This window comes from Salvelinus fontinalis, chromosome 6, assembly GCF_029448725.1.
Source record: "Salvelinus fontinalis isolate EN_2023a chromosome 6, ASM2944872v1, whole genome shotgun sequence".
Lineage (NCBI taxonomy): Eukaryota > Metazoa > Chordata > Actinopteri > Salmoniformes > Salmonidae > Salvelinus > Salvelinus fontinalis.
The window spans coordinates 46,849,929-46,922,017 of NC_074670.1; the positions used below are offsets into that span (position 1 = coordinate 46,849,929).

Below are 72,089 nucleotides of genomic sequence, written 5' to 3' on the forward strand. Positions count from 1 at the left end.
GATGATCATGTACTATCTTAGATATTATCAGAAATGTATGTGTGTGGATGCCAGGATGATTTTCCTCATAGACAAACAGGAAATAAGAGTATATTTTATTTTTAGCAATATCTCAAGATGTGTCAACAAGGGAGATGGACTGCAAATTAGTAAGTAAGTAGACTTTAATATCTGATACATTTTTGTTATGCAATTACAAAAAAATCCTTTAAACATTATTTTAAATAACTATATCATACTTCTATCATGAAGTAAATACATGTAAGGTTTGGTGACATATTACATAACTGAAACAAGGAACATTTGAACACCACGTAACCATGTGGTAAAACAGTTTTTTAGAAAAGAAATGTGGTTCAGAAAAAAGGAAGTTATGTATCTAGTTCTTGGAAACAGACCGTAGGCCTATGTGCTCACTCTAAAGTGTGAACACGCAAAGAAAAGCTGTAACATGATTCAACATGGCTGTCGTCTGTATCAACTCTGGGCCTGTCACGGTTGCGTCCCTATAACCTCTCATTCTTCCTGAAGTGTGCAATCGTTCACTACTCCCCACAATTTTTGTCTGTGATATGTGCAGCCAACTAGTGTAATTAGTGTTTGTAAATATGGTGATTACTATTAAGGTTCTGGTCTTCTGCGATACAAACAGGTACACAACAAACCAGATAACTATACAATTACAGTGCCTTCAGAAAGTATTCATACCCCTTGACTTATTCCACAGTTTGTTGTGTTACAGCCTGAATTCAAAATTAATTACATTGTTTTTCCCCTCTCGCCCATCTGAACACAATACCCCACAATAACAAAGTGAAACAATGTTTTTTTTTATTATTACAAATTTCTTGAAAATGAAATACAGAAAGATCTCATTTATTATTCACACCTCTGGATTCACACACCTGAGTCAATACATGTTAGAATCACCTTTGGCAGTGACTACAGCTGTGAGTCTTTCTCGGTAAGTGTAAGAGCTTTGCACACCTGGATTGGAAAATATTTCCAGGGTCTGTCAAGGTGGTTGTTGATCATTGCTAGACAGCCATTTTCAAGTCTTGCCATAGATTTTCAATCCAATTTAAGTTAAAACAGTAACTAGACCACTCAGGAACATTCCATGTCATCTTGGTAAGCAACTTCAGTGTATATTTGTCCTTGTATTTTAGGTTATTGTCCTGCTGAAAGGAGAATTTCTTTGCCAGTGTCTGTGGGAAAGCAGACTAAACACAGGTTTTCCTCTAGGATTTTGTCTGTGCTTAGCTCCATTACGTTTCTTTTTATCACTAAAAACTCCCTTGTCCTTGCCGATAACAAACATACCATAACATGATGCAGCCACCACCATGCTTGAAAATATAAAGTGTTACTCAGTGATATGGTGTGTTGGATTTGCTCCAAACATAAGGCTTTGTATTCAGGACATAAAGTCAATTTTTTGCCACTTGTTTTGGTGTTCTACTTTAGGGGCTTATTGCAAACTGAATGCATGTTTTGGAATATTTTTATTCTGTACAGCCTTCCTTCTTTTCACTCTGATATTTAGGTTAGTATTGTGGAGTATTGAGTATTGTGGAGTATATATCAATGCATACACACAAACTACAGTATCTAGGTTACTCTGTGGAGCAACTACAATGTTGTTGATCCATCCTCAGTTTTCTCCTATCACAGCCATTAAGCCTCATGGTAAAATCCCTGAGTGGTTTCCTTCCTCTCTGGCAACTGAGTTAGGAAGGACGCCTGTATCTTTGTAGTGTCTGGGTGTATTGATACACCAGCCAAAGTGTAATTAATAACTTCACCGTGCTCAAAGAGATATTCAATGTCTGCTTTTTTATTGCCTATCTACCAATAGTTTCTCTTGTCTTTGCGGTTGACTTTGTGTTTGAAATTCACTGCTCGACTGAGGGACCTTATGTGTGGTGTACATAGATGAGGTAATCATTACAAAATAATGCTAAACTCTATTATTGCACACAGAGTAAGTTCGTGGAACTTATTACGTTTTTTGAAACTGTATTCCTGAACTTATTTTGGCTTTCCATAACAAAGGGGTTGAATACTTATTGACTCAAGACATTTCAATTTTTCAGTTTTCATGAATTTGTAAACATTTCTAAAACATAATTCCACTTTGATATTATGGGGTATTGTGTGTAGGCCAGTGACCCGAAATCTTACATTTATCATACACTTTAAATAGAAAAGTATGTGGACACCGCTTCAAATGAGTGGATTCGTCTATTTAAGCCAAACCCATTACTGCTATGTGTATAAAATAGAACACACAACCATGCAATCTCCATAGACAAATATTGGCAGTAGAATTGTCTTACTGAAGAGCTCATTGACTTTCAACATGGCACTGTCATAGGAGGCCACCTTTCCAACAAGTCAGTTCATTCAAATTTCTGCCCTGCTAGAGCTGCCCCGTTCAACTGTAAGTGCTGTTATTGTGAAGTGGAAATGTCTAGGAGCAACAATGGCTCAGCCACGAAGTGGTAGGCCACACAAGCTCACAGAACGGGACCGCCCAGTGCTGAAGCACTTAGCGTGTAAAAATCGTTTGTCCTCGGTTGCAACACTCATTACTGAGTTCCTAACTGCCTCTGGAAGCATGTCAGCACAATAGCTTTTCGTCGGGAGCTTCATAAAATGGTTTTCCATTGCCGAGCAGTCGCACACAAGCCTAAGATCACCATGCACAATGCCAAGCATTGGCTGGAGTGGTGTAAAGCTTGCCGCCATTGGACTCTGGAGCAGTGGAAAAGCATTCTCTTGAGTGATGACTCACACGTCACCATCTGGCAGTCCGATGGACGAGTCTGGGTTTGGCGGATTCCAGGAGAACACTACCTGCCCCAATGCATAGTGGCAACTGTAAAGTTTGGGGGGAGGAGGAATAATGATCTGGGGATATTTTTCATGGTTTGAGCTAGGCCCCTTACTTCCAGTGAAGGGAAATCTTAGTGCTAAAGCATACAATGACATTCTAGAAAATGCTGTGCTTCCAACTTTGTGTCAACAGTAGTAGTAACCAAAAAAGTGTTAAAAAATCGAAATATGTTTTCAATTTGAGATTCGGCTTTTGGCTCTTTGGGTCCTTTGCCAAGGAGAAATTAAAAATACATTGTTTACAAAGTCAAAAAAATAATGCTTGGGAATTCATGTCAGCCTGCTCGGTCTGTGCACGGAACAAAACCTCCACTAAACCTACAACTGGTCTGCTTCATCCTCTTCCCATACCCAGTCGCCCCTGGTCACAAGTAGCTTTGGACTTCGTCACTGGCCTTCCCCCATCGAATGGTAACTCAGTCATCCTCCCTATTATTGACCGATTTTCCAAAGCGGCTCACTTCATTCCCCTCTCCAAGCTTCCTTCCTCCCAGGAGACTCTGGACCTGCTGGTATCCCATGTTTTGTGGCTGCATGGCATCCCTAGTGACATTGTTTCTGACAGAGGACCCCCAGTTTACATCCCAGGTATGGAGAGCCTTCTGCACAGCTCTGGGTATTAATGTTAGCCTTTCGTCTGGATATCACCCCCAGACCAACGGCCAGACCGAGCGGGCCAACCAGGAGTTGGAAACTGCAATACGCTGTGTGACTTCGGCTAACCCTTCCTCCTGGAGTGCCCAGCTACCCTGGGTGGAATATGCCCACAACACCCTCATCAACGCCTCATCAGGTATGTCTCCCTTTGAGTGTGCTCTGGGTTACCAACCTCCCTAGTTCCCTGCCCAAGAGGTTGAAGTAGCGGTGCCCTCAGTCCAGGACCACATGCGCCGTTGTCATTGCACCTGGAGGAGGGCCCAGGCTGCTATTCGTGCCTCCACCAGGACCCAATCCTAAGCTAACCGTCCCCGTGCTTCAGCCCGTCGACACTCCTGGCCAAAAGGTATGGCTTTCATCTAAGGACTTGCCCCTGAAAGTGGTTTCCAAAAAACTAGCTCCCCGATTCATTGGCCCCTTTGAGATTGATTGTGTCATAAACACCTCTGCTGTTCATCTGCGATTTTTAAAGGGTTAGCTAATTACTGTACCTTCAATAAACAGTTGTAGTATTCTGGTCCCTAATGTTTCCCCATCTGAATTAAATGTGTCTAGCCTATATTCAGCAGAATAACTGTTTTCTGTGTTATCTATCCTAAATGTCCCATTGTTGATAAAGAAGTGTGCTCTGGTTTCAATGGATTTTTTTTCATTTTTTTTTTCTAATTTGGAGTACATTTTTAGCAGCATCATTGGAGTCGGTTTTTAATAAATGTCAGGGACTCCACTGACAATGGCCATCAGTGTCACGCCCTGGCCTTAGTTATCTTTGTTTTCTGTGTTATTTCAGTTAGGTCAGGATGTGACATGGGGGATGTTTGTGTGTAATTGTCTCGTCTTGGGTGGTTGTATTGTATATGGGGTTTTGTAGAGTGTATGGGGTTGTGTTCAGTGTAGGTATTTAGGAAAGTCCATGGTTGCCTGGTTTGGTTCTCAATCAGAGACAGCTGTTTATTGTTGTCTCTGATTGGGAGCCATATTTAAGGCAGCCATAGGCATTAGGCTGTTGTGGGTAATTTTCTATGTCTAAACGTTAGTAGCTTGTGTGTGCACTTTCGTTTTGTAGCTTCACGGTCGTTTGTTGTTTTGTTAGTTTGTAAAGTGTTTCGTTTCGTGTTCATCTTCTTCGTAAATAAAAAGAGGATGTATTTATATCACGCTGCGCCTTGGTCCACTCATTCACCAGAAGGCGATCGTGACAATCAGCTGGAGAGAGTCAGTTCCATAACACTGAGCTCCATCCAGTGTGGCATCACAGGGGGTCTCCATGCCTGAAAATCAACAGAAAATAGACACTGTAGTGACTATCACTGTCCTAGTTTTAAGGATTAATTTTATGGTTGAGAATACAAGCAGGCAACGGTATAACCAAACCAACGACATCAAGGTATTAAGAAACATGGCAGTACCTCAGTCAGTTATAATTATCACAAGACAATGAATAACGAGACATCTGTCTTTTTCAGTGTTTTGAACATTGTCTCTGTATCTATCATTAGTCATTATGAGAGGGATTCATTTGACAAAAGTGATTCTGAGTAGCCTATAGTATACCACAAAGAGCTTTGATCTCATGGTTCACTTTCTGCATGATACAAACAAGGCACTTTATATCATGTGTAAAACAAGGAAATCGACACATAAAGAAACATCTTATCATGAGACACTCCTGCTAACATCACCAACAGTCCAAACAAAGCCTCATCACAACACAGGGCTCAAGTTAGCAAATTAATCAATACTGTACTGTACCAAAATCCTAAATATTTCATTCTGTGCTGAATTTCCATAAGTTCTAATTCAGAGGAAAGAGGAACTTAAATTCATGTCTCTTGATGTGTAATATCAGATAAGTTGTAAAAAAGTGATGTGAGAATACAAAAGTTTATATCAAGAACTTAAAAGTGTTCTTCGGCTGTCCCCTTTCCACGGAGGGTTCTACATGGAATTCACCTCTGAGAGTGTACTTTTGAGTGTAAAGAAATATTCGGCCTGAGAAAATGACACCTCGTTTGTTTTGTCAGGGCACTGGTCAGCTCTAACATACTGAACAAGCTGTTCATCACTGACATTAACACTGTACCTTCTTCACAATTAGTCGGCTCTATCAGTCCATTTAAGATTGTGACATTATAAAAAAATTAATGAAGGAGAAAGAAAGAAAGGGGATTTAAGAGGAGGAGAGGTGAGAGAAATAAAAAGTGAAACAGAGGACCAAATGTATAATGTTTCCCAAATGGTTGTTTGTGACTGGGTGGGTGGGGTTATATCCTTCCTGTTTGGCCCTTTCCGGGGGGTATCATCGGATGGGGCCACAGTGTCTCCTGACCCCTCCTGTCTCAGCCTCCAGTATTTATGTTGTAGTAGTTGGTGACGGGGGGCTAGGGTCAGTTTGTTATATCTGGAGTACTTCTCCTGTCTTATCCGGTGTCCTGTGTGAATTTAAGTATGCTCTCTCTAATTCTCTCTTTCTCTCTTTCTTTCTCTCTCTCGGAGGACCTGAGCCATAGGACCATGCCTCAGGACTACCTGGCATGATGACTCGTTGCTGTCCCCAGTCCACCTGGCCGTGCTGCTGCTCCAGTTTCAACTGTTCTACCTGCGGCTATGGAACCCTGACCTGTTCACCAGACGTGCTACCTGTCCCAGACCTGCTGTTTTCAACTCTCTAGAGACAGCAGGAGCGGTAGAGATACTCTTAATGATCGGCTATGAAAAGCCAACTGACATTTACTCCTGAGGTGCTGACTTGCTGCACCCTCGACAACTACTGTGATTATTATTATTTGACCATGCTGGTCATTTATGAACATTTGAACATCTTGGCCATGTTCTGTTATAATCTCCACCCGGCACAGCCAGAAGAGGACTGGCCACCCCTCATAGTCTGGTTCCTCTCTAGGTTTCTTCCTAGGTTTTGGCCTTTCTAGGGAGTTTTTCCTAGCCACTGTGCTTCTACACCTGCATTGCTTGCTGTTTGGGCTTTTAGGCTGGGTTTCTGTACAGCACTTTGAGATATCAGCTGATGTAAGAAGGGCTATATAAATACATTTGATTTGATTTGATTTGACTCCTCGATGGCATCGACCGGTTGTAACTGATACCTTTTGGGTTGCAGCTAGACAAAATAACAATAAATCATTATGGACTGCCTTTATATAGTAATTCCTGGGAGCTCAAACCGTGATGAATTGGGTTTGTTTATTAGAAGCAAATTAAGAAAATAACCAAAAAAAGGAACCATTCTTCCATGGAGGACACACTAGCGGGCCATCCTTTCAATCACAAACTTATTCAGTGAATGACAACTTTTACTACTGCACAATAACGTTGTTGAGAGTTTGTAAAAAAGAAATAATACATCAATAAATAAAACATGAAATCAGTAACAGAGAGACTATGACAAATGTAGACAGTCCATTTGTTGGGTTATTTATTCAGGTAAAGAATGTACAAACCCGCAACATTGAATGTCATGAAATATAAACAGTAATATGGGAAAGTTAATCCAATTCGTTACAGTAACAAATGGAGAAACAAGGCTTCAGTACAACTTCTAAAGACCAACCCTTCGAACATGCAGCTCTCATTGGCCAAGCTGTATTCCAGCATATAAAGTCTCCTCCTGCCCCTCAGGTCTGTCTCTCTCAGTGTTAGGTCTGGCACCCTCCAGCACTACAATCTGTCCATACAACACCTCCTCTGGAACCTCTCTCTGTTTCTCTGTCTTCTTTAGAATAGTGATGTTATCACATTCCAGTTCTGGACTCTCATCAGCATCTGTGTGGATATGTTGACATTAGTTTTTTTGAGGGGGTGGTAGGATATTGCACAGATCACTTGTTGACATTTAACATTTGAGGTATGGAAGCAACCCACATACGCTCTAATGTTGATTTGCAGATTTAGAAATAGCATCCATTCACCTCCTTCACATCTATAGATCTGGAAACAAGCCTATCGAAATGTATCTAGGCCGACACTAATTCAAAGTAGGAACAACATCCTAAAAAAATCTAAATTGAGCCACAACACTGAAACAACAGTCACATGAGCTGACTGAGTGTTGTAATCAGTGGTGTGGATGTTTATCTTTGACGTTTGTTCGATGTGTTAGAGTTGTAAAAGTGTTAGATTGTTAGGCTGTCACATTACTGACCTGGTGCCTGTGGAGGGTTCCTCCTCTTGCGAATACAGTAAGCTCCCACCACCACTGCAAGGACCAGGACCACAGCTACTAGTGACCCTATGACAGTGCCATAAGATCCTCCTGCATGATATGGTGAGGAGAAATAGCGGTGGTGGGGGGGGTTGACACAGTCCCTCACAAATCATGCATGACAACGTTCAAGCGTTCAAGATAAATTGCATTCGGCTTCTATGGAATATTCTTATTTGACAAATAGATGTGAGTTTTTTTAGCTCCTCACCTCCAATGGTCAGTTGTACTCCTCTAGTGTCCAAGTAAGTTCCATTTGAAAAGTGGATTTCTAAAAGATATTCAGCAGAATCTCTCCACTCTGTGTTATTCATTTTAAATGTCCCATTATTGATAAAGAACTCTGATCTGGCTTCAATTAATTTATAGGTTACGTTTTTTTGTTTCATTTTGAATATCTCTGTATTACCATCAGTGGCGTTTCTTTTAAATGTAAGTTCAAATCCTGTGGCGTCATTCATCAGCTGGAGATAGACAGTTCCTCCCAGAGCTCCGTAACACGACACGTTCTGTGTAGCATTACAGTATGTCTCCATGCCTGAGGATAGAAAAAAATTGCTGTTTTGTTGATAGTGATAATAAGTGTAAATCCTTTGCTAAAACTTTATCAATACCATTTATCCAACTGGTGGGTCTAATCCTGAATACTGATTGTTTAAAACCACATCCCAGCCGGTGCCTATTACACAAGTTACCCATGACGTTAAAATGCCTACTTACTCTGTTCCATCTGACTGTGCAATCAACTGTCTCATCAATGTTTTTAATTCAAAGATGTCATCAATATTTGAATATGTTGGCAACCCATTGTATAAATGTGATAATTCCTTTGAAGCCGGTGTTTGGAGGATATATTGGCACGGTATGCCGGCCCTCGACTCGGGACTAACAACACCCGTGCCAATAAATCCTCCAAACACCTTCTTCTCAGAAATGATCACTTAATTCACTTTGTGACATTATGATAGCCCGAACTGATCTATTGACAAGTAAATCATTTTCTTGAGCTTGTCTTTTAAAATAATTAACCATCAATTTATACTGAACAAAAATATGAACTCACGATGCAACCATTTCAAAGATTTTACTGAGTTAAAATTGATAGAAGGAAACCAGCCAATCAGCATAAAATCCCCACAAAGGGATTTTATTACAAACAGAAACTCCTGAGCTCCACCCGCACCCTCCTCAGACAATCCCACAGGTAAAGAAGCCGGATGTGGATGTCCTGGGCAGGCGTGGTTACGAGTGATCTGCGGTTGTGAGGCCGGTTGGATGTACTGCTAAATTCTCTAAAACGACGTTGGTAGAGAAATTAAAAAGCTCGGGTGGACATTCTTTCAGTCAGCATGCCAATTGCACGCTCCCTCAAAACTTGAAACATCTGTGGCATTGTGTTGTGTGACAAAAGTGGCCTTTTATGGTCCCCAGCACAAGGTGCACCTGTGTAACGATCATGCTGTTGAATCAGTTTCTTGATAGGCCACATCTGTCAGGTGGATGGCTTATCTTGGCAAAGGAGAAAGGCTCACTAACAGCAATGTAAACAAATTTGTGCACAAATGTTGAGAAAAAAGCTTTTTGTGCATATGGAACATTTTTGGGCGTCTTTTATTTTCAGCTCATGAAAAATGGGACCAACACTTTACATGTTAGGTTTATATTTTTGTTCAGTATACATTGCAATTCTCTATGATCTGACATAAGTGGCATTGATTTGTGACTGTTGCTTTTCTCTTCATAATAGAGTGTTGCATGCTGCTGTAATTATTCAGTTACAACACCATTTATAACACTGGGTTGTTGTTGTTATGCATGACCTCCATAGACAAACAGATATGAATCTCAGGATAGAAAAAAAAGATGGATCTTACCATAAGAGGCTTCTGCTGACATCATCAGAAGTCCAAACATCATAAACATGTTCCTTTATAATAGGTATCTACTGATGTGGCAACTATAGATTCACTATTGAAATCCCAAACTAGGACTACAAACAACAAACTACCGGCCACGTTCTAAGTCAGAATGTCACTAGGCTATTTGAGTAATACATGTAAATGATTGTGTCATTTTAAGGATGGGGAAGGAAGTGTTTGAACACAACCATAATCGCACTTCTTCTTTTCACAGACCGATGCATAAACATTTTAGTATATAGGATAAGGCATTCCATAAGATACATTTTTTTTTTTTTAAGTACTGCATCAGCTAAATATAATTTTTACCACCATAAAAACAATAGTAGCCTACTTTCAGGTGCATTTGCAATCTGAACATGTATTTATTTAAGTGAAAGAGCTGTTATTATAATTATTATTTAGAAAGAAATATGCAATCTATGCTGAACAAAAATATATTAGATTGCAGTTTGTCTCAAAGACCACCTGGTGTCAGCCTTGTTGCGTCTCAGAGTAATCAATATACGTAACTGTCCCCACAATGCAACATGCAACAATTTCAACGGTTTTACTGAGTTACAGTTCATAGAAGGAAATCAGCCAATTGAAATAAATAAATTAGGCCCTAATCTATAGAATTCACATGACTGAGCAGGGGCGCAGCCATTGGTGGGCCCGGAAGGGCATAGGTCCACCCACTTAGGAGCCAAGCCTAGCCAATCAGAATGATTTTTTTCCACACAAAGGGGCTTTATTACAGACAGAAATACTCCTCAGCTTCATCAGCTGTCCGGGTGGCTGGTCTCAGATGATCCTGCAGGTGAAGAAGTCGGATGTGAAGGTCCTGGGCTGGCGTGGTTACTCGTGGTCTGCGCTTGTGAAGCGATTGGAAATACTGCCAAATTTTCTGAAACGACATTCGAGGCGGCTTATGGTAGAGAAATGAACATTCAATTATCTGGAAAAAGCTCTGGTGGACATTCCTGCAGTCAGCATGTCAATTGCACACTCCCTCAAAACTTGAGACATCTGTGGCATTGTGTCGTGTGACAAAACTGTACATTTTAGAGCGGCCGTCTATTGTCCCCAGCACATGGTGCACCTGTGTAATGATCAAGCTGTTTAATCATCTTCTTGAAATGCTACACCCGTAAAGTGGATGGATTATCTTGGCAAAGAACAAAAGCTCACTAAGAGGGATGTAAAGACATTTTTGCTTTTTGTGCACATGGAACATTTCTGAGGTCTTTTATTTCAGTTAATGAAACATGGGACCAACACCTTACATGTTGCTTTTTTATTTTGGTTCAGTTTAGAACATAAAAGGTTTCTTCAGCAGTTTGCATATGAGAACCCTTTGAAGAACCCTTATGGTTCCAGGTATAGTGGTGTCCCATCATGCAGGACAGGTTTAGCTGTTTTGCATGTTATTTTGGCAATAATATGTGTCACATATCAGTTTGCAAACCGTGTAAAAATGTTACGTTTTTATTTATAAGGCCGCATACAAACATGATTTTTTTTTTTCTTTCTTGAGTAAGGAAGGTCCAAAATGCAGGTGTTTCAGCCTAGCTCAGTGCTTTCTGTGGTGGAGTGGCAGCCAGCGGAAAATACAGAGCATAGGCGTTGGTAATGTTCTCTAGTTACTCCGTGTTTGGCTCAGTGTTCTGTCACTCATGGGGACACTAGGTCACTGCAGACTCTACAGGGAGAGCTAGGCAGTTCATGCCCCTTTGGGTGCTGCCATAGATTTACACTAGAAGTGCCCATCCAAAAAGGCTCAAGGTCATTGGCCACAGATAAAATTACGTCAAATCACTTTATATCTACCGTAGCTTTGATTGGACTGATCATGTCAACATCATACTTTCAAAATCTTAGCTAGCAAGCTAGACAAGCCATCATCTTCATGAATCACATCGACAATCTACTGCCAAATCCTTTTCAAACCTTGTCATACAAAGAGAAATTATAGATAAAACGTATTGGTGCTCATCGGCCATTGGACATAAACATTACACAGCAAATTGGAAATCACAAATTCAACAATGAGTGGTTTGGAAGGAATCAGTGTCTAACTGAAAACGTTACAAAGCATTCACTATTTTCTTCCCCTGCCGGCTATTTGGTGGTGAGGATGTGTGGTCCAAGTCTGGGTTTAAGGGTCTCTTTTCCAAGCTAAAAGGATAAACATTCACACCCAACACCATGGGCCAGAAAAGGTTGAATACATTGGCCATATAGTCAATCCAGTATGATCTCTGCCACGTTCAAAACAACTGGAAACTCGGAACTGGGAAATCTCAGATTTCAGTGAGTTGAGGACAAATGGGATCTCGGAAAAAAACTAACTCCAACTGGGAAAATACGTTTTGAGTGGTCATTGAGCGGTCATGCCTCCCGGGTGGCGCAGTGGTCTAGGGCACTGCATCGCAGTGCTAGCTGCGCCACCAGAGTCTCTGGGTTCGCGCCCAGGCTGGGCTGGGTTCGCGCCCAGGCTCTGTCGCAGCCGGCCGCAACCGGGAGGTCCGTGGGGCGACGCACAATTGGCATAGCGTCGTCCGGGTTAGGGAGGGTTTGGCCGGTAGGGATATCCTTGTCTCAGTATGTAAAATGTAATGAAATGTAAAAAAAAAAAAAAAATTATAAAACGTATGCTCTCTACTGTAAGTCGCTCTGGATAAGAGCGTCTGCTAAATGACTAAAATGTAAATGTAATTCAACTCGGAATTCCAAGTTGGGAACTTGGGCTTCTTTCTAGAGCTCTGACCTGAGGATCACTGACGTCATGATTCAACATGTTGTTTTTTTTGAGTTCCCAGTTGTCTTGCAATCACCATAAATCCAGAGAATGCCAGACTTTGATGACAAAATTTGCCCAAAAGAAGGCCCACTGCGCCACCTTCCTGTTCAAATGAGCACAAACATGTATTGAATATTGCAGCATAAATTATGTAATATGCCAGGGAGACATGTATTTTGTAGCTAAGAAACTAATACTAAGTGTATGTTGTGTAGTAAGCTATTAGTAGCCCATGTGCCTCTCCTTAATCATTTGGTCTCTTTCCTCCTCATATGAATGAATTTACTGAACATAAATGCAATAATGTTTGTGTATGGTTCAAAAGTAAAATCTCATTTTGGCGTTTGTTATTATTGAAGGAGAGTGTGGTTCTTATCGACTTACACAAATCCACAAGGAGTCAGTATAAACCACATTTCTTTAATTAAGGATCCAACCCTTTTTTTCAATTTTCACCGAAAATGATATACCCAAATCTGACTGCCTGTAGCTCAGGACCTGAAGCAAGGATATGCATATTCTTGATACCATTTGAAAGGAAACACTTTGACATTTTTGGAAATGTAAAATAAATGTAGGAGAATATAACACATTAGATCTGGTCAAATATAATACAAAGAAAAAAACGTGTTTTCTTTTTTGTACCATCATCTTTGAAATGCAAGAGAAAGGCCCTAATGTATAATTCCAGCCCAGGCACAATTTAGATTTTGGCCACTAGTTCGCAGCAGTGTATGTGCAAAGTTTTAGACTGATCCAATGAACCATTCCATATCTGTTTTAAATGTTGTATCAAGAATGCCCAAATGTGCCTAATTGGCTTATTAACCTTTTCACACGTACCAACAAATGGGTGTGATCATTCTATAGTGGTCCCTGTTGCATATGATAAACCCGGTGTGAATAGAACTCTTGATTAGAAAGCTTATTTAGTATGTCCATTTTTGATTGCAGCTATAATCAGTATTTGAGCAGGCAACACTTTTTTCAAATAAATATTTTTGCACAAACACGGACCTTATAAAGTTATGTCCAGAATGTGACCAGTTTATTTTTGGATGCAATGTTCAGACATTCACAGAAGTAGCTACAGCATAACGATCATAACGAGCATCCGACGATGGTTAGTTTTGCGCTCCGGAATGTTTTTTTTCTTCTCGCATCAACCAAAGATAAAAAGAGGAGACAACATGAGTTTGGTCTGTCTATAGCAGGGGTGTCAAACATACGGCCCGCGGGCCGGAACCGGCCCCCAAGGAGGTTCGATCAGGCCCGCAGGATAATTTGAAAGTGGAAAAAATGCATAAAAGACATGGAATTAATATTTTTAATTCGCTGCAATTCATGGATTATCCGCTAAGGGGCGCACTCTTTCCATCAGAGTAGAAGACAAGCCGCATCACTGAGACAGACTGAAAACAGCAGACGGTATCAATGCGCCATCTGCTGCTTGTTACGACGTTGTTAATACCTTGGTCTCTACCTCTCCGCTACACCCTCATTAGCCAAAATGTCGTTATCCAAACGGAGAAAAGTAGATAAGGAGTGTAGAATTTTCAAAGAAAAATGGACCACGTCCTATTTATTTACAGAGATGCACGGAAAACCTTCGTGCTTGGTGTGTTTGCAACAAGTTTCGGTATTGAAGGAATATAATATTCGACGCCACTACGAGACTCATCACAGCGAAAAATATGACGGCTTGCAAGGACAACTGAGAAGAGATAAGATTAACGAATTGCTGGCGGGTCTGAGGAAACAGCAGTCAACTTTCATCCAGAGCCGAGAAGTCAGTGAAGCAGCGGTAAAAGCCAGCTACCAGTGTGATGCAGATTTGAAGGGCAAATTTGCCTCTGTAGGTCTGGACAGATTTTATCAGTATCTACTACCAGGGTACCCCAAATTAACAGCCCTGGCTGCTAAAATTTTGTGCATGTTTGGGACAACCTACCTTTGTGAACAAATTTTCTCAGTGATGAATATCAATAAACAAAAATGCGTTCAAGGCTCACAAACAAGCACTTAAATGACATTCTGAAAGTGACAGCTAGTCAGGACATGACACCTGGTGTTGATGCACTTGTACAGGCCAAAAGATGCCAAGTTTCAGGAACAAATACAAGTCCAGACTAGACTAACACCTTTAAAATGCTGCCTTAGATACTGTTTGCATTGAAAGAATACAGCTCTGTGAAGATGAATCCTTACTGTGGTGATTTAAAAAATGTGCACTTTAATGTTAGTCAGCAGCTTCAAAACAAAAGTTGTGTGATGGAATTCTACTGTTCATACAACTCCATAAATTTTCAGTATGTATTGTATGTGTATGTATGTTTCATGTATGAAGTTTACAGATTTACAGGACAGGCGAACACTTTCTTCATTACACATTTAAAATCACTCTCCTTAGTTTGTAAGGTGTACGCAGGGATTACATTTAGATTTTATATGCGTATGTGTAAGTGGTTTAAAAATTCCTTTCTTTAAAAGTCTCATTTAATCTTAAAGTGCATTACTATATTTTTCAGTACCAATTAAAGTTTTGTGCCTTTGTACAATCAGTGGGATCAGTTGCAATGCATATTTGTGAATGATAAAAGTAAATTGCACATTTGTCTAAGGAAATATGAGGTGTTTCATGAAATGTTTTGTAAAAGGATAGTTCATTAAATTTCAATATTTTCCTAATGTTCTTGTGCTTCTTTACACCAAAACAAAGGAAAGACATGATATTTTGGTTATTTATAGCAGAGTATGGTATAATTTTAATGGTCCGGCCCACTTGACATCTCCCTAGGCCGTATGTGGCCCACGATGCGAAATGAGTTTGACACCCCTGGTCTATAGTATGCATGTTGAAGGGGGTGTGTCATCTACGATCATCCACATCCCTTCATTCACTTTCGGAAGTTTACCCGAAAGATGAGTGAACCATTCCTTCACCTCATTATAACATCTTTGGTCTGACGGATTACGTGACACCCAGAATGCATTGTATAATGTCAACAAACATGGCGACATACGTAGCTGGCAAAAAGCTTAGCTCATTATAACCAGTACAACCTACAAAAAAGTATTTTACACACATCATAGGTGTCCATTACAATATATGCAATATCGGAATGCATTATTTGCCACCAGTATGTATACATACATACATACATACATACATACATACATACATACATACATACATACATACATACATACATACATACATACATACATACACACATAATGCGCCTACATTAGAAACTACAAAACGATATACAGAAAATGATAGGAACGCACACATGTCCAAAGTTATTATTTGTAAGGAAAACAAGGAAGGCAAAGCGAGCGCCAGCAAGAAACTGGTCCAATTCTTGCAAGACTGCGCAAATAGATGCATACTTGATCTGTGCAAACATGAGTGTAGTGCAGGGGGCTTTCATCGAAGGGAAAGTTTATCCGGCTCAGTAAAGCCTCAAACATAAATTGTCCGCTACGCTGAATGTGAATTAATGAGGAAGCGGAACACACCTCAATTCAAACTGTTGTTAGAAAATACAACTTGTTAGAAAATAATTTGAAATTGCCAAATTGAAACACAGCCTACAGATAATTAGCAGGCAGCGCGTGTAAACTGTAAACTGTCCTGTCACATTTTGGAACAGTGAGTGCATTCTGGCATCACGTGCATAAAACAGCTCACGCTGGGGCGACCGTTAGAGGTATTTGGAACCCACATGTAAAAAGGTTAATATATTTTCAAGTTCATAATTGTGCACTCTCCTCAAACAATAGAATGGTATTCATTCAAGATGTCACCATGTGGGAGAAGTTGGTGCTCAGGAGGTTCCCACTATTAATTACCAGTTGGAGTGCCATTCAAGTGGATTTTTCCCAGTCGTATGTGGTAAATTACCACTTCCCACATGGTCATGATAGCACCATTATTCTACTTCTGTGATTTTTAAATGGCGGTTGGCAACCAATAGATGCATTACTGCCACCAACTGGATTGGAGTGTAGATCCATTACACTTTGTGAAACCAAAAGGGGTAAAGAATATCACCCTTCCGACTGTTGACATAAAGACATGTTTCTACCAGCACAACTATGTATACCCTCCTTTAGGCAAAGTCTCCTCCTTGCACCTCTAAACACTACATCTTTGTTGCTAGGCAGGAAGTTAAGTGGTGTGTAATTAAACTGTCCGTTCTCCCTTCATCTAACCTGACCTGGGCCCACATTCCTCACTCATCCAGAGCTATCCAACCTTATCAGTGACCGCTACCAAGTGATTGCCTTTTCCCTCACAAAGTAACTTTCCAGACCCATACTTCTTATCCAACCTCCAATGGACCCCACCATATACATTCTTCATACATGTAATTGTTAACTTCTAGTAAAGCAAGTATTTCAAACTAGAACCCAACAGTACCTCCTTTTTGAATAGTAATTCCATACTGTTCAACATCACATGAACTTTGAAATTACTTATAAATTAACAGAAAATAAATAATGATCAAAAAATAAAACTTGATTAACATTCACAGTTGATTTGTATATTTACACCGATTTGTATATTTACACATATGTACTCTATAATCACACTATGCACACTCTTATCCCCCCCCCCCCACCCCACCCCCTCATTGTACAAATAATAAGGACATTTCAACTGGAGCTTTTGACTTCCTCCATTTCCTCCTTCGGGTCCCTAAGATTGTGATAGCACAAGACTTCAAAACATAAGTATTAATAATGCGTTAAGCTATGCATGATTATATATGCAAAGAAAAAACGAAGTTTAATTACATGACTATTCCCACTCTTTCTTAGCCTGACTCTATACCTTCGGGATACTTTTCTGCTGGGTTCCACAAAAATCAAGGCCCTAAAAAAACTCATGCTTTCACCCAGTCTTCCCCAGTTTGGACACAGGTTACAAAAGGTGCTAAAATGCCATATTATTTTCACTTCGCTCCCATCTTCTTCTTCCTCCATGGCCACCCGGTGACCTTAATCAACTTTAATTCATCTTGAGTCAAATTACCACTGTATATATGTTTCAACATCAATTCCCTCATAAGGTGATATCCCAGCAACGCTACCATGGTAACCCCTGCTATGATGCATACTTCAAAATACCCCTAATTTGCACCGCAGTCCAGTTCCATGCTATTACTATAGCAGCCTTCACCACTACTACTGCTTTTTCCGATGCTGTCCCTACAGCGACTGCCGTGAGAATATACTGCTCCTGATCCCCTATTGCTTTTGTGGTTCACTGATAGATCTAGGACGTAATCTTTCAGATACTCCTTACCTGTCTCCCATGGTATTCTAGCCACCAACATCTCCAATGACATCCTATGTTCTGATACAGTCGGTATCTATGGATAATACTTCCCTGTGCTCAGGTTAGGTACACATCTCTCATCCCAAGGCCGATCTACACCACTTTGTGAACACCCTCGTTACAGTGTAATCTTTGGGTCCCAACGGTTGATAAGCAGCAACCTTCGGATGCTTTCCTGTTAGCGTCACTCGGTCCCACTGCAGGTCGGTTAGGAATGAGAGAGAGATTCGTGCCTGTTGGAAGAATATCCAACCTTGCAAAACTCAGAGTCACATGTTTCTTAATCACACGCTGCTGTTATTACATCAAACTTCCCCTCTGGTGAGGTGGCCCCCTTCGACACAGGAATCTGTAGCTAGTCTTTCAAGAGTTGTACCTTCTTCGCTGCACTTCTCACAAAACTCCTCATCCTCAACCTCGTGTATGAGGAAACCCTCCCTAGACTCGATAAATTCGAGCAGTGCACCCTCCCCTCACATTGTGCTCTCCTCACAGCTTAGGGGCAGCGCTCTCTCTTTCTTCCTCTCCTTTCTGAATCATAATTAAAACAATCGATAAATTCTCCAACCCAAATTTAGAATGACAGTCCTAAGTGCTTCACGTTGAGTCTATCACTCAGATTGAAGAACCTCAATTTAGCACATACTGACACTGTTGGAATGTATGTTTACAGACAGGTAAAATATATAGACAGTATGTACTACTTATATTACCAGTTAACTTTTCCCATCACGGCCCCGGTTTATCCCTGTCTTACACTGTCACGTTAATGACAGTGTTATGCCCTGATCTGTTTCACCTGTTCCTGTGATTGTCTCCACCCCCTCCAGGTGTCGCTTATTTTCCCCAGTGTATTTATCCCTGTGTTTCCTGTACCAGTGTATTTATCCCTGTTTCCTGTCTCTCTGTGCCAGTTCGTCTTGTATGTTTAGTCAAGTCAACCAGCGTGTTTTTCCTGTACTCTTTTGCTATTCTCCTTTTTCTAGTCCTTCCGGTTTGGACCCTTGCCTGTTTCTAGACTCTGTACCCGCCTGCCTGACCATTCTGCCTGCCTTGACCACGAGCCTGTCTGCCACTCTGTACCTCCTGGACTCTGATCTGGTTTTGACCTTTTTGCCTGTCCACGACAATTCTCTTGTCTACACCTTTGGATTATTAAACATTGTAACACTTCAACCATCTGCCTCCTGTGTCTGCATCTGGGTCTCGCCTTGTGCCTTGATAGACGGATCGGTATCTCAATGCATTTTAAAGTAATTTTCAATACATTTCCCAGTGTGTAGACCTTCGCAATCAACATGATACCCATATAAACAGTTTAGGGCAACCCTACATCTAAATTGATTTACGGGCACAGTTTACCACTCCCTCCTTCCCAGCACTCATTCTCCTGGCGTCTCTTCATTTTCTTCTTCCCATAGTGTTACAGTTCATCCTCCCAAGGCACCTATGTAACTCATGCCTGTCACCGTTGATAGCTTTTGATAATGTCCCGATTTTAATATCTGGGGAATTATCAGATTTTCCAAAGCACCCATCTCTAACCTGAGACACCACCACCATTCTGTACTGTCCAGTCTGTCTGGTCCATTTTCCCACGCACCAGTAATATGAGAGAAGTTTGGACGTGATCTCTCTCCATGCTCACTCCACATGCACGGTCTCAGGACTCATGCCACACTCCTGCCGCTCGTACACAGGTTGCTGGCTCAGACTCTGATCTCAGGTACAGTAGGAGTGGTGAAAGACAAGGCCATAATGAACGCCTTTGTTGAAATTACTTCAGACGGTTAGAGGGGGTGGAGCTCACACTGTTCTCAGTCAAATGATTCCTTCCATGCATCTAGATACCATCTGTAGTCACTATCGTCATAACTTCAAGAGAGGACAGGCCAAAACAACAGTTTAAAGCATTTCTGATTCAGAAAATCCAAACAACTATTCACCATATGACAAATCATTATATTCCAACTTTTCTAAATACAACATTTCTAAGACTAATGTCAAAGAGCATAACATCACACTTCTGAAACCATTTTTCAAATTGGCTTATACTCCTGTCAAGATGGCTCCGAAGAGGATGGCTGACGTTTTACATGCTCCTAACCAACTGCTATTTTGTTAGGTTTTTTTGCGTTGTTTGTAACTTGTTTTTTAACTTATTTTGTACATAATGTTGCTGCTGCTGTCTCTTATGACCAAAAACAACTTCTGGACATCAGAACAGCGACTATTCACCACGAACTGGAAGAAGCTTTTTCCTTTAACGAGTTTGACAAGAAGGATATACTGCTTTCCCAGGAACAGGCCCAAATCCCTGTCATTTTCATGAAGAAAAGACGGAGGAAAAGAGGGCGCAGATCGGGCTGCCTTCTGAGAATCCGTAGGTGAGCGAGTAAACTTCCATTGCCATCCCTTCTACTTGCTAAGATGCAATCATTGCAAAATATAATTGAGGGAAACCCAAACGTGAGCTGCCAAGTGACACGAGCCTACCAGATGAGCTAAATGCCTTTTATGCTCGCTTCGAGGCAAGCAACACTGAGTCATGCACAAGAGCACCAGCTGTGCTGGATGACTGTATGATAACGCTCTCGGTAGCCAATGTGAGCAAGACCTTTAAACAGGTCAACATTCACAAGGCCGCGGGGCCAGGCGGATTACCAGGACATGTACTCAAAGCATGCGCGGACCTACTGGCGCGGACCTACCTAAGTGTCTTCACTGACATTTTCAATCTCTCCCAGACCAAGTCTGTAATACTTACAGTTGAAGTCGGAAGTTTACATACACTTAGGTTGGAGTCATTAAAATTTGTTTTTCAACCACTCCACAAATTTCTTATTAACAAACTATAGTTTTGGCAAGTCGGTTAGGACATCTACCTTGTGCATGACACAAGTTATTTTTCCAAAAATTGTTTACGGACAGATTATTTCAATGTATCACAATTCCAGTGGGTCAGAAGTTTACAAACATTAGGTTGACTGTGCCTTTAAACACCTTGGAAAACTCCAGAAAATGGTATCATAGCATTAGAAGCTTCTGATAGGCTAATTGACATCATTTGAGTCAATTGGAGGTGTACCTGTGGATGTATTTCAAGGCCTACCTTCAAACGCAGTGCCTCTTTGCTTGACATCATGGGAAAATCAAAAGAAATCAGAAAGACCCCAGAAAAAGAATTGTAGACCTCCAAGTCTGGTTCATCCCTGGGAGCAATTTCCAAATGCCTGAAGGTACCACATTCATCTGTACAAAATATAGTACGCAAGTATAAACACCATGGGACCACGCAGCCGTCATACAGGAAGGAAGGAGTGGCGTTCTGTCTCCTAGAGATGAATGTACTTTGGTGGAAAAGTGCAATTCAATCCCAGAACAACAGCAAAGGACCTTGTGAAGATGCTGGAGGAAACAGGTACAAAAGTATCTATATCCACAGTAAAACGAGTCCTATATCGACATAACCTGAAAGGCCGCTCAGCAAGGAAGACGCCACTGTTCCAAAACCACCATAAAAAATTCAGACCACCGTTTGCAACTGCACATGGGGACAAAGATAATACTTTTTGGAGAAATGTACTTTGGTCTGATGAAACAAAAATATAACTGTTTGGCCATGATGACCATTTTTATGTTTGGAGGAAAAAGAAAAGGGGGAGCCTTGCAAGCCGAAGAACACCATCCTAACCGTGAAGCACGGGGGTGGCAGCATCATGTTGTGGGGGTGCTTTGCTGCAGGAGGGACTGGTGCACTTCACAAAATAGATGGCATAATGAGGAAAGAAAATTATGTGGATATATTGAAGCAACATCTCAAGACATCAGTCAGGAAGTTAAAGCTTGGACGCAAATGGGTCTTCCAAATGGACAATGACCCCAAGCATACTTCCAAAGTTGTGGCAAAATGGCTTAAGGACAACAAAGTCAAGGTATTGGAGTGGCCATCACAAAGCCCTGACGTCAATCCTATAGAAAATTTGTCATCAAAACTGTAAAAGCTTGTGCAAGCAAGGAGGTCTACAAACCTGACTCAGTTACACAAGCTCTGTCAGGAGGAATGGGCCAAAATTCACCCAACCTATTGTGGGGAACTTGTGGAAGGCTACCCGAAACGTTTGACCCAATTTAAACAATTTAAAAGGCAATGCTAGCAAATACTAATTGAGTGTATGTAAACTTCTGACCCACTGGGAATGTGATGAAAGAAATAAAAGCTGAATTAAATCACTCTCTCTACTATTATTCTGACATTTCACATTCTTAAAATAAAATGGTGATCCTAACTGACCTAAGACAGGGAATTTTTACTTGGATTAAATGTCAGGAATTGTGAAAGACTGAGTTTAAATGTATTTGGCTAAGGTGTATGTAAACTTCTGATTTCAACTGTACATGTTTCAAGCAGACCACCATATTCCTTGTTCCCAAGGATGTGAAGGTAACCTGCCTAAATGATTATTTTTTTTACATTTTATTTTACCTTTATTTAACCAGGTAGGTAGGAATGTCAGTGAAGACACTTGCCAGTTGGTCAGCGCATGCTCAGAGTACACATCCTGGTAATCCGTCTGGCCCAGAGGCCTTGTGAATATTGACCTGTTTAAAGGTCTTACTCACTTCGGCTGCGGATCATACAGTCATCCTGAACAGCTGATGCTCTCATGCATGTTTCAGTGTTACTTGCCTCGAAGGGAGCATAGAAGTTATTTTGCCCGTCTGGTAGGCTTGTGTTACTGGGCAGCTCTCGGCTGTGCTTCCCTTTGTAGTCTGTAATAGTTTGCAAGCCCTGCCACATCCGATGAGCGTCGGAGCCAGTGTAGTACGATTCGATCTTAGTCCTGTATTGATGCTTTGCCTGTTTGATGGTTTGTCGGAGAGCATAGCGGGATTTCTTATAAGCTTCTGCATGTGTCCATGTGTGTAAAATTGCTTTGGCTGAGAGGGTAGACTACCGGCAGTGGTGTAGGCCTTGTGGAGGGTAAACGCAACTTAACACAGTTTACCCATCTCCTTTTTCAGAAAAATGCATTGGAAATATAGGGAGCGTTACTTTTTTCACCACGACCAGCAATCAGAGTTGACCCACCAATTGGTTTACCACTACATCACTGGCTACCGGTAGGCCTATTTAAAGTTCATGGTAATAGGCCTACACATTGTAGCCTTTTCTAGTAAATTGACCATGTTAGGGTGAACATCCTGTTTTTCCCAGGAGTTTCAGCCCCATTTCAGGTGTCCTGACTTTTCAGGTACATTTTCAAGTACATTTGTCAGCAAGACATATCAATTAATGTCAGCCTAATTAATGTTAATCGCCAAATGTCATTAGGCACACTTGTTGGTGTTTTGTAAAGAGATGTCTATTTCCATTAAATGGTCATTGTAACGGCTTTCCTCCTCCTCTTCATCCGAAGAGAAGGAGCAGGGATTCGACCAAAACGCAGCATTGTGAAATGACATGATTTATTTAAACAAGACGAAAAAACGAACTACACTTGAATAATTAACAAAACAAATAAACGATGTAGACAGACCTGAACGACGAACTTACATGAAATACGAAGAACGTATTAACAGGAAAACTGACTACATAAAACGAACGAACAAACAACACCGAAACAATCCCGTGTAACATACACTGACACAGACAGAGGAGACAACCACCCACAAACAAACAGTGTGAAAACACCTACCTTAATATGGCTCTCAATCAGAAGAAATGAAAACCACCTGCCTCTAATTGAGAGCCATATCAGGTCACCCTTAACAAACATAGAAACACACAACATAGACTACCCACCCAAACTCACGCCCTGACCGTCAAACACATACAAAATAACAGAAAACTGGTCAGGAACGTGACAGTCATTCATTTTTACCGTTAAATTACATCTTTATTATTAGGCCCATAAAAAAATTGTTTACACCCACCCAATAGATCCCAGAATTGCACAGTGTAATTCGTACTCAGATCATAGGTCACCGTGAGTGAGGATAATCGTGAAATATATTTTACAGGTATAATTGTTTATAATCTAATTATCAGATTTTGTGGCTTAAACATTCCAATAACATAAACTTATAATTGTTACAATTCTCTAAACATATGAAGAGAGAAATAGACATTACAATGATGTTCTCTATGGCATTAGTAGGAATAGCTTTTGTCATGAATATGTTTTCCATTCAACAATAATGCATCTGTCATTATTAGGGGACACTAGAAATCAAAACATTATACTGTGATGTGGAATCATTGTGAGAAATACTTCATGAATGAGCCTAGACATATTTTTCCCTTATGATCAATGCATATCAGGACAACTGCATAAGAACTCTAACAATAAACTTACCATGAGACACTCCTGCTAACATCCCCAACAATCCAAATACAGCCTCCATGTCTCTTCTTATGGTTGCAAACTGGTCTCAACGCATTTCCAACAAGAGGAGAAAGGCTTTATAATAGTTTGACTATACAGTGCCTTCAGAAAATATTCAGACCCCTTGACATTTTCCAAATTGTTCCACACATGGATTTCAAAATAATAATAATCCTCAGCAATCTACACACAATACCCCATAATGACAAAGTGAAAACAGGTTAAAAAAAAGAAAAACGCAAATACTTTATTTACATAAGTATTCAGCACCTTTGCTATGATCATCCTTGAGATGTTTATACTGTTTAAACCTGATTGGAGTCCACCTGTGGTAAATTCAATTGATTGGACATGATTTGGAAAGGCACACACCTGTCTATATAAGGTCCCACAGTTGACAGTGCATGTCAGTGCAAAAACCAAGCCATGAGGTCGAAGGAATTGTCCGTAGAGCTCAGAGACAGGATTGTGTCGAAGCACAGGTGTGGGGAAGGGTACCAAAACTTTTCTGCAGCATTGAAAGTCCAAGAACACAGTGGCCTCAATCATTCTTAAATGGAAGATGTTTGGAACCACCAAGACTCATCCTAGAGCTGGTCGCTTGGCCAAACTGAGCAATCGGGTGAGAAGGGCCTTGGTCAGGGAGTTGACCAAGAACCTGATGGTCACTCTGACAGAGCTCTAGTGTTCCTCTGTGAAGAAGGGAGAATCTTCCAGAAGGACAACCAACTCTGCAGCATTCCACCAATCAGGCCTTTATGGTAGAGTGGCCAGACAGAAGCCACTCCTCAGGAAAAGGCACACATAAAGACTCTCAGACCATGAGAAACAAGATTCTCTGGTCTGATGAAACCAAGACTGAACTCTTTGGCCTGAATGCCAAGTGTCACATTTGGAGGAAACCTGGCACCATCCCTACGGTGAAGTATGGTGTTGGCAGCATCATGCTTTGGGGATGTTTATCAGCGGCAGGGACTGGGAGACTATTCAGGATCAAGGCAAAGATGAACAGAGCAAAGTACAGAGAGATCCTTGAGGAAAACCTGCTCCAGAGTAACCAGGACCTCCGACTGGGGCGAATGGTAATCTTCCAACATGACAACGACCCTAAGAACAAAGCCAAGACGACACAGGAGTGGCTTCGGGACAAGTCTCTGAATGTCTTTGAGTGGCCCAGCCAGAGCCCAGACTTGAACCTGATTGAACATCTCTGGAGAGACCTGAAAACAGCTGTGCATCAACGCTCCACATCCAACCTGATAAAGCTTGAGAGGATCTGCAGAGAAGAATGGGAGAAGCTCCCCAAATACAGGTGTGCCAAGCTTGTAGCGTCATACCCAAGATGACTCAATGCTGTAATCACTGCCAAAGGTGATTCAAAGTATTGAGTAAAGGGTCTGAATACTTATGTAAATGTCATATTTCTTTTTTTTTCTTTTTCTAATAAATAAGCAAAAATGCAAAAAAAAATGTTTTTGCTTTGTCATTATGGGATATTGTGTATAGATTGATGAGGGAAAAAACAGTTTAATACATTTTAGAATGAGGCTGTAACGTAAGAATGTCAAGCGGTCTGAATACTTTCCGAAGGCACTGTATCTGGCTGCGTACAGTCTGAGCATCTAAGAGTTGTTCCAGTCTGTAGTTTAGAGAACTATCTGAACGGTACTGGTTTCTTTTTGAGTAAAATGAACTAATATAATTACTAATATACAGTACATTTTACATTAAATAGCACTTCTTCTCTGAAAAGAGGAACCCATAAAAAAAGTGTGAGGTTTAATAACTTCTTCATTTGAAAAAGTAATACAGACTCATTCTGTTTATTTCTCATGAAAAAAAAAATATTAAAATACAATTAGTTTCCATTTATGGAGGGAATGTATTCATGTAATTTAACGCCACTGCCAATTCATAGCTGGCAAAATAACTGATAAAACTGATAGAAACAAGCCAATGCCATAAGAAATACTTATTATAAGTCAATGAATGCATACAATGAAAGAACAAAGGAAACAGGTACTGGTATACAGTGTCATTTTGATTATGGTTGTGCCTCTTGGTACAGCGGTTCCCCCCCAAGGTATAAAAAACAATCTTCTGACCTCTCAGAATAAGAGCCAGGATTATTCTGAAACGTCCACCTAATATTAATCTTGAACCATCTCACTTTGATGAACTGAAACGGCTCAAGATGGAAACTAAAGTCACCCAGTTTAAATTGGGGTTTGACAACAAAATGATTTTAGCCGTATAAATGACACCAATCTGTATTCCACCAGAGGGAACTTTGTTCCCTGTAGATTCAAGAGCTCCATGGTGGAAAACTATTTCCTGTATTCTGCTGCAGTTCTGTGGAACAGTTTTACCAAGCTACCTGAAAACTCTGTCATCATTGAATTGCTTTAAGGTGACACTAAAAGCATACTTGAGAAATAACATGTCCAGTTGATTAAGGGTATTATTTGACGAGGTGACTCAAACGGGACCTCTGTGCTATTGATATTGTTCTAAATTGTTTTAAGTGGATATCGTTGTAAATTGTTGTAAATGGCTACTGTTGTTCATTTTAATTGCATTGAGTGCATGAAAAGTGTCAGTCTTGCCCACCTGCCCTCTCACTGCCAAATGAAGAACCCAATGGAAATAAGACTCCGGGCTTTATTGTGTTTTTATCCTCGATAATGTATTAATGTATGTAATGTGGTCTCCGGCTGGAGCACAATAAATCAATCAATATGTTCTCTCCATTCGAGTTTCTTATCAATAACCTCTCTCTGATACAGTAGGTCTACTAATGACTCCACAACAGTAGAGGCTGCTGTAGGGAGGACGGCTCATAATAATGGCTGGAATGGAGTCAATGGAATGTTATCATACACATGGAAACCACGTTTGATTCCATTCCATTGACTCCATCCCAGCCATTACTATGAGCCGTCCTCCCTTCAGCAGCCTCCACAACCTCTATCTCCTCTCCGTTATAGGTTTCCACAGGTTTGATCGCCTCCTTCCTCATTCTGAAGGCTGACGTCCTTTGAGTTCTGCATCTGACAACGTGAGATGAGAGTGAAATCAGTGATTTAATGACAGTTTAATCTTAGGTATTGGTGACACACACCTGCCCTGTGCTGTAGCCCTCATTGATTAACCTATGGTAACATTATGAGTGGGGTGCCTGCTGTGTTCTAACCTGTGGTGTTGAATATTCTCCTTCTCCTTCTCCTCCCAATACAGCAGCATACCAGCATCACTGCTAGGACGACGCCACCAGCTGACACTGACCCTAAAATGAGCACCATGGGTCGACATAGTCCTGGGTAGAAGAGAGGTAACACGTTGGAGAGGTTATCAGCATTAATGGTAAATCACTACACACAACATATATTTATAGCTGATGAGGACCCCTGAACAAATTCAGGCCACGGTTACCAGGCAACAACACTAATCTACTGAAAGTGGCAACTGCACAAGCACATACAGTACATACAAGGCTTACAACTTCCTTTATGAGAACGTCTCCCTAATTCTACAATCCCAAACTGGATGTGTAAATGATTATTTAAATGAAATCCAGTAATCATTGTTTGCATACAATGGTTACATGACTTTTAAGCCGCTTGTACACATAGGCCTACATTTGCAGAACCATAAATGTTAAAGGGTTGACACATCATGCTAAGTATATTGTAATCAGCTATGTTACACAATTTGTTTCAATCTTACTGTATTTCCAACCGTTTAAGGAAATGGTTACAATGTCTGAGGAAGTAGTCACTATCTGTGTAACTGATTATTGGTTACTATTATTTATTATTCTTTCTTATTATAATTATTTTCATATTTTTTACTGCATTTTTGGTTATTACTTGTAAGTAAGCATTTCACTGTAAGGTCTACACCTGTTGTATTCGGCACATTTTACATAAAATTTGATGTGTTCTTGATTTTACTGGGCAGTAGGGCTACTTTGTTCTGCTCCCAACTTATTCCATTTGCTTTGTATTTGGTCATTTAGATAGATAGGGTATGACTGAAATTGTCTTATGATGTTACTTGCCTTCAATGTCCAGTTGTACTCGTCTGGTTCCCAAATGTTCCCCTCCGGAGTCGTAGATCTCCAAGAAGTATTTCCCAGAATCAGCCCTCTCCACCTTGGTTAACCTAAAGGTCCCGTTGTTCATAAAGAACTGTGATCTGCCTTCAGTGGGTCTCTTGAATGTCACTGTGTTTCTTTTCAGTGAGAATATCAGTGTCGGACCATCAGTGAGGTTCTTTTTAAACAGCAGTTCACATCCACTTGCATTGGTCATCAGCTGGAGATCCAGAGTTCCACACAGAGCCACGGAACACTGGGATGAGTTCTGAGTAGCAGTACAGGTGGTCACGTCTGTAGCTGAGAGGGAGAGAAAGGTGGGGGGGGGGGGGTAGATCACTTCACTGACTTTTTTTGTACATTTTTGATAGAATTGATAGTGATTTCGCATGTCAATGAAAGACATGATGCACAACAATAAGATTGAGATGACACTGTGGCAATGAGCAACAGCGGCACTGATCTAATGCATGATGTCGTATGTGCATTCAACTCAATAACCATTTATATCTCAACAAAACACTAAAACATAATATAATGCATGTTATAATATAAATAATATAATACAGCTTACCATGAGACACTGCTGCTAACATCACCAACACTAGCACAAACACAGCCTCCATGTCCCTTCACACAACAGTCTTCCAACTCCAGTTACTGTTAAAAACTTGAACCGTGTTTAGATGATCTCATAAAAAAAAGAGTTAAGTGATCTTTAAAGCCAGAAGTGTATTGATGAACCTAGTTGTCAGATGAAGTAGTGATGAGGTGTGAGAGTCAGGAAACCAAGTGATGGTGTTGCCTCTGAGCAGGGGAGGTGTTGAACACAAGGGTCATATCTCACTTCTACATTCCACTGACAAAGTCTGGCATGCAGATATCATACTGCTCTCAAATAAAAAATGCAGTTATGTACACAGTTAAAAAAAAAATCCCAATCTCCAAATAAAACATTGAACAGTTCCGTAACTGCAGTAACAGAATTATGCACTGGCTTGACGTTTTAATTACGCCATATGGCGTCGTATCTTAGCTGTCAGTCAAACTCTACAAAGGTTAAACTAAAACGTACGTTTAGGCATTCATTCCCGAATGGTTAAGATTAGGGTTAAACTTCAGTTCAGGTATTAATTCTGAGTGGTTAAGGTTCGGAAATGGCTTAAAACAAAAAAATAAACTATTTTTTTTATTTTTTTTTGAAAAAAAAAATTAGATTTTTTTTTTTTTAACATGTCAACATGTTCAATCCCAATACCACTGGGATTGAACATGTTGTCGTGTCTTTGGCATCATTAAAAGTGAAGACTGTTATTTTATCAAATCAATTCTCTGTAATTATTATTACGTGATTAACCTAATCATGTAAATGTGATTACCTAGGAAGTCGGGGCACCAAGGAAAATCTTCAGATTGCAAAGTTATAATTTTCCTAATATAACTCTTCAGATATTTTAATATCCGATCAATTAGTCTTCTTATTAATTAATTATTATTAGGAAAATTATATATATCAGTCTCATTCCAAACGTCGTAAATTGTTGGTTATTTGCACGAACCCAGCCTTTACTATGAATCATCCATACACCAATTGGCTTAATCATTTATTTACTAACTAACTAAATAATCACAGAAATGCATAAACAAACACCACAGTAGATATGTTACTAACAAATGATAGGGAAGATTCCCTAGTGGGCTAAGCCGATATGACGGCTTGGTGGACAAAGGGAAGTGGGTGTGGACTGAGCGGGAAAGACCAGAGGGATCAATACACACAGTACTACTATAATTATATTAATTGAAATGCTAATCCTTTGCACATGAACGCTCACTCATTCTGGAATAATTGCAATCAATATAAATATTTACGCCCATGTGTCGTGATCTTTTCTGTTGGAATCCGGTCCATCTGCTGGAGAGTCAGTTCATCCGCATCTCTTTTTCTCTCTCTCTCTCTCTCGGCTTCCCTGAAGAGCAAAGTATTTTGTGGTTAGAATGGATACTTCAGAGTACCATTCAGAAATGTTCTCATAGAATAGATGTTTCGGCGGTTGTCGGTCTTCGCATCCCAGGTTTACAACATTTCTAGCTGCAGACTAGTAATTAGTATCTAAGATTTGTTCTTATTCTGTAGGGATCGATAGTCTCAGAGTTTATACATTTCCAGCCGTGTAGCCAATGCTCCATGTGGTATGGTTAGGAATTCAATAACTATTCGCAATCACAGCTCACGCTGTGGGTTTGCTTAGTCTTGGTACTCAAACCTGTGCCACCTCAGCTTACACTGAGGAATGCGTGGTCTGAAGAGGATTTCCTCAGGAGGGGTTTTTATTCGTAACAATAGAAAAGGTGGTTATATGACACTTTATCATGTCTGTGCTCACGGGGGCGGGCCAATGCCTTAGTTAAAGTTTAAAGGGAATACAATTCTCTTACATTAAAGTTTTAACATCACATTACATAATTTCACAAATAGTTTAATCTTTACTCATTAATTTTATACAAGAATTAGATGCAAACCCCATACACATTCAGAGACATAGTTACAGTTGAAGTCGGAAGTATACATACACCTTAGCCAAATACATTTAAACTCAGTTTTTTACAACTCCTGACATTTAATCCAAGTAAAAAGTCCCTGTCTTAGCTCAGTTAGGATCACCACTTTATTTTAAGAATATGAAATGTCAGAATAATAGTAGAGAGAATTATTTATTTCAGCTTTTATTTCTTTCATCACATTCCCAGTGGGTCAGAAGTTTACATACACTCAATTAGTATTTGGTAGCATTGCCTTTAAATTGTTTCACTTGGGTCAAACATTCCTTCCACAAGCTTCCCACAACAAGTTGGGTGAATTTTGACCCATTCCTCCTGACAGAGCTGGTGTAACTGAGTCAGGATGTAAGCCTCCTTGCTCGCACACAATTTCAGTTCTGCCGACAAATTTTCTATAGGATTGAGGTCAGGGCTTTGTGATGGCCACTCCAATACCTTGACTTCGTTGTCCTTAATTAAGCCATTTTGCCACAACTTTGGAAGTATGCTTGGGGTCATTGTCCATTTGGAAGACCCATTTGCGACCAAGCTTTAACTTCCTGACTGATGTCTTGAGATGTTGCTTCAATATACCACATAATTTTCTTTCCTCATGATGCCATCTATGTTGTGAAGTGCACCAGTCCCTCCTGCAGCAAAGCACCCCCACAGCATGATGCTGCCACCCCCGTGCTTCACGGTTGGGATGGTGTTCTTTGGCTTGCAAGCCTCCCCCTTTTTCTTCCAATCATAACGATGGCCTTATGGCCAAACAGTTCTATTTTTGTTTCATCAGACCAGAGGACATTTCTCCAAAAAGTACGATATTTGTCCCCATGTGCAGTTGAAAACCGTAGTCTGTCTTTTTTGTGTTGGTTTTGGAGCAGTAGCTTCTTCCTTGCTCAGTAGCCTTTCAGGTTAAGTCGATATAGGCAGGGAGAAAAATCTGATATCAACTTTGGAGGGGACAATTAGATTACATTTTCTCAAGAGCAATTCCTGAGGGGGACACCAAAAGTAGTGCTGTAACACATAGCCTACGTTGTAATATGTTAAATGTATATTGAGGAACCATAATTACTACAACTGGTAGGTACAGTAATTAACTGAAGGGTTGACCCAACTTGTTCAAATGTTTAAATTATTATAATACTAATAATAATAATAGTTATAGCAGTGTTCCTTATCAGTCCAGTATGTATGCAGGTATTTGTATTTACAACCAGCAATACCAAGAAAGGCCAGTAGGTGGCAATGGTACTGTACACTGTGTATGGGTGCAGTTTTCATAAATACAATGAACATGGTGTGATCTCATCTAAAAGACTCTCCATTGAGAACCATCACAAAGTTGATCTCCGTATTGAATTGACCTTTTTATTGTACTTTTTCTGATACATTTATATAGTCATTAAATATGTGCTACTGCCTGAGTGTACTACAATAGCTTTACAAGAACAAAAAGCTCAAAATAAGTACAGTCTAAAAGCAAAATAACTACTTCAATGAATAACCCAAATAAATCAACCAAAATATCCTTCAAAAATACTTATTCATTGTTCAGTCAGTGTCTCAACTCTTCAAACAGCAGCTATGGACAAGTGTCACACAAACGGTGCCATTTTAAATAAAATAACAAAATAAATAATTAGTAAGTGTACTGCCATGTACTAAAAACTACTAAACAAAAGAACAAATATCATACTATACACCAAGGGTTCTCAAACAGGAGTGTAATTGCAAGGGGTCCATTAAATAAAAAATGTAATGAACGTACTCAGCACAAGGATTCCAGTAACTTTACATATAATATAGATTGGGTGGAGGTCCCTGAGGACAGCTCAAAACCTTGCCCGCCTTGCCTCAAAATATGCAGGGGTTGCTGGCAGATATTTTTCCTCGAGACTGTCCAGCCTGTCTTTATGTACATTACAGACAAAATTCAGATCAGCACCTCAACTTGGTCAACCAACCCCCATACCTCCACTGGAAGCCTCCTGAGGACCTCTGCTGTCTCTACACTACTGCTACAGGGGTATTTGTTGCGAAAGAGAGGCAACTGCACTGGTAGAGAATCTATGTTCAGCTCAGGGTACTGATCTAGAGACTCATACAACTCCCCCGTGAGAAGCACTCTTTCCAACTTTTGCAGGATGTTTAGACTGTCCTGGTCAAAATGGTCGCCAAACTTAACCTCCACACCATCCACCACTAAACTATAATTCTGCCCTATAGTGATCCACTGCTTTGCCATCAAATTGTCTTGAGTGTGTCTCAATGGATTCAATCAATGTTGTTGCTTTCTCATACAGTGCAAGGTAGCTTTCGTAGTGTCTGCTGTTTACCCCATGTGCTGGATAACTGGGCACTGATTAGATTTAGCTGGTGTGCTGTTATAGTTACAAAGTGGCGGTGGGTTTGGCAGTTTTGATGTGCTGTGAATTTTTCAATGGCTTTTCTCAAGTTCCTAAATCCTGCACTAATGAAGGCAGCATCCGCTCTTTGGCCAAAAGATGGCTGGCTTGAAAACCCTTGGCTACAGTGAAAACACAACACTCCTTTTTGCTGATGGATTATAATGTAGCCAGGGGAAATCGCAAAACCATCTCTCTTGAAATGCCAAGAGTTTGCGATTCTATAAATTGTGGGTGTGGCTGATATGGTTTTGTAATATAACTGAGGTAACTGGACAATGCTGTGCCACTGTCCCCTATACTGATGCTGCTGGCAACAAGGTTGACACCTGGTCCTGCTGTGGATGTGACACTGTCCTCTGAAGTCTCTCTCCCTGGCTCTATCCCTTTTGGCTCTATCCCTTTCACCACCCTCACTGACTCACAGTCTGTCTCCTAGAAAATAAACAAGGTGTTTGCCATACTCCTAACTACTGGTACCCAAAACTACACAATTAATCACAACAGCAATATCATTGCCTTAAACAAATCTTAGTTCAGTCACCAGTTTAATTTGAGAGTGTGGGTATCCATGGCATTTTCCAATTATGTCCGTATTTTACAAGTCTAAAAAAGAGAGAACCTTTCATAATGTTGCCAAACAAAGACTCAACAAACTTACCTGTCTGTCCCTGCCCATCTGACCCCAGCTCTGCTGTCTGTGTGCCATCTGTTGCCCGTTCTGCTTAATGACATCATGTTGAAACATTTCCATTAGCATTTCACTTCTTTCTTATGAACATTTTATCAACTAGTCTTTGAGATATTAGGCTACTAGGGTTCTTACTTTGCGTTTTGGTGTACTGAAAAATACTCTCATGTCCGCCATTTTTCTACCTGGCTGTCTGGCTACACACACACACACACACACACACACACACACACACACACACACACACACACACACACACACACACACACACACACAGTGTGCAGGAGATGGGCTTCTATCATCTTCTATTATTCTAGATGGGCTTCGATCTAAAAGGTAGCTAGCTAGTGTAAGAAAAACTTTTATGCTCATATATGCTTGAAGCCAAGATAGGCCTTTATATCTATGCATTAGCTTTTAGTAACAAAAGGCATAGCAAATGAACTTATATTACTAGTGTGTTTGCAGTATGTTGCACAACCTGCTTCTGGCATGCCATACTAATGTTTCCACATACAGCCAAGAAAACAGGAACTGGGTCAACCGCAGAGGTCTAAGGGACTTCATTTTGTGATGACATATCTGCTGATGGCTGGAAGACACACACACACACACACACCACCCACGCACATTCACACTCAAACACAGAGAACCACACACACCGCATTAATACCTAATAGAGCTTCTAGGGATCCTAAGCTTATCAACATTGTGCACCCACGGCAGTTGGGAAATTCAAAACAGACATTAAGCAAGGGACATTCTTCAACAACAATGGTGGACCAATAAGCATGGACTACGCCCGGACCAGAGCCAACCAGAGGACCGGGACTTCAAAGAATCAACCTACTTTCTGTACTGTATATAATCTGTAATCAACCTGTTTTAGGGGCTCTCTTCTTTTAGCTCACTCGGAGTTCTTAGACGGAGCCCCGCATGCGCAGTACCAAATATATTTACTCTGAATAAACTGCTGATTGTTAAACTTTAACTCCTCGTCTGAGTCGATCCTTGACCGACTCGCTCACCTGTGCACCTCACCTTTTATCAACACTAGTCAGTTAGCAAATGTGAAACGGATTGCAGTGACAAGGGTTGACAGCCGTATGAGTTCACCATTTACACAACGTATGCTGCAACCTTTTGTAATTTTAACATAGTTTATGTTTCATATTGGCTGGCTTCCAACAATAGTTGAATTTGCAGAGCTAGCGAGCACCAATTCCGTTTATGTGGTGTTTGCTATAATCTTTGCTATCGTCAGTTTACTCCAAGATCGGCACACAGGTGCTTCAAAGTCCCCTAGCGACAATTTAGCTCTTGCAACGAGACCATTAAAGATACTTAAGACAATAGTAGAAGAGAGTGTAGTTCTGTTCAGTTTGGAGTTCAGTTTATCGCTGACTTTATCACAGGGACTTTGAAGCACTACAGCTGCATGCTGATCTTGGAATAAACTGACAATAGCAAAGATTCCATATTTGACGACGCCACATAAATGGAAAAGGTACTAGCTAGCTTGATAGTTAATGCTTTTTACCACACTCATCTGGCTGAATACTCTCTTGACTTCAGCATTCGAGTGTGGCAAGGACAACACAGACACCGCGGTCATGGCAAGTTCTTGAAACGGGTTGATATCAGCTGCATCCCTGAACATCCAAATCTCACTCCAGAAGCCCCGTGTTTTTTTTTGTCTCATTCCATTTACTAAGATGGATGGCACGCCATTGCTGGACAATCTTGTCTATCTCTCCAGGGGAGTAGCCAAGGAGCTTGGCTATTTTTTCAATTTCTCCAGGGCTCTTATTGCGCTTTAGAGTTTCCTCCACATTGAAAACGGACATGTACTGCAATGCTTCGATGTTGTCCGGCAGTCTCACCCTCAACTCATTAGTGAGGGAGATGGTGAAGGCTACACACCGCTTTAGGACATTGTTTTCATCCTCAGGCGCAAGGTGGAGCTCAGCTGCCTTTGACTCAAAAAAGTAACCAAGGTACGGTTTGGGACTGATGTATCCATCTAGTGGCCCTTTGAGTACACCAACATTTGCCAGTAGATTCAGCCCCCTGCTGCTCAGAGACTTGATCAGGCTAACCAAGCTGTCAAGGAGCTTAAGGGGATCTACTTGCTCTCTCTCAAAAGCCTTGATGGCCAACTGTACCTCACCCAACACTGACTTCAAAAAAGTCAGATACAATATGTTTTGAGGATCACTGTACATGGAGTATAAAACCTCAGCCATGTATCAGTGTTCACTGGACTTGGTGACTGCAAAATGCAGCCTAAGCTCCTCCCACTGGTCAAAAATGCATGAAAACGCAGGTTCAATGGAGAGCCAACGTGTGGCACACACCTTGGTTATCTGTAAAGGTTTCTCCCCACAGTTGATGGTCTCATATATGGCCTTGTAGGCCTCCCTGCGCTTTGGAGACACTGAAAACCAGTTATAAGTCTCTCGTACCAAGTACTCCACACTACGGGGGATGGTGTCATTGGAAGCATGACTTACAGCAAGCTGCAGAGAGTGACACACACAGCGAATAAGAACCAGATATTTGAGGCCATACTCCTCCTTCAGCACTTTATGGACCCCATTGTTAATCCCCATCATAACAGAGGCATTGTCAGTCCCTATCCCCAGGAGTTTCTCTTTTTTAAGACAACACTTCTCGAGGAAAGCCACAACAGCACGGGCTATAGATTTGGCATCTCCTCCCTCCAACTCAACAAGCCCCAGAAATGTTGATACAATTGTCTGCTTGGTGTCACTAAAGTACCTTATCACAACCCCCAGGTACGTAGAAACACTTACATCCATGGACTCATCGAGGAGGAGGCTGAAACGCTGGTCACCCACATCTGCGACCAACTATTTCAGAAAGTATGGTGCTAGAACACCATTAATTTCTGTGCACTTTGAAGTGGGTAGCAGCAGTGGAGTCTGAGAAAGCAGCACTACATGCTTCTCCAATGTGATCACATGACAGCATGGAACAGTGTTCAGCGATAGCTAATGCCATGGTGGCCTCAGTGTTTTTTGCAGAGTACATTTTTTAAACCAAAAATGGCAGCTTGTTTTGGGTGGAACTGTTATAAGGCTTTGCCTTTTGAGTATGTTTTTGAGTTGTCATGTGTTTTTTTACATCACTAAGTTTGGAGTAGAAATCAGCCTTACAATACAGTCAGTATGACCGTGTATCATCTCCAATAAACGGCTTCAACTAGCCTTTGAATTCAGGGTTTGATTCCCACTCCTTTCTCTATTTTTGAGTGTACAGTTTAGACTGAAACATGATGAGCTAGCCAGCTAGATGTTTAGCTTATGTCACAGAGACACACACAGTGGACAAGGTGAGTAAGTGACTGAGGCTGTGTGAGTCAAATGCAGTGATTTATTTTTGTGCAGTGATTTATTTTAGACAAAGAACATTTTACATTTACATCAGCCAGCGGCGGCTTCCCGCATGCACGATTAATTTGCAGTCTGGACTCGGAGGGGTGAACATCTCCTGCTCTGACTGCAGCTGGGAGGGACTGCTGAGCGAAGACTGGGCCACCTGTGAGTGCTTTGGGACAGGGGTGGGGCCCACGGCAGCTGCTCGTTGAGAAGAGTTAGAACGATAAGTGCTTTCACGTCAGTCTCCAAAAGTCTCCAATAACACCAGAAAAAGTCGCTAGATTTGTCGCTAGTCGGTTTTTTGAAAGTGTGTCGCTAGAGGGTTCTGAATACTGACAGTACCTGCATCATTTGCAACTGCTGAGGGCTGGGGGGTGGGAAGCAGTGGATCAAACCATTTTGAGGCAAAGGGCGGGGGATCGCAACTTAAAATAGCGCTACTAAGTGTCTATAATCAGCACAAGTGCTTTCATTGCATATTATTAATATTATTGAAATTACAGTTATGTTTCCAGTGATATATTGGGGGCAAAGAGGAACTGCGTTTGAAGGTAGGCCTTGAAATGCATCCACAGGTACACCTTCAATTGACTCAGATGATGTCAATTAGCCTATCAGAAGCTTCTAAAGCTATGACATAATTTTCTGGAAATTTCCAAGCTGTTTAAAGGCACAGTCAACTTAGTGTATGGAAACTTCTGACCCACTGGAACTGATACAGTGAAGTGAAATAATAATCTGTCTGTAAACAATTTTTTTTTAAATTACTTGTGTCATGCACAAAGTAGATGTCCTAACCGACTTGCCAAAACTATAGTTTGCTAACAAGAAATTTGTGGAGTGGTTGAAAAAAAAGTTTTAATGACTCCAACCTAAGTGTATGTAAACTTCCGGCTTCAACTGTATGTGTGTTTCCTGTCCTCTCTGAGGTCACCAAATGAAACACACTCGTGGTCCACGGACCATTCCTACCTTCTCACAAGTGGCCATTTTGTTTCAAATTCCCATTTTGGGGATTTAGGAGTTCACCACGTGAAATCCTTTGTTCTCTCTGTGTCTCTCTTTCTGCATGGCCAGGGAGAGAGAGTCTCAGCCAGGAATTTGCGACCTGAGATAACAGAACCCGGGTGTAGGAGAGAGTGGGAAGCCATGATCTATACCAGAAAGGGCCACGTCGGAGCTGGAAACTGCGGCTTAAACGCCCATCCCCCATCCACAATGGCCTAGCAAGCCACAAACCTACTAAAAGGTACTAGGTGCTAACATTTCCCCTAGTATATGGTATAGTTTCCACATTTCACCAGATCCAACCGTAATCTGGTACCTTCAGAATCGGCACCTCCTGCCATTTCCATAAGACTCGGTATAGGTTAGAGTTGGTTCTCTTTACTTCTAATCGACTGGAATTTGTTAAAAGAGAAGTGAGTGAAGAGGCTAGAGGTTCTAGTATGCTGGCATAAAAACTGAGCTTTTCCTAACTTCCATCAGAGGGCAATGTTACCTCAATCATCACATTGATGTGTCCAGTATACAAAGTGTAATGTGATGATATGGGGCATTGGTCTGACCTACTGGATCAACCTCAGAAAAGGCATTTGAAGAAGAGTGGAAATCTTGAACTTTTTCATATTTATTCATATTCAAATGAGTCACTCAAGAGATTCTCCAACAGAAACAGATAATTATACAGTATCTCTGACATACCCCATTCAAACATGGGTTATCTTGAATATCAACAACTATCCTGCAGTATAGTGGACAATAGATAAATCATCCATAAGTCTATTTGATGCTGATTCTAATTTTATCAGCAGAAAACATACAGCAACAGCAAGAGCTACTGTCACAGGTGTGTGTAATTGGACTCAACACAAAATTCCATAGTCAACCTTATTCTGATCTCAAATCATATAGCCCCTGTTTACAAAAGAAGACTTACAGAAACATACAGCTTGTGGAGTGTAAACAAGTAATTGCTTTAAAAGTCTGGTTCCACATAATCTCTATAGGGAGGCTTAAGACTAAAGCAGCTCCTATATCCGGTTGGACATGATTCTAGTGTTAAGTCTCCTGAAGAAGGATTTGGTTTTGGACAGCTTGTACTTTTTCCCGTCCTTGGCCTTTTTGTGGTAAACCCCGTTCCAGTGGTCCTCCTCCTCGTCCCCCACCCACGGTCCCCACGCACCCTCGTTCAGGTCTGGGTCGCCCCTGGGGTCCTCAGAGGGGTACCGCACCGGGACAGAAGTCCGGTTGTAGAACACCAACCGCGCCAGGAGCTCTTTGACCACGTCCGGTCGCTGCTCGGCCAGGTCATAGCGTTCGTACGGGTCTCCGCTGATGTTAAAGAGCCATACTGACTTCTGAGGTTCCAGGTGGCGTTCCAGGTTCCACCAGCTGCCGGGAAAGCCGGGGAGCATCGGGGGCGGGGTCCAGTCTCCGTATCCGGGGTCTCCGGTCAGGAGCTTCCAGTCGCCTGCACGGATGGAGGCCTGGATGGCTGTGTTCCAGATGCCATAGCCACTCTGCAGGGAGCCGCTCCGGGCCGGGTTGTAGAGAGGGTCGATGTTATGGAGGATCTCCAGTCGGGGGGACTCCTTCTCCTCACTGATGACCCCCCACATGTCATACCCATCTAGCCCCTCGGTCTGTGACGCGTTTCCCCCAGCCAACCCAACCAGCGTGGGGTACCAGTCGGTGATGTGCACCAGGGCCTTGCTCACCCTCCTCTTACGCCTCAGCAGGGGGCTGTGGACAAAGCCCAGCCCCCTCACGCCCCCCTCCCAGTAGGTGCCCTTACGCCCCCTCAGAGGCCAGTTGCTACCCCCGGAGAAGGGCTGGCCTCCGTTGTCAGTGGAGAATATGATGACACTGTTCTGGTAGTAGCCATACTTACGAAGGGCATAGGTCACATTCCTCACCGCTTCATCTACAGCCGACACCATGGCTGCATATTTCCTCCTGGCCACGTTGCCCAGGCCGCGGTATGGATAGATGTATTCCCGCGGGGACTGGAGAGGTGTGTGCACCGCCTGGAAGGAGAGGTATATAAACAGAGGCTGTGCCTGAGGGTCGTGGGCAGCTAAGATCTTCCTCACCCTCTGGGTATACAGATGAGTGGAGTACTTCCCCCCCTGACCCCATGCCACTGTCTCCCCCTCGTGGAGGTCAAAACCACACATCCCTGGGCCGTCACATGACTTGTAGGTGTAGTAATCCACGCTGCCTGTCAAAGAACCGAAGTAGGAGTCAAAGCCTCGGCGGGTGGGCAGGCACTCCTTCTTGTAAAAGCCCAGGTGCCACTTGCCTACCATATGGGTGGAGTAGCCAGCCTCCTGCAGTCTCTGGGGAAGGGTGACCTGGTCAAAGGGAAGGCAGTTGGGCTGACGGGGTCGGATGATGGAGTGCTGCAGGCCAGTGTGGATCTGGTACCTGGGCAGAGGGATACAAAGGCATAAAATGTCTGATCCCTCAAGTAATTGACTAACAATGAAAGTAGCCTAATACCCTTAATACACCACTCGCGTCGCGTGCATGAGCGTTGCAAAATAAATGTAGAAATCTATGTTATTCAATTATTGCACCCACACGGCTCGCGCGCGTCAATGAGCATCTGCGTTGCCAAGGGCTAAAATTGAAGTCAGTTCTATTTGTGATGCAGATCGCGCTGCAAGTCCTGCCTCTCCCATCTCCTCACTGGTTTATAGAAGCAGGTACCAACGTGCCATCTCCTCATTGGTTATACCCACGTGGATGACTGAAAGACGAACGAGGTCGATGGCGGTAATGCACCTAATTTATGAAAGTTGCCAATCTTAATATAAAGTCCAGAAAAGAAAAAGCGTGGAAGGAGGAGATATGACTAGAAACGATTCGGTTGACCGTTTTATGTGTGGATTAATTGTCAGAGTAGAGGACCTTGTGCATTTCAGGTAAAATAACAACTCAATGTTTATATCCCAGGACAAATTAGCTAGCAACAGCAAGCTAGCTAAATAGGACAAATTACCTAGCAAGTGCAAGCTAGCAAACTAATTTCCAAAAATGTTTAAAGCTTTTCGACCTGCCCCCAAATTAATGTAATTGGTTCAGAGTTTGTTTTGATATTTTAACCTGCGTGTCGTGATCGTGTTTGGTGTGGGGGTACAAAATACATTTGTGCATGATGGCGCACGTGCGCAGCCGGTTTGGGTTCCTTGTAATCAATGTATCAACTATGAATAATCAAAAAGTAGAAAAACAGACAGATATATGGATCAACCAACACTGAATTTTAGGATCCAGTGGCGTCATTAGGCCTGGAATTCTGGGGCTTCAGCCCTGGATGTTTTTGGTCCAGCCCTGAATCTTTTGGTGGTCAAAAAATATAAAACAAAATATATTGCTCAGTTGTGCACCGGGGTCTCCCACTCCTCTTTCTATTCTGGTTAGAGCCAGTTTGCGCTGTTCTGTGAAAAGAATAGTATACAGCGTTGTACAAGATCTTCAGTTTCTTGGCAATTTCTCGCATGGAATAGCCTTCATTTCTCAGAACAAGAATAGACTGACGAGTTTCAGAAGAAATTTCCTTGTTTCTGACCATTTTTAGCCTGTAATCAAACCCACAAATGCTGATGATCCAGATACTCAACTAGTCTGAAGAAGGACAGTTTTATTGCTTCTTTAATCAGCACAAAAGTTTTCAACTGTGCTAACATAATTGCAAAAGGGTTTTCTAATGACCAATTAGCCTTTTAAAATGATAAACTTGAATTAGCTAACACAACGTGCCATTGGAACACAGGAGTGGTGGTTGCTGATAATGGTTCTCTGTACGCCTATGTAGATATTCCATAAAAAATCGTCCATTTCCAGCTACAATAGTCATTTACAACATTAACAATGTCTACACTGTATTTCTGATCAATTTGATGTTATTTTAATGGACAAAAAAATTGCTTTTCTTTCAAAAACAAGAACATTTCTAAGTGACCCCAAACTTTTGAACGGTAGTGTATGTGTTCCAGAGTAGAGAGTGTTCCAGAGTAGAGAGACCCAGCGTAGCTACTGCAATTGAGTACTGGCAGTGTCTGCTGTGGCAGGTGGGAAGGTGTAATCTATCTGAAAAATATATAATCTCTCAATGTTCATGTCAAAGTGCACCAAATTCATGAATTTAGTTAAAATTCCTTGTTTTTTGTCCGGACCCCCTTACTAGCTTTGGGCTAAGCCACCAAATGTCTTCAAATCCTTTAAAACGTCCCTGACAGGATCCATCTATTACTATTGAGGATACTCGGTATTGGTTACTCCATATTACTCCAACTATAAGGAAAGGATCTTACAGATAAAATACAACAACGCTTAGAAAAAAAGACAAAGAGAAAAACATGTCTGAATAGATCATTAATTATTTGGCTACAATAAAACAACTCTCTAGGCTACTTCAGATCTGGTGATAAAATATGCACTTACCTGCCGGTGATCAGCTGACTGCGAGATGGCGTGCATATGGGCTGTATGTAATAGTTCTCCAGCTTCACTCCATCCGCGGCCAGTTTATCCAGCGTCGGAGTCTGGATGTCGGAGCCGTGGTAACCGATATCGTTGAATCCCTGGTCGTCCGTCATGATGAAGATAATGTGAGGGGGATGCGGTACCGGCGACCGGTCTCGAAAGTTCGGAACTGACTCGTTCTCCACCTGGTTCGGTCTCATAAAGTCCCACGACAGGTAGCCGAGACTGAGCAAACTGACCACGGAGAATCCGGTTAGAGCTGACACTGCCATGGTAACTGCGCGCCTTTAAACGTTTAGGAAATCTATAAGTGAAAATATATACCTAGTTCGTTGTATAACGTTGTCATAAACGAGAAAACCATGTTAAAACGATAGGTACAGTATCACTCTAGCAAAAGTCGACTACACTTTATAGCGTGCACCTACCGAACAGGTTTGATCTCTCCTCGCGCTATGATGATGATGCCCACGAACCTTGTGCGTAATGATCAGAGATATATATACTACCTACATACCTTTTGCTGACGTGTCTTAAAATGTTGTTTAATTAAGACTCCTTAAAAAACATTCCTCTTTCCCCAGTGGTAGTATTAACCCCACCCGAATGAGTTTGCCCTGGCTCATTAAAATAACCCACTAATCACAGTCCAACACGACATCTTTTGGATGTATTTTTTGGGTAATTTTTTGTTTATTTCAAACGTCCACGGACGTAGATTTTTTGTTTAACAGGTGTGGAACGGCTTTGATTTGGCCCAAACATAGATGTCTATCTTTGGTTCAGATTTGGTCCGGTCCAAACTGGCCTTGATTTGGCCCAAACATAAGAAGCCTATGTTTGGTTCAGCTTTGGTCGGTCTAGACCAGCCTTGATTTGGTCCAAACATAGAAGTCTATGACTGGTCTGGACCAAAACAATTTTTTTGACATTTTTCAATAAATGTGATTTTTTTTTAGCTACTTTTTAAGTTAATACCTGCAGTCAACTTGTGCTATACATTAGGAGATAAAGCAGATTGTAGGCTCAGCTGTAATTTATGTGCTCTTTGTTACCTGGAGTTGCATGGCAAATGGTAAAGGAAGACAAGGAATGGACGAAGGACAATGCCCAAGGACTAGTCAGCCCTTCCCAATCTGAGGGGCCAAAATGTACAGTATTCAGAGGACTGACTATTCAATGTGATAGATACCAAACACAGATACTATAGTATTATCCTATCTGAAAGTTCTTCACTGAGGATAACTCTGATGCTATCTATATGGATGTATTATCTCAGTGGTAACTTGTATCTGTACAGGGTGTACTCTGAATTACCCTATGCAAAAAAGTTTTATGGTCTTCTTAGGAATTCTGTCTCATTCACATTGGTCCCAACCCCCACACAAGCCTTTACATGCTATGACCCCCTTTGGAGATTTGGCCTTGGTGGTCAGGTTACACTGTAAACTTGGTATTGTTTGATTGGTCAAGGGTGGTTGGTTTTAGGTTATGCCTTCAGATGTTCTAAATGGAATTAAATGGCTTTGTTCTTTCTCTGATCCTGTATCCAGTCCATGGAGGAAGGTTGTATGATCAATTCTCATTTCCAAGGCATCTGGCTTCGTATGTATCTCTTTGTTCGTGCTTTGTCTTCTAAGTTAACCTTAGGATCTACACTGAACAAATATATAAATGCAACATGCAACAATTTCAAAGATTTTACTGAGTTACAGTTCATATAAGGAAATCAGTCAATTCATTAGGCCCTAATCTATGGATTTCACATGACTGGTGATACAGATATGCTTCTGTTGGTCACATATACCTTTAAAAAATGTGTGGCAGAGATCAGAAAACCAGTCAGAGTCTGTTGTGACCAATATTTGCATTAAGCAGCGCAACACATCTCCTTCTCATAAAGTTGACCAGGCTGTTGATTGTGGCCTGTGGAATGTTGTCCCACTCCACTACAATGGTTGTGCGGAGTTGCTGGATATTGGCAGGAACTGGAACACGCTGTCGTACACGTCGATCCCGAGCATCCCAAACATGCTCTATGGGTGACGTGTCTGGTGAGTATGCAGGTCATAGAAGAACTGAGAGATTTTCAGCTGCCAGGAATTGTGTACAGATCCTTGCGACATGGGGCGATGCATTATCATGCTGAAACATGAGGTGATGGCAGTGGATGAATGGCACGACAATGGGCCTCGGGATCTCGTCACGGAATCTCTGTGCATTCAAATTGCCATCGATAAAATGCAATTGTGTTCGTTGTCCATAGCTTATGATTGATTGGTCTGCTGTTGTGAGGCCGGTTGGACGTTCTGCCAAATTTTCTAAAACGATGTTGGAGGTGGCTTATGGTAGAGAAATTAACATAAAATTCTCGGCCATTAGAATGTCACATGCGCCGAAAAACAGGTGTAGACTTCACCGTAAAATGCTTACTTACAAGCCCTTTTCCAACAATGCTAAGTTTAAAAAGTAAGAAAATTAAAACAAATAAACAAAGAAATAGTAACACATTAAAGTAACAATAACGAGACTATTTACAAGGAGTACTGTTTACTGAGTCAATGTGCAGGGGTAAGAGGTAGTTGAGGTAATATACTGCATGTACATGTACTGTATGTAAGGGTAAAAGTGACTAGGCTATCAGGATATAAACAGAGTAGCAGTAGGTAATGTGAAACGTGTGTGCGTACGTGTGTGTGTGGCGTCAATGTGCATGTGTGTGTGCGTTTTTTGTGTGTGAGCCTATGTAGTGTGTGTGTATATGTGTGTGTTGGGAGTGTCAGTGTAGTATATGTGTGTGTGTGTGTGGGTAGAGTCCAGTGAGTGTGCATAGAGCCGGTGTAAAAGAGTCTGTGCAAATAAAAAGGGGCCAACGCAAATAGTCAGGGTGGCCATTTGATTAACTGTTCAGCATTCTTATGGCTTGGGGGTAGAAGCTGTTCAGGAGCCTTTCGGTCCTAAACTTGGCGCTCCGGTACAGCTTGCGGTGCGGTAGCAGAGAGAACAGTCTATGACTAGGGTGGCTGGAGTCTTTGACAATTTTTAGGGCCTTCCTCTGACACCGCCTGGTATATACAGTAGGTCCTGGATAGCAGGGAGCTCTGCCCGAGTGGTGTCCTGGGCCGTACACACTACTCTCTGTATCGCCTTACAGTCGAATGCCAAGCGGTTGCCATACCAAACGGTGATGCAGCCAGTCAAGATGCTCTTATTTTTATTTAACCAGGCAAGTCAGTTAAGAACAAATTCTTATTTGCAATGACGGCTTACCCCGGCCAAACCCTAACCCGGACGACGCTGGGCCAATTATGCGTCGCCCTATGGGACTCCCAATCACGGCCGGTTGTGATACAGCCTGGAATCAAACCAGGGTTTGTAGTGACACCTCGAGCACTGAGATGCAGTGTCTTAGACCACTGCGCCACTTGGGAGCCCACTCGTTTTCCTGTTGGAAGGTGAACCTTCACCCCAGTCTGAGGTCCTGCGCTCTCTGGAGCAGGTTTTCATCAAGAATATTTCCCTCGGTCCTGATGAGTCTCCAAGTCCCTGCCGCTGAAAAACATCCCCACACCATGATACTGCCACCCCCATGCTTCACTGTAGGGATGGTGCCAAGTTTCCTCCAGACGTGACTCTTGGCATTCAGGCCAAAGAGTTCAATCTTGGTTTCATCAGACCAGAGAATCTTCTTTCTCAAGGTCTGAGAATCCTTTAGGTGCTTTTTGGTAAACTCCAAGCAGGCTGTCTTGTGCCTTTTACTGAGGAGTAGTTTCCATTTCGCCACTCTACCATAAAATCCTGATTGGTGGAGTGCTGCAGAGATGGTTGTCCTTCTGGAAGGTACTCCCATCTCCACAGAGGAACTCTGGAGCTATGTCAGAGTGTCCATTGGGTTCTTGGTCACCTCCCTGACCAAGGCCATTCTCCCTCGATTGCTCAGTTTGGACGGGCAGCCAGCTCTAGGAAGAGTCTTTGTGGTTCCAAACTTCTTCCATTTAAGAATGATGATGCCGTTGTGTTCTTGGGGACATTCAATGCTGCAGACATTTTTTGGTACCCTTCCCCAGATCTGTGCCTTGCCACAATCCTGTCTCGGAGCTCTACGGACAACTCCTTCGACCTCATAGTTTGGTTTTTGCTCTGACATGCACTGTCAACTTTGGGACCTTTATATAGACAGGTGTGTGCCTCTCCAAATCATGTCCAATCAATTGAATTTACCACAGGTGGACTCCAATCAAGTTGTATAAACATCTCAAGGATGATCAATGGAAACAGGATGCACCTGAGGTCCATTTTGAATATGATAGCAAAGGGTCTGAACACTTATGTAAATAAAGTATTTCTGTTTTGTTTTTTTATTATAAATTTGCAAACATTCTAAAAACCTGTTTTTGCTTTGTCATTATGGGATATTGTGTGTAGATTGATGAGGATTTACATTTTTAAATCCATTTTAGAACAAGGCTGTAACGTTACAAAATGCAGAAAAAGTCAAGGGGTCTGAATACTTTCCGAATGCACTGTAATTCTGTTGTAATTCATGTGTATGAATTCATGTAAAAAATGAAGTCTAATATTTTCTCTGAATTATAGACACAGTCTAAGAAGCCCAAACACTAGGAAAACATGATATGGGCCCGGGGGGTTCTTGGGAAGCTGTGACTAGGCTGGGGCCCCTAAACCCACGACACAATCACAGACAGTGTTTCCCACTCAGCTCCGCTCACAGACCCTCTTTCATTATCCCTGCTATTTTACGAGGGCTGCAGAGCTGGGGGAGAAAGAGCAAGACTCACAGGTCCAGAGTACATACAGCCGACCTGATAACATCTCCTACCAGGCTTCTGAAAGAGCCACTTACAAATCACAGACACCCACCCTGCATGAAAACTTGTAAACTGGAGTTCTGCTTTGTGGTCACTTCACCAGTTCTATAAGTTTGAAGGGGATTTTACAGAGTTCCATTCACTGAGAGAGCAACTGTTGTGCTGCTCACAGACTAACGGGTATAGTAGACACCGACAGAGGGTTAGATGGGTGAAAAGGTTAGTTTAATTGTAAGCTCTTTCATATATTGTGATTTGTGGTCCAATCACTTTTTCAAATCAGACTAAGGCCCACAAATGCACAGCAGAACCTGAAATGATAACAGGTCAAAGAGGTCAACATATTTAAGAAAATCAAAACCTATTTTTGAGTTTGGCAGTGTAGATGTTGATAGTGGTTTAAAGAGAGAAATGTGGGCACGTTGGCCAATGGTTAGCCCAGGGGACGTGTAAGACCGCCTTAAAGGGAATGAAATTGAAGCAGGGGAAGTTTACTTAGGCAGAAAATACATTTTACTCTGCAGTCAGGGCTGGCCTGGTCTGAGGGTGAGTTTAAGGCAGGTCAAAGCAGAAAAGAGAGAGAGAGAAAAAAGAAGAGAGGTGTACCTGAGGTGTACGCTTCCTTGTTTATTTATGTATAACTTTCCTAGAGGGACTGGGAGAGGCTTGGAATGCTTGGTAAAGAGGGTCATCTTAGCGAAACGCAGCAAAACCAAAGACCTGCTACCCAATCAGAATCTATACAGGCATCAGGGGCACGAGAGAGAACATTGACACATAGTACATTTCACCCTTTAAATGACAATGTACATTTTGCTGTAACTGAAAGTGAAAGAGTAGGCTCATAAATAGAACAATACAGAAAGAGAGACAGATAAATGGAGAAAGTGTTTGTCTCTGTGGGATCACTGTGGAGTGTTTGAAGATGTGGGGGTCACACTTTAATACAGCAACACAGACCTCTATTTCCTGTGTTTGAGGGGTGCAAAATCCACTTGTTACTGAAATCTTGCTGGATTGATTACTTACATTTTGTTCTGGTGACCCTTTACCACTCTTGTGCTGTGTTTTAATGGTAGAGGTTCTTACACGTCCCCTGGGCTAACCATTGGCTGACGTGCCCACATTTCTCTCTTCAAACATCTACATTGCCAAACTCCAAAATATTTTTTTCTTAAAAAAAGGTTGAACTCTTTGAACTGTTATCACTTCAGGTTCTGCTGTGCATTTGTGGGCCATAGTCTGATTGGAACAAGTGATTGGACCACATATCACGATATACTGTATGATAGAGTTTACAATAGCTTACAGTCAAACGAACCTTTTCACACATCTAACTCTCCGTCAGAACAGCCTCAATTCGTCGGTGAATGGACTCTTACAAGGTGTCGAAAGCGTTCCACGGGGTTGCTGGCCCATGTTGACTCCAATGCTTCCCACGGTTGTGTCAAGTTGGCTGGATGTCCTTTGGGTGGTGGACCATTCTTGACACACATGGGAAACTGTTGTGTGCCTGGCACCTACTACCATACACCGTTCAAAGCCCCTAAATATTTTGTCTTGCCCATTCATGGCACACATTTACAATCCATGTCTCAGTTGTCTCAAGGCTTAAAAATCCTTATTTAACCAGTCTCCTCCCCTTCATCTACGCTGATTGAAGTGGATTTAACAAATGACATCAATACGGGATCACAGCTTTCACCTTGATTCTCCTGGTGAGTCTATGTCATGGAAAGAGCAGGTGTTCATAATGTTTTTTTTACTCAGTGTATATGCAAATGAGGAACATACATTTTTTTTTTTTATCACAAAGTATTTTTTTTAAAATACCTGATATAGTAAAAAAAAAACGTATGTATGAGAGCATAAGAAAGAAAAATGGAATTGTACAATAAATTGAATGCCTGAATTCCCACCAAAATACCTGAACTCCATTCATTATTGGTCCGTGCAATGTTTTATGTGCTATTATTCAGTCAATATCTGATGGATTAAATTATCTTCATCCATTGTACAACTGTTGCATTTATTAGAATTGCTTTCAAACATTTTAACAATTTCGATGACCGTTCCTACTGTAATATGCCAGGGAAATTATCCGCTCCACATGCTGGAACAATATCCCATCAACACGCACACACGCACACACACACACACTGAGCGAGCTGTGGAATGCTCTGAGGGTAAACATCAACATCACCAGAATCAACATTAGTCCTCAAACCCCCCAACCCCACCCAAAGACAACTGAGGCCCAAAGAGCCAGGGTGAGGATGAGGAGGAGATGTCAACCCTGACATCATGATGAAGGCTTATTCCATCACAGGCCTTTAAAAAACATCTAACTGCCAACAATAATTCCACTGATAATTCTACCATATTAGTCAAAACGAAGAGTTACTATGTTTGAGGACATTATGACAGATACCTTACAATGCACCCGAAAACAACTTTACTCGACCCCAGACACTTGAGTAAATAGAGTATCTGGTTTCTGAGAGGTATTTTTGTGTGTTTGTTTGCTATATTTTCATCCTGTCAAACTGTGTTCTTACACAATATCGAAATATAAGAGACAAATTTAGAGGTTCATAAATAATACTTGCAAACAACAGGCAAGTAGGCTACCCCACATATAGCATGCTATAGGCTACCACATATAGCATGATTCATGTAAGTAGCTAGGTCTCCATCCAATTGACGACTTTCATGTGATTATTCAAAAATCTGCATAAAGAAAATATGCACATTTTCCCAGCAGTGGTGTGTTTCCACCAAACTTGTAACATCTGCTTCCAACTCACAACCTCAAACACGTAGATCCCCTGAACACAGCTCACTCTCCAGATCCCAATCACCTGAATTCTATTCACCTGTTCACACACCTGTATGTCATTATCACACACTATTTTAGTTCAGTTCTTTGCACCCCATCACTATGAGGTATTGTTTGATGTTTTGAGACACACATCTTTCTGAGCGCTGGGTTTCCTGTGGTGTACGCCTCCTGTGTATGATAGTTTTTGTCTATTCCCTGCCTGTACTTTAGCCTAAGGAATTTCCTGTTGTCTACCTATTGCCTGATCTCCTGGACTATGTTACTAGCCTTTTCCCTGCCTGTACTGTTGTCCTTTTGGACCCCCTGTTTATGACCACCTGCCTGCCCCTGGACCCAGCTACCTGCCGCCTCCTGTGGTCCTTTGCAATAAACACCTGCTGCGCCCTGCGCTTGAAACCAACTCTCTGTCTCCCCTCGTGTTCATTACAAAACTGACTTGTTGCGGATAAAAAAGCAGTGCATATTGACGTAGTGCACATAAAAAGGTACTTTTCCCGCTTAAGTTATCTAAAGTTAAATGTGCTCCCATCACATTTTCAACTCTACCGATGGTTTCGTCACAATATGTTGCATTAAATAGATAATGTATCTACTCTGGTCTTGGTACGAGTGCTCTAGCCAATGGCTTGCAGATACAGTGTGGGTATGCTAGCCTACATTATGAGATTATTCTTTTATTTGTCAAACGACAGCCAAGCATTGATCATAATGTCACCAGAATAAGACCCTCAATATTTATTGGAAAGGAGCATCAAGCTCATCACTGCGCACTTTCATCACCCTGTGACGTTCATCATCATTTATTTAATCTGTAGCCTAATAAACTGCATGCTTTCCGGATCCCACCATGTCCAACAAACAAATTGTTGACATTTATGCGTCAGGTAATTCATCAGCATGAAACCGTTGGATGGAAACCTTGTCAGTGGTGGTCATGTGAGAGGTATCTTTCCAGGATAAAAATGACGTCAGATTGTTTTCATTTACTAGTCTGGTTGAACAGGTGATTCAGTAGAAGATTAGCTATATGGATAAAGCATATCACATTCTCAGACACTGAATGGATGGAACCACCCAATGACCCTATTGTACTGGCCGATCCGGAGGTCAAGACGACGACCCAGATATCACATCCTCACGTATCTTACAATCATAATCTGCTAAACCTGCTTAATTGCTTACACATAACTTAAAAAGTATACAAGTGTTTTTCCATGACAATGTGACCCTGTGACACTCGTGACAATTCAACCATCTAATTTGCTCTTTTAGCCATGCCTTTTAGCCGCCATGCTATTGTCCTGTGCTCTTTAGCCGCCATGCTATTGTCCTGTGCTCTTTAGCCACCATGCTTTTAGCCACAGTTAGCCACTTCTAGGGATATTATACCATCCTTTTTAGCCCCAAGGGCTATTAGCTTTTGCATTTTTACATGACTACCTGTGCCCCGAAAGCTTTGTATTAAAACTTTTACTTCAACTGGATTGTGGAAGTCAAGTCTCCTCTTTAACCTTTACGAAGTCAACTTGCTACTGCAAATTACCATCTACAGTGCATTCGGTAAGTATTCTGACCCCTTGACTTTTTCCACATGGTGTTACAGCCTTATTCTAAAATTGATTAAATATATTTTTATCCTCACTAATCTACCCATCTAATTTTTGCAAATGTATAAAAAATACAAAACTGAAATAAGTATTTAGTTTACGTAAGTATTCAGACCCTTTACTGTGTACTTTGTTGAAGCACCTTTGGCAGTGATTACAGCCTTTGAGTCTTCTTGGGTATGACGCTACAAGCTTGGCACACCTGTATTTGGGCAGCTCTGTCAGGTTGGATGGGGAGCGTCGCTTCACAGCTATTTTCAGGTCTCTCTAGAGATCGGGTTCAAGTCCGTGCTCATTCAGAGACTTGTCCCGAAGCCACTCCTGCGTTGTCTAGGCTGTGTGCTTAGGGTTGTTGTCCTGTTGGAAGGTGAACCTTCGCCCCAGTCTGAGGTCCTGAGCACACTGGAGAAGGTTTTCATCAAGGATTTCTCTGTACTTTGCTCCGTTCATCTTTCCCTCAATCCTAAATAGTGATGCACCGATATAAAATTTTGGGCCAAAACCGATATCCAATATTTTCCTTGCCCCCAAAAAATTATACCAATACGATAACGGATTATTATTATTTTTTTGCGGCCATTTAAGCATTCTAGTACAGTTAAATAGTTAACACACACACGTGGACGCAGCGGTCTAAGGCACAGCATCTCATTGCAGGAGGTGTCACTACAGTCCCTGGTTCGAATCAAGGCTGTATCACATCCGGCCGTGATTGGGAGTCCAATAGGGCGGCGCACAATTGACCCAGCGTAATTTGTATTTATTTATTTCACCTTTATTTAACCAGGTAGGCTAGTTGAGAAAAAGTTCTCATTTGCAACTGCGACCTGGCCAAGATAAAGCAAAGCAGTTCGACACATACAACAACACAGAGTTAAACATGGAATAAACAAACATACAATCAATAATACAGTACAAAAATCTATAAACAGCATGTGCAAATTAGGTAGGATAAGAGAGGTAAGGCAGTAAATAGGCCATGGTGGCGAAGTAATAATAATATACCAATTAAACACTGGAATGGTAGGGTGTGCAGACAATTAATGTGCAAGTAGAGATACTGGGGTGCAAAGGAGCAATATAAATAAATAAATACAGTATGGGAATGAGGTAGATTGGATGGACTATTTACAGATGAGCTATGTACAGGTGCAGTGATCTGTGAGCTGCTCTGACAGCTGGTGCTTAAAGCTAGTGAGGAGGTAAGAGTCTCCAGCTTCAGAGATTTTGCAGTTCGTTCCAGTCATTGGCAGCAGAGAACTGGAAGGAGAGGCGGCCAAAGGAAGAATTGGCTTTGGGGGTGACCAGTGAGATATACCTGCTGGAGCGCGTGCTACGCGTAGGTGCTGCTATGGTGACCAGTGAGCTGAGATAAGGCGGGGCGTTACCTAGCAGAAGCTTGTTGATGACCTGGAGCCAGTGGGTTTGGCGACGAGTATGAAGCGAGGGCCAGCCAACGAGAGCATACAGGTCGCAGTGGTGGGTAGTATATGGGGCTTTGGTGACAAAACGGATGGCACCGTGATAGACTGCATCTAATTTGTTGAGTAGAGTCTTGGAGGCTATTTTGTAAATGATATCGCCGAAGTCAAGGATCGGTAGGATGGTTAGTTTTATGAGGGTATGTTTGGCAGCATGAGTGAAGGATGCTTTGTTGCGAAATAGGAAGTCGATTCTAGATTTAATTTTGGATTGGAGATTATTTATGTGAGTCTGGAAGGAGAGTTTACAGTCTAACCAGACACCTAGATATTTGTAGTTGTCCACGTATTCTAAGTCAGAATCGTCCAGAGTAGTGATGCTGGACAGGCGGGCAGGTGCGGGCAGCGAATGGTTGAAGAGCATGCATTTAGTTTTTCTTTCCTTTAAGAGCAGTTGGAGGCCACAGAAGGAGAGTTGTATGGCATTGAAGCTCATCTGGAGGTTAGTTAACACAGTGTCCAAAGAAGGGCCAGAAGTATACAGAATGGTGTCGTCTGTGTAGAGGTGGATCAAAGAATCACCAGCAGCGAGAGCGACATCATTGATGTATACAGAGAAGAGAGTCGGCCCGAGAATTGAACCCTGTGGCACCCCCATAGAGACTGCCAGAGGTCCAGACAACAGGCCCTCCGATTTGACATGCTGAACTCTATCGGAGAAGTTGTTGGGGAACCAAGCGAGGCAATCATTTGAGAAACCAAGGCTGTTGAGCACCTGGGGAGTAGGAGTGGAGTTAGGCACTGCAGGTCCTGGATTAACCTCTACATCACCAGAGGAACAGAGGAGAAGTAGGATAAGGGTACGGCTAAAGGCTAAAAGAACTGGCCGTCTAGCACGTTCGGAACAGAGAGTAAAAGGAGCAGGTTTCTGGGCACGATAGTATAGATTCAAGGCATAATGTACAGACAAAGGTATGGTAGGAAGAGAGTACATTGGAGGTAAACCTAGGCATTGAGTAATGATGAGAGAGATATAGTCTCTAGAGACGTTTAAACAAGGTGATGTCATCGCATATGTGGGAGGTGGAACAACATGGTTGGTTAAGGCATATTGAGCAGGGCTAGAGGCTCTACAGTGAAATAAGACAGTAATAACTAACCAGGACAGTAATGGACAAGGCATATTGATATTAGGGAGAGGCATGCGCAGCCAAGTGAATTGTATGGGTCCAGTGAGTGGTTGGGTTGGCTGGGGACACGGCGATTCAGACAGTTAGCAGGCCGGGGCTAGCAAGCTAGCAGTTAGCAGGCTGGGGCTAGCAAGTTAGCAGAAGGGCCTTAGAGGGACGTCGCGATGGGGGAAAGTCTGTTTTTGCCTCCTCGTGCGGTGACGTCGATAGACCAGTCGTGGAATTAGAAGGGTTCCAAGTAGCAGAGGGGTCCATGTCCAATTGGTAAAATGGGTATAGTGGTCCAAGAACCTGGCCGATGGATCAGCTAACAGTCCAATATGCTCTAGATAGCTAGCAGGCCGCGGTTAGCAGAATGGGCCTTCAGGAGCCGTTGCGCCTGAGGGGCCTGTTGGAATCCTCGGGCAGATTATATCGGTATTCCAGTCATGAAGTATCGGCGGGGTTCCGTGCCCCGTACCGGCAGTAGAAGGGGTCCGGATATTGTAGCCGAGAAGTGGGCTTCAGGAGTAGCCCAGGAGCCCTCGCCGGGAGATGGGCATAGCATAGGCTAGCTCCAGGCTAATTGGTGCTTGCTCTGGGACGGAAACGTTTGCCAGGAGTAGTCGAACCCAGGTTGCAGTTAGCTAGCTGCGATGGTCCAGATGTAAAGGTTCAGAGTTTGCGGTAGGAATCCGGTGATATGGAGAGAAAAATAGGTCTGGTATGCTCTGGTTTGAAACGCGTGGTACGAACTGGCGAGAGCTTTCCGAGCTAAAGGTTAGCTGATGACCGCTAGCAGTGGTTAGCTGACTGATAGCTGGTAGCTAGTTAGCTAGCTAGCTTCAGTTGAGGAATTCCAGTTCCGATGTAAGTAGAAATACTTTAGAAAAAAAACAGATCCACACCACATTGGGTGAGGTGGGTTGCAAGAGAGTATTTTGAAGTTGAGGTTTAGGAAAAATATTAAAAAGAATGCGAAGAATAGATATAAAAAGATATGTACATGGGAACAAGACAAAGTTGTCTGACTGCTACGTCATCTTGGATGGGGTAGGCCATCATAGTAAATGAATAAAAATTCTTACTTGCCTAGTTAAATAAAGGTTACACACACACACACACAGACACAAAAGTTATGTTGGTGGCATTTACGTATGTCCCCATTACCAGTAAAACATAATCAAAACCTATTTCTTTCACTTACTTGCTGTGCTGTTTCGTTATTCATTTGTTCAGTCATTTCATTCTTAACCAGGATTTCATCATACATGTCAAGCAGTGAAGTTTCAGCTCTGTCTGCCCATGGCCTCTCTTCCTCGGTGCACACTGCCACTGTGTTCGTTTCCATCTTGTTCATTTGTTTATGTCAAATTTCATGTAAACCCTGTTTCTTGTCTGCACCAAAGTAGCGGTCCTTGTACATAGCATCGAGCATGGTGGCGACACAGTAAAGAGAGAATGCCACCGAATCGCTTGTTCACAGCCTGTGTCAGCAGTTTTGTCAAGCAGGCGTTTCAATGCCATGACAGAGGGTATCACGTCTGAAGCAGGCGCAGTTGTTGAGCTTATTTCTTGAGTCAGTTGTTCAAATGGAGCTAGCTAGTGTGTTCATGTTTCCAAGTTTCAAACATGTTCTCAAATGCCATTATAATGGCAGCAGCGGTATGGCTTTCCTTAGTACGAAATCCTTGACGACCCACTGTGCTGTCAGACTCAGCATGCTCATGGGGCTGATATCGCTGGTCCAAATGTCAGTCGTGAAGCTAATAGCAGTGACGCTATTGCTGTGTAACTCCGGTAGGGAAACATCTGAAAAATAGCTTACTTGGTAGTGTGTACCGGTGCTCAACCAGTCGGTGAAAGCCAACATCACCCACGACAGAGAACATTTGATTGTCAAGGGCAATTAATTCCATTATCTTGGCGCTAATGGATTTCGATTTTGAGTTGTATCGCTGAAATGTTCTTACTCTTTCAAATGACTGCTCGACTTGTTGACTGCTCGAGTCACACAGCAGACATTGTGGGCTAGGTTAGGAATGCTGTGTTGCGCGTGTAGTGCTAAATTTTATGTGGCGTCATTACATCATGTACCTACGTTATATAGGTATGCATGTCAGCTTTGACATCGGTTTTGCAAATCAGCGTTAAAATAGACATCGGGTCGATGTTGGCATTTTTAGCTAATATCGTCCGAATCCAATATGTTCACAGATATATTGTGCATCCCTAATCCTGACTAGTCTCCCAGTCCTTGTTTCTCATGGTCTGAGAGTCTTTAGGTGCCTTTTGGCAAACTCCAAGCGGGTTGTCATGTGTCTTTTACTGAGGTGTGACTTCCGTTTGGCCACTCTACCATAAAGGCCAGATTTGTGGAGTGCTGCAGAGATGGTTGGCTTCTGGATTGCTTAGTTTGGCAGGGCAGCCAGCTCTAGGAAGAGTCTTGGTGGTTCCAAACTTCTTCCATTTAACAAGCAGCGTCCAGGTTTTTCTGGGGTAGGCCATCATTGTAAATAAGAATTTGTTCTTATCTGACTTGCCTAGTTAAATTAAGGTAAAATTAAAATAAAAAACAATGATGGAGGCCACCGTGTTCTTGTGGACCTTCAATGCTGCAGTCATTTTTTGGCACCCTTCCCCAGATCGGTGCCTCTTAACAATCCTGTCTCTGAGCTCTACAGACAATTCCTTAGGCCTCATGGCTTGGTTTTTGCTTTGACATGCACTGTCAACTGTGGGACATTATATAGACAGGCGTGTGCCTTTCCATATCATTCCCAATCAAATGAATTTACCACAGGTGGACTCCAATCAAATTGTAGAAAACTTCTAGGAAACAGCATGGAAACAGGATGCACCTGAGCTAAATTTCGAGCCAGATAGCAAAGGGTCTGAATATTTATGTAAATAAGGTATTTCTGTTATTTTATTTTGTATAAATTATCAAATATTTCTAAACCTATTTTCACTTTGTTATTATGCGGTATTGTGTGTAGATTGATAAAGATTTTATTTTTATTTAATACATTTTAGAATAAGGCTGTAAGGTAACAAAATGTGGAAAAAGTCAAGGGGTCTGAATACTTTAATGCACTGTACATTAATGGTGTCAGAAGTGGAATCTGAACCCACACCAAACACCGGACAGTATTCATCATGCACTTATTCCATCTCATCCACTTCATGTTTGTCTTGGTCTCTACAATTAGCAGACCAGTGTGAACCGCTTCGTTCATAAACACAAGATTTTTAAAGATGGCCCCGTGAGACTAATTAGACCAACACTTTAAAGCAGGGCCAAACAGCCAAGAGAAGGATTTACTATAGAAGTTTTTTTTTTTTACTGTTTTATTGGTTTCAATGGGATATTGAGGATTAGTGTGGTACAATAAAGAATAAATTAGTTATACCGCTTGACGTTAAAAATGGTTATTGATGTCATAAACATTTAGAACTTCAACGTTTCACTTTCTATTTGTTTGTTTATTGGCACGACAACTTGTGTATTTCTGGAGTTAAATGAACAATATCTTTTACATCTTTAAAAAATAAAAAGTTTCCCATTGCTACTTCCAAATGAACAAAGGATATAAACGCAGAATATGACCCCATTTCATTTAAAGGAGAACTCATAAATGGAAAACTGAAAAGTCTGAAACACTTTCTTGACACAAGTAGACCCACCACAGTTAGTAACATACAGCTTGCTTTTGCCTACTCTGACAAAGGTCTGGAAGACATACTGCATTGACATTAATCTCAATCCCATTTTACCTGATAACATTTTATTTTTGACTCTTAGAGCAAATAAGCCGTAGTAAAAGATGACATGACCTTGTGTGGGTTGGTTTCTTAACGAGGACAAGAGTTTGAGATACGACTGACTCATCAAAGATCCTTTAGTTTACCGTTACCGGTCTCACAAATATCCCTCCATCACTTTACTACCATTAGCAGTTTTCATTTCTTTACTTCCTAAGAAAACGTGGGGACATGAAAGGAAGTAATTCAATGAAAAGGTAGTAGTGAGCTGTGGTGCTCTGTGTTGGTAGCCACCAGATGTAGCGTTTGGCAGAGGGAAAGACGCTGTTATTAAATACAGCTGCGCCCTCACTACGAACACTACCCCCTTTCTAATCAACGCAGCACTGCCAGTAAACCTGCACATTGCTCTCTCTCTCTCTCTCGCTCTCTCTCTTTCCCCCTTTCAACCATTTTTCTTTCCTTATTTTTTTGGAAGGTTCTGAGATGACTGGATAGAAGTTTGTTCTCTTCCTTTCTTCATTCCTACCTCCAGCCAAGTGTTTTTTTTTTTATGATGTTTTCCTCCATTGTTATATGCATCTAAGTACTTTGTCAGTCAGGCGACCATGGATCCGGGCTGATACGTATTATGAAATGGTGCTAAGGAAGAAGAGATATCTTGTTGTCAACATTACTTTAAACAAATGTGAGGAGGGATTGGATCAGGATTAAGGATTTAGGGCTGTTTGGACATGATTCAAATAAGGGAAAGTTAATCTCACTCTCTCTCCCTTTCTCCCTTCTGTGTCTTTCAAGCGCTATATATACAGAAGTATGTGGACACCCCTTCAAATTAGTGGATTCGGCTATTTCAGCCACACCCCTTGCTGACAGGTGTATAAAATTGAGCTCACAGCCATATAATCTCCATAGACAAACACTGACAGTAGAATGGCCTTACTGAAGAGCTCAGTGACTTTCAACATCATAGGATGCCACCTTTCCAACAAGTCAGTTTGTCAAATTTATGCCTGCTAGAGCTGCCCCGGTCAACTGTAAGTGCTGTTATTGTGAAGTGGAAACGTCTAGGAGCAACAACGGCTCAGCCGTGAAGTGGTAGGCCAAACAAGCTCACAGAATGGGACCGCCGAGTGCTGAAGTGCGTAGCGCGTAAAAACTGTCTGTCCTAAGTTGTAACACTCACTACCAAGTTCCAAACTGCCTCTGGAAGCAACTTCAGCACAAGAACTGTTCGTCAAGAGCTTCATGAAATGGGTTTCCATGGCCGAGCAGCCGCACACAAGCCTAAGCTACAGGTTAATTACCTGTAGAAAGCAAGAGCGGTAGCTGGGATTTGAGTGGCTTAAATCTAGGAATGTGATGTATATTTACTTCCGTTAAACAGACGTCCATTTAGAAGGGTAACCTGAATGAACAAGCTCGGTCCCTCAGTGTGTTTCATACAATCACAGCAAGTGGGAACGCTCCCCCAGGTCTCCAGTCTCGTTCTGTGTCTACTACTCAGGAACTATGTGTAGGGGTGTAAAAGCAGCATAAGGCACTCTATATCACACACTATATGCATACACACCTATGTATAGGTGTGTGTGTGAGTGTGTGTGTGTGGGGGGGGGGGGGGGGGGGGGGTGCAGGAGAGGGTTGGAACAAAGAGGTGGTGAAATCAAGCTGGTTAAGACCAACTGTCAGGTTTGGCGCTGTATTTGGAATACACACTGCTTTCCATTTCTGGTTTCGCCTCCATCCTCCATGAATGGGTCTCTTTCAGCTACCTGTCCCCACTGACCCCCTGCTTAAGCAATGCTCTCCCCCAGATTGACCAAAACAAAATGCCCCACCACCACTGGCTTTCAGACTCACATCCAGGTGGTATGTTGGAACCCACCCCCTTTAGGACCCACACCACAATGTTTCATCCCAACCCCACAACCCCCCCTAAACCCAACACCTTATCCAAACACACCTGCTCCAATCAGATCTGACCACATTGGCACATTTTGAAGAAGTTGTTTTTATTTGTGTATTTGATTTGTCTCAGGATGGTTTGTGGAGCATCTGATCTGGCGCTACCCGGTGGCCTGGCTGGCCCAGGGATGTTCTTCCTGTTGTGACGCTTGGACCTGCTGACTCATAGCTTCTCAGACCACAGGAGAAACATGACTGAAGCACATGAAGCCTTTCCTTCCTCTTTCCTTAGTGGAGATAAAGTTTGTCTCTCAGCGATTTACACATACTCTCTCACACACACACACTCCTCGTCTCTCTCACACACACACGTTTGCTAAGTGTGTGAAACAGCTTACATGTCCTCTTGGACCACCATGAAGAACCAGGAGAAACCACAAGACTAATATTCGAACTCTTAAAATATAAAGAACCCATGACATCCAAGTCCACTACAACCTTGCCATTGCAGGTCTCCAAGCTATCAGAGAATTATCGAGTCCTTCTCAACTTCTACCACTAAAACACTGCACAGGGGAGATCAGTCCAAATCCCATGGTTCTGAGGGGAGTGGAGTGCTCTAAAGTCAGCCAGTCTTCAGATGTGTGTTTTGATTTTCAAGACAAGATGTCTGATTGGGCAAAAAATTAATTGAAATCATAGGAAAATTATGACGGGAAAGGAAGAAAAAGGAAGAGAAGGAAAGAGAGAGCCTTTGTACGGGTGGGCCTGGGTAACCTTGAGGCCCTCACACTAGTTCATTCAGGATCATAATGACCAGGCAATTATGTGAGAACAGAACACAGCGCTTAAACTACAGAATCTGCCAAAGACAGATGGCTGTGCTTAGCCCCAGGTCATAATATCTAACAGATGGTTGAAGGAAGCCACAGTTTTACATCTAAAAGTATAAAATATTGAACTTAAGATTTCTAAATTCTAACAGTCAAGAGTAGGCTAACGGTATGCCAAAGTTATGTGAAAGGTTTAAAATTAATTAATTGTGCAACATTGCAGTTTTTTTCAATCACTTTGGCAAATGTTTCAGATGTAAGTAGTATGTTTTCAAAACTCTAAGTACAAAACTCTGAACTGATAGCACTTGTAATGTCCCCTCTCTTACGTTCAGAACCTTTGATTGTTCCTTTGATTCATTAGGGGTTCACACATCTTTCACCCCTGAGTCATTCATGCTAAGTTTTATATGAAATACCATGAGCACATTTTGTTTAGTCACCAATACATCAGATATTGAATGATAGGCTCAGCATTTAGTCATTTTAACTACCATTTCATCCAATAGCAAAAATACAAGATACACATTTCAAAATGGTTATTTTTGTAGTTGTCACACCCTGACCTTAGTTATCTTTGTTTTCTTTATTATTTTGGTTAGGTCAGGGTGTGACGAGGGTGGTATGTGTGTTTTTGTGTTGTCTAGGGTTTTTTGTATATCTATGGGGTTTTGGTATTGTCTAGGTAAATGTAGGTCTATGGTGGCCTGAATTGGTTCCCAATCAGAGACAGCTGTTTATCGTTGTCTCTGATTGGGGATCCTATTTAGGTTGCCATTTTCCATTTTGGTTTTGTGGGTTATTGTCTATGTGATGTTGCATGGATGGATGGATGGATGGATGGATGGATGGATGGATGGATGGATGGATGGATGGATGGATGGATGGATGGATGGATGGATGGATGGATGGATGGATGGATGGATGGATGGATGGGTTAGTATTAGCGGCACGTTTAGTGGTCTTTATTAAAAGGAAGATGTATTATAATCACGCTGCGCCTTGGTCTCATCATTATGACGAATGTGACTAGTGCTGACTAGAAAGAATAGAAGATGGTAATTATCACTTTCCATTAGTATTTGACTAACTTGACATGCAGTTTTTTTAAATAGTTTGTATCCAATGGCAGGTCGTGAGCATGTTGAGAAATGTCAGTCTTCGTTTCATTATCCTTATAAGTACATACATAGGACAAATCATCAGAAATAGAGGTATTATAAAGCAGTTGGCTACTGCAAAAACATAGCACAGCGTTGTATGCCATTTCTACACCATGCAACATCGTATGAGGTCACCTTTTCTACCTGACTTGTCAACTGACACAGCATTGCCTGTCTCTCTGTTTGGAATTCAACAGCTTACAGTGTATTGTATATAGACTTATTTTTTTCACTGTATTATTGACTGTATGTTTGTTCTACTCCATGTGTAACTATGTGTTGTATGTATCGAACTGCTTTGCTTTATCTTGGCCAGGTCGCAATTGTAAATGAGAACATGTTCTCAATTTGCCTACCTGGTTAAATAAAGGTGAAAAAAAAAAAAAAAAGTATCAATGTACAGTAATTCAGATAATGAGTGGAATATATTGTTATATACAACCCAGGTATTTCAGCAGTGCGTTGTACACGACACAATAATTCCAAATAGTAGCATGTACAGTGACTCTTTCCACGTTGTCTTATTGCAGCACACAGGCTGATAGGAAATGATATAGTATTTACAGCCACATCCATTAATGATTTGGTTTTACGTTCCAAACTAAGTTGATGTCAAATTGATGAGGTAAAAAATGTAAAAAAATAGTGTTCAGCAGTTATCAAACTATGTTAACTAGGCACTACATCATTTTGGTTCAGTGGTTATTAGTTTTGAGCAGTTTGATTAAGTGATAGTTAGTTTTGTATTGTTGACAAATCATACCAAAAGTTAAGTGAATAATGCATTTTGAAAAGCAAATATTTGTATCCAAATTGAAAGTGATTTGGTGCAGTGAACAAGTGACTGTGGATTTGTTTGTTGTACTCAGTCAATTGAAAATGTGCTTCGAGTTTTGAACCACAAGCCATTTTGATCATCTGTTAAGATGGGCTTAAAATGTACCACATACTTGCGAAAATTGCACCAAAGTGATAAAAAAAACACTAAGTGGAGTGATACTTTTTATTGTAAAAGATTAGCCTTATCATTCGTAGGCCGCTAGGTGGACTCGTCTAGGAATATAAAGTGAGTAGAGTAGTTGACGCCGCACTACAATTCCCGTTATGCACAACGACTTCGCCGGAAATACAGGCATGGGTCAAAGTTAAAACGCTTACCATATGCACGATGTGAAGAACGAAAGCGTGCACACTGATGTGGCCAAGTTGATTCAATTCGTTATCATTTCTGTTATTTAGTTGTGTTTGTGTTAACGTCGGGAATATGTCTCCAAAGAAGAAGCATGGGTCAAGTCATCAATTGACCCATTTGATCTACCGACATTTGAAGGAAAACGGCTTCCAGAAAGCTGCAGAAGAACTCAGAAAGCATGTGAAGGTCGCTACATCTATCTGTTTCATACGTCGTACATTGTAACATGTAACGTTAGTTATCACTCCATTAAGGGAAACTTCGCGACGTATTGTTGCAGATTTGTGCTTCCATAACGGTGTCGTTGTTACAATGTAATAACAGGGTTGTAACAGTGTAGTTATCGAACAGCCAGAGCGCGCTTGAACAAGAGTCTACCTATAGGCCCTGCACTACTGTGCCATGGAGGTACAGACCTCTTGGTTGAGACAGACTATACTTGGAGACTACACTAATAAATTGAATGTTTGTTATGTAGCTTGCTAGATTTCCCTTTGTCTGATTTTGCTTCTCTTAATATTTTGTCTAGGGCAGAGAACCAGAAGCCTTTTCAACTTCACTACTGGACATCTACAATAAATGGTTTGGAGAGTGAGTAGCTAGCCTATAGGTTTTCTCAAAATAATGGCCTGTTTAACTGACGTCGTTGCATTGGGTTGATTTTGACATTCAACTGTGTTCCTCAGTGCTTCCAAGAGTACAAAGACGGGAACAGAACCGGATTCTTCTGAGTTAAAAAATAACCGCCAAGCAGACCCTGAAAGTAGCACAGAGAGCTCGAGTTCAGCAACGGAAGAAGCAACACCTGTTCAAGGTACAGCCTTTTTTTCACGTGTAGGAGACCAATGTAAACAACAACCAACAACCAAGAAATTAGTAGTTTGGTTGTGGTTTAAATCTGAATATCATGCATGTCTTCTTCCTTGCTCTTGTCTTTCCAGCCTCCCAGACCCCAAAGCCTCAGGGCTCAGCTAAGGCCAGCCCAACTAAGGCCAAGACTGCAGTGCAGACGACTCTTGGAGGGAAGGGGACAGACAGCTCAGAGGACTCTGAGAGTGAGGAGCCACCGCCACAAGTAAGCAAGCACAGATGTAAACATACTGGTGAACACCAATAGAGAGACATGATTACAAATCAAATATAAAGTCTTCTTCTCCCTGTTGTCACTGATGGAGTCTTCCTCTCCTCTGCTGTTTACAGACAAGCCCTGCAACGCCCAAAGCCTATCATGTTCCAGCTGCAAAAATCAAGGCCCAGTCAGAGGTCACGCCATCGACCCTAACCAAGGCCAAGTTAACCACTTCCACGCCTAAATCTGGGGCCTCCAGCAATACCACTGATACGTCTTCAGACAGGAAAGAGGCAACAACAGTGGTGAGTTAATCTATTCCTTTCTAGAATATTCTAAACCTTTCCTTACATTCACAAATAAAACCCTTTGTGTAAAGATTGTGTCACATCTCTAATTGTCTCGACATTGATTCAGAAAACACCAGTGACGCCAACCAGTAAACCAACAGCCAAGACGAAAGCTATTCCAACTAGAGCAGTGATTGTTGCTACTCCAAGCAAGGCCAAGGCAACAACTGCCACACCTACATCTACAGCATCCGACTCATCCAGTTGCAGTAGTGAGTCGTCAGATAGCGATGAGGAGAGTCCAGCGGTGGTGAGTTTACCTCTGGAGTGTGGATACATGATATGTTACATTCAGAAATTAAACGCTGAATTACATTTTATATTTGCCTCTTTTTACACCAATGTAGAAAACACCCACAACGCCAAAAGCAACACCTGCAAAACCAGTAACGCCAATTAGTAGAACATCATCAACGGCCAAGCCAACAACCAAATCGAAGACTACAGCGCCAGAGACTTCCAGTGACACCTGTGATTCATCGTCAGAAAGTGAAGAGGAAGGTCCAACAGCGGTGAGTTTTTTTAAATTTTTATATTTTTTTAAGACTTGAAATAACCCAAATCATTTCTGTATAAGTTGTCTGTTCATATTCTCGCATGATAAACACAGGGTTGAACATTTTCTTCATATTACACAATTTAGAAAACACAGACAGCGCCAGTGAAGCAACAGACAGCAACACCAACAGCCAAGATGAAAGCCACCCCAGTTAAACCAGTGGTTGCTGCTACCCCAAACAAGACCTCAGCTAGTAAGGAGTCCAGTGACAGCATTGATTCATCATCAGACAGCGAAGAGGACAGTCCAGCAACGGCAAATTTTTATTTTTTTACTAAAACATTTATTTTAGTCCTATAGAATGATCTTATATTGTCTTACCCTCTCAAATGAAACAACGGGTTGAATATTATCTTCATATCAAACGGATTCAGGAAACAGCCACAACACCGGCGAAACCCGCTAAAAATGCTACCCCGGCTAGAGCTGCGTCTGTTGCCGCTGTCACAGCCAAGACTACAACAACAGAGTCATCTAGTGACAGCAGTGGATCGTCAGACAGTGAAGAGCAAAGTCCCGCGGTGGTGAGTTTTGAAGAGTTCATATATCCCCGTGTAGTGTGAAATAATCTTCATCATTTGTTTTCTTTACACATTTCTTCACCGTTGTATCTGTCTTCACAATGATTCAGACAACAGCTGCAATGCCGAAAGCTACAACGGGGAAGCAAACAAAAGCAACATCAACAGCCAGGACGAAAGCCCCTCCGAGTACCCCACTTAAACCAGTGGTTGCTGCCACTCTAAGCAAAACCCCAGCTAGTAAGGAGTCCAGTGACAGCATTGATTCGTCATCAGACAGTGAAGAAGAGGGTCCGGCACCGGTGAGTTTTAAAGAGTTAATCAGATTCTGGCTGTATAATAATATATCCTTTATATATTTATGAATGATATCTATTTCATCATCGTCACACCGCTCTGGACCACAATCTCAACACCAAAAGCCATACCGGTGATTCCAGCAATATGAGGACTCTGTTGAAATGAAGCACTGGGTTAAATATTTTCTTTATATTGCATTGATTCAGAAAACAGCCATGACACCAGCCCCTCCTGCTAAAGCGGCGACTGTTGCCACTCCAAGCAAGCCTAAGGCAACAGCCACTCTCACAGCCAAGACTACAAAACCAGAGTCATCTAGTGACAGCAGTGATTCATCAGACAGCAACGAGGAGAGTCCAGCAACAGTGAGTTTTATTAGTCCATTCCTGTAGAGTATGGAATAATCTGTGTGTTCTCTTCAGATATTTCATCATAAGTATCTGTCTTAACACTGATTCAGACAACAGCTGCCACGCCGAAAGCTACACCAGTGGCGCATCAGAAAACAACATCAACAGTCAAGACGAAAGCCCCTCCGAGAACTCGAGTTAAACCAGTGGTTGCTGCCACTCCAAGCAAGACCCCAGCTAGTAAGGAGTCCAGTGACAGCATTGATTCATCATCAGACAGTGAAGAAGAGGGTCCGGCACCGGTGAGTTTTAAAGAGTTAATCAGATTCTGGCTGTATAATAATATATCCTTTATATATTTATGAATGATATCTATTTCATCATCGTCACACCGCTCTGGACCACAATCTCAACACCAAAAGCCATACCGGTGATTCCAGCAATATGAGGACTCTGTTGAAATGAAACACTGGGTTAAATATTTTCTTTATATTGCATTGATTCAGAAAACAGCCATGACACCAGCCCCTCCTGCTAAAGCGGCGACTGTTGCCACTCCAAGCAAGCCTAAGGCAACAGCCACTCTCACAGCCAAGACTACAAAACCAGAGTCATCTAGTGACAGCAGTGATTCATCAGACAGCAACGAGGAGAGTCCAGCAACAGTGAGTTTTATTAGTCCATTCCTGTAGAGTATGGAATAATCTGTGTGTTCTCTTCAGATATTTCATCATAAGTATCTGTCTTAACACTGATTCAGACAACAGCTGCCACGCCGAAAGCTACACCAGTGGCGCATCAGAAAACAACATCAACAGTCAAGACGAAAGCCCCTCCGAGAACTCGAGTTAAACCAGTGGTTGCTGCCACTCCAAGCAAGACCCCAGCTAGTAAGGAGTCCAGTGACAGCATTGATTCATCATCAGACAGCGAAGAGGACAGTCCAGCAACGGCAAGTTTATTTTTTTTACTAAAACATTTATTTTAGTCCTATAGAATGATCTTATATTGTCTTACCCTCTCAAATGAAACAACGGGTTGAACGGATTCAGGGAACAGCCACAACACCGGCGAAACCCGCTAAAAATGCTACCCCGGCTAGAGCTGCGTCTGTTGCCGCTGTCACAGCCAAGACTACAACAGCAGAGTCATCTAGTGACAGCAGTGGATCGTCAGACAGTGAAGAGCAAAGTCCCGCGGTGGTGAGTTTTGAAGAGTTCATATATCCCCGTGTAGTGTGAAATAATCTTCATCATTTGTTTTCTTTACACATTTCTTCACCGTTGTATCTGTCTTCACAATGATTCAGACAACAGCTGCAATGCCGAAAGCTACAACGGGGAAGCAAACAAAAGCAACATCAACAGCCAGGACGAAAGCCCCTCCGAGTACCCCACTTAAACCAGTGGTTGCTGCCACTCTAAGCAAAACCCCAGCTAGTAAGGAGTCCAGTGACAGCATTGATTCATCATCAGACAGTGAAGAAGAGGGTCCGGCACCGGTGAGTTTTAAAGAGTTAATCAGATTCTGGCTGTATAATAATATATCCTTTATATATTTATGAATGATATCTATTTCATCATCGTCACACCGCTGTGGACCACAATCTCAACACCAAAAGCCATACCGGTGATTCCAGCAATATGAGGACTCTGTTGAAATGAAACACTGGGTTAAATATTTTCTTTATATTGCATTGATTCAGAAAACAGCCATGACACCAGCCCCTTCTTCACCGTTGTATCTGTGGAATCACCAGTCCATTCCTGTAGAGTATGGAATAATCTGTGTTCTCTTCAGATATTTCATCATAAGTATCTGTCTTAACACTGATTCAGACAACAGCTGCCACGCCGAAAGCTACACCAGTGGCGCATCAGAAAACAACATCAACAGTCAAGACGAAAGCCCCTCCGAGAACTCGAGTTAAACCAGTGGTTGCTGCCACTCCAAGCAAGACCCCAGCTAGTAAGGAGTCCAGTGACAGCATTGATTCATCATCAGACAGCGAAGAGGACAGTCCAGCAACGGTGAGTTTTAAAAGTGAATATGTTGCTGGTATACATAATAGTCTAGCACCAAAAATTTTCCACAATACTGTCTATGAACGTTAGGGTCTCATTTTATTCATCTTCACACTGCTGTAGACGACAACCTCAAAACCACAAACGACACCAGTGACACAAGCCAAACTGAAAGCAATGTCAAAAGGCAAGACGAAAGCCACTCCAGCTAAGCCAGTGGTTGCTGCTACCCCAAGCGAGGCCCAGGCAACATCCACTGTCACACCTACAAGGACAGCGCCAGAGTCGTCCAATGACAGCAGTGACTCACCATCAGACGTCCCAGATGAAGCCCCAGCAAAGCATGCTGAGGTTCAACTTAAAACCCCTGCTTCGGCTAAGAAGACCCAGAGTGGGAGAAAGGGAAATAGACCTGCTTCTAAGGACCTACTCCTACTGCTGAGCAATCTTACTGTAAGATCAATATACCTCTTCCTGTTCAAACGAGGAGCTATGCTATGAGATGTCCGTCACGATTAACCTCGTTCTAACCTTTTGATATTCCTTCACCAGTCACCCGCAGCTAAAGCCATTGAGAAGAAGAGCGGCCGTAGTGGAGACTCCTCAGTTGAGGAAACTCCAGCTGTTACAGCAACACCTGCTGGTATGTACTGGTGTCATGGTGCAGGAGAGGGGGCAAATTCCTCAATGTGGCCCTATGTGTGTTCTGCATTGATGGTCTTCATTACTGTATGTTTTATGTCTCTTTTTATTGTATGTAGTTGCTCCAGCCACAAATAAAGGAAAGAGGGTGGCTGCAAAAGACAAGAAAGCAACCTCGTCGAAAAAAGCACAAGTACAGATACTAACTCTCTGTGTATTAAATTGCATTGACTTATTTTCTCATCCGTATATACATTGGGAACCATATTCCCTAAGTGCTTGCTAGCTAGATCATTCTGCGTAACTGAATTCGTCTTACCAACCCTTGTTTCAGGCCTCAGCTCCATCAGCCAAGAGGAAAAGAGGTGAAGACAAACCAGGGGACACGTCCGTTAGGGGCAAAAAGAAGAAGACCTCCCCTGAGACTCTCATGGCTGCCCTGCCTCTGACCGTTCTTGGTCCTCCTCCTACAGGGGGAGACGACTCTGGCTCGGACACAGATCTGGATGTGGAGAAGTGTAAGAGACTGGCACTGGAACTATCAGGTGAGAGAGAGAGAGAGAGAGAGAGAGAGTTACGTTCCTGACCGGTTTTCTGTTATTTTGTATGTGTTTGACGGTCAGGGCGTGAGTTGGGTGGGTAGTCTATTATGTGTTTCTATGTTGGTTAAAGGGTGACCTGATATGGCTCTCAATTAGAGGCAGGTGGTTTTCATTTCCTCTGATTGAGAGCCATATTAAGGTAGGTGTTTTCACATTGATTGTTGTGGGGGGTTGTCTCCTGTGTCAGTGTTTGTCGCGCCACACGGGACTGTTTCGGTATCGTTCGTTCGTTTTGTATGTAGTCTGTTTCCTGTTCATGCGTTCTTCACGTTATATGTAAGTTCGTGTCCAGGTCTGTCTACATCGTTTATTTGTTTTGTAGTTTATCAAGTGTATTTCGTTTCGTCTTCGTCTTGTTTAATAAATCATAATGTCATATTCAAACGCTGCATTTTGGTCGAATCCTTGCTCCTCCTCTTCGGATGAAGAGGAGGAGGAAATCCGTTACAGAGAGAGAGGGGAAAACTGTGGAACAGGAGGAGGGCGAGTGAGGGTCAGGTGAAAGGGGGGAGGGAGGGAGACCGAGGAAGAGAGCAGGAGGAAGATGAGTGGAAAGAGGTGTTGTGAGTCAGAGAGCGGGGGGAGGATTCAAAAGTGTCATAACAGCCAGAAGACGCACAGCATCACCCTTTATTAACTTACTTATGGAATAACTTTGTGAGTCAATATAAACAGAACTGTATGTCTTTTATATAAAGTACAGGTGTTGACAGTTGATAGTTCAGAGTAGGTCTCCAAGGGCGCCATGTTGTTTATTTACTGTCTACCCACCTCTGTCCACAGACACAAACATCGCCAAAATGGACGCCATCACTCCACCTGCTCTCACCTCACCAGCCGCAGCAGCGAAGAAAACAAGAGCACCGAAGAAGCCCAGGGCTAACGCTGCATCGAAGACACCTAAACTCAAGGCTGGCGCTGCAGTGGAAAAGTCTAGTGCTGCTGAAAAGGTCAAGACTACAGCTGAAAAGGGAGATGGGAATGGGAAGACCAAGACAACTGCAAAAGCTAGTAAAACCAAGTCCAGTCAGGCTAAGAAGGCAGCCCCTCCCACCCCATCAGTTAAAACATCTCCCACCCCATCCCCTGAAGGCCAAGCAGAGATCAACAATAATACTGCCGACCTTACGACCGTGGCAGACAAACAGCCACCCACCATGCCTGCTACCCCAACGCCTAATGGAAAACCGTCAGCCAAGAGGATGAGGAATAGGCAAAATAAGAACAATAATATTAAAGCAGATGACAATTCACCACAACCCCAAAAGAAGAAAAGGGAAACTGGCGAAGAGAAGACTGATGAAAAGAAAAATGAGACTGTAGAAGAGAAGGAAAAGAAGGAGAATGGTGCAAAAAAGGAGAAGGGAACGAAGAAGAAACAGGAGGAGATAAGAAAGGAGAATGAGATTAGGATGGAACTGGAAAAGGATAAGAAGAAGCAGAAAACGAATGAGAACTCTGTTGACAAGGAACCACCACCTCCATCCACCACAGTAACACCTGATCCTCCAACAGAGAAGAAAAGTGAGTGACTCTTCCTCTAAAAACCTTGTTTCAGAAAATGATTTTTTTTTATATTAGTGTATACTGAAAATTATTGTGTAATAACATTTATATAAATAAAACTCTACAGAGATGAAAAAGCTGAAACTCTCAGAGACTGCAGTGCCTGAGATGCCAGTCACACCTGCCCAAGACTCCATCCCTGTACAGCACCCTCCAGCACCCACAGAATCCCCACCTAAAAAGGTGAGTAAGTTTACCTCATCTTCATCATCAAGGCACAGAAGTTATCGCTAGACATTGACACACATGCTTTTTCTTGACCTTGCATTCCAGCATGCTTGTAGTACTCACTGCATGCCTCGGCTCTCATACCTATACCTGGCAAACATAACAGAGCTGTAAATGTTTTGGGTTTTATTCTCCTCAGAAAAAGAAATCATCTAAGAGTAAGTAAGGCCTTTAGAGATGAAGACTATCTTAAAGGGGCCTCTCAAGTGTATGTGGACCTGGACGCATTCTACCTAAATGGCAGTGGAGCAATAACGGGTAAAGACTGTCTGTCCACACAATGGTCTCCCTAGACTAGATCA

The 72,089-nt window shown here is 42.0% G+C and overlaps 3 protein-coding genes across 5 annotated transcripts in view; 1 reads left to right on the top strand and 2 right to left on the bottom strand.

Annotated features, from left to right (window-relative positions):
- Positions 1-6,974: 6,974 nt before the first annotated feature.
- On the bottom strand, positions 6,975-18,184 carry LOC129857926 (uncharacterized). Its single transcript, XM_055926627.1, has 5 exons — positions 17,793-18,184; positions 9,649-10,582; positions 7,986-8,312; positions 7,715-7,825; positions 6,975-7,335 (listed from the first exon to the last, which is right to left on the bottom strand). Exons 2-5 carry the CDS (start codon positions 9,695-9,697, stop codon positions 7,142-7,144), a joined length of 681 nt encoding a protein of 226 aa, XP_055782602.1. The 5' UTR covers positions 9,698-10,582; positions 17,793-18,184; the 3' UTR covers positions 6,975-7,141.
- A 20,785-nt stretch (positions 18,185-38,969) lies between these two features.
- arsia (arylsulfatase family, member Ia) lies at positions 38,970-43,771 on the bottom strand. The gene is made up of 2 exons (XM_055926628.1): positions 42,809-43,771; positions 38,970-40,786 (listed from the first exon to the last, which is right to left on the bottom strand). Exons 1-2 carry the CDS (start codon positions 43,120-43,122, stop codon positions 39,391-39,393), a joined length of 1,710 nt encoding a protein of 569 aa, XP_055782603.1. The 5' UTR covers positions 43,123-43,771; the 3' UTR covers positions 38,970-39,390.
- Positions 43,772-63,520: 19,749 nt separating this feature from the next.
- Positions 63,521-72,089, top strand: part of LOC129857929 (nucleolar protein dao-5-like) — a 9,057-nt gene continuing 488 nt past the window's right edge. The window contains exons 1-24 of one of the 3 annotated variants that reach the window (XM_055926629.1): positions 63,522-63,762; positions 64,106-64,167; positions 64,263-64,390; positions 64,518-64,651; positions 64,777-64,950; positions 65,063-65,245; positions 65,343-65,507; positions 65,639-65,809; positions 65,929-66,078; positions 66,186-66,377; positions 66,582-66,740; positions 66,836-67,027; positions 67,232-67,390; positions 67,486-67,677; positions 67,778-67,927; positions 68,035-68,226; positions 68,564-68,755; positions 68,873-69,202; positions 69,302-69,392; positions 69,511-69,584; positions 69,726-69,936; positions 70,777-71,517; positions 71,627-71,742; positions 71,927-72,089. The exon at positions 71,927-72,089 is cut by the window's right edge and continues 488 nt beyond it. In XM_055926629.1, coding sequence (XP_055782604.1) covers positions 63,649-63,762; positions 64,106-64,167; positions 64,263-64,390; positions 64,518-64,651; positions 64,777-64,950; positions 65,063-65,245; positions 65,343-65,507; positions 65,639-65,809; positions 65,929-66,078; positions 66,186-66,377; positions 66,582-66,740; positions 66,836-67,027; positions 67,232-67,390; positions 67,486-67,677; positions 67,778-67,927; positions 68,035-68,226; positions 68,564-68,755; positions 68,873-69,202; positions 69,302-69,392; positions 69,511-69,584; positions 69,726-69,936; positions 70,777-71,517; positions 71,627-71,742; positions 71,927-71,953 — 4,299 coding nt within the window. In that variant the 5' untranslated portion in view covers positions 63,522-63,648 and the 3' untranslated portion in view covers positions 71,954-72,089. Of the gene's footprint in view, positions 63,763-64,105; positions 64,168-64,262; positions 64,391-64,517; positions 64,652-64,776; positions 64,951-65,062; positions 65,246-65,342; positions 65,508-65,638; positions 65,810-65,928; positions 66,079-66,185; positions 66,378-66,581; positions 66,741-66,835; positions 67,028-67,231; positions 67,391-67,485; positions 67,678-67,777; positions 67,928-68,034; positions 68,227-68,563; positions 68,756-68,872; positions 69,203-69,301; positions 69,393-69,510; positions 69,585-69,725; positions 69,937-70,776; positions 71,518-71,626; positions 71,743-71,926 lie in introns of all 3 variants that reach the window. The other 2 variants (XM_055926630.1, XM_055926631.1) reach the window with 2 other exon arrangements.

What these genes read in the sequence shown, in the direction of transcription:
- LOC129857926 (XM_055926627.1), bottom strand. Translation starts at nt 9,697, where the DNA reads ATGTTTATGATGTTTGGACTTCTGATGATGTCAGCAGAAGCCTCTTAT. An exon ending in AGTACAACTGACCATTGGAG is followed by an intron (nt 7,826 to 7,985) that starts GTGAGGAGCTAA and finishes CATATCATGCAG; the next exon opens with GAGGATCTTATGGCACTGTC. An exon ending in GAACCCTCCACAGGCACCAG is followed by an intron (nt 7,336 to 7,714) that starts GTCAGTAATGTG and finishes ATATCCACACAG; the next exon opens with ATGCTGATGAGAGTCCAGAA.
- arsia (XM_055926628.1), bottom strand. Translation starts at nt 43,122, where the DNA reads ATGGCAGTGTCAGCTCTAACCGGATTCTCCGTGGTCAGTTTGCTCAGT. An exon ending in AGTCAGCTGATCACCGGCAG is followed by an intron (nt 40,787 to 42,808) that starts GTAAGTGCATAT and finishes CCCTCTGCCCAG; the next exon opens with GTACCAGATCCACACTGGCC.